At 37.8% G+C, this 72,089-nt stretch overlaps 1 long non-coding RNA gene across 1 annotated transcript; it reads left to right on the forward strand.

Annotated features, from left to right (window-relative positions):
* Positions 1 to 19,044: 19,044 nt before the first annotated feature.
* Positions 19,045 to 29,215, forward strand: LOC132537702 (uncharacterized). Its single transcript, XR_009549161.1, has 3 exons — positions 19,045 to 19,190; positions 28,775 to 28,879; positions 29,033 to 29,215. It is a non-coding gene; the product is annotated as an uncharacterized LOC132537702 (long non-coding RNA).
* The last annotated feature ends 42,874 nt before the right edge of the window (positions 29,216 to 72,089 follow it).

The raw sequence follows: 72,089 nt of genomic DNA on the forward strand, positions 1-72,089 counted from the left end.
GGTTTTTTTTTTTTTTTTTTTTTTTTTTTTTTAGTAAATTGGAATTTACAAGAAATTTATATATCAAAAAGGCCTTGGATGCAACTATTTAAAAGCTAAGTATCTGAAAGATAGCTTAGGAGTAGTATCAATGTGAATGTAGCATTTGCCAACTTAAATCACACCATTAAATAAACAGACGGAGAGAAAAATTACTAAACAGTATAGATGTCACCTTCACTTTTTTTTTCAATACCAGCAAAGTAATGTGTGTCTGCTTGCTTAGAAGAATTTTGCTGGACAGATGTATGCTCAGATCCAGTCTATAATAATAGAGAAAATTCTCAGTGCTCATTTTCAATGTTAATCACTGTGTCAATTTCAAAAGGGCAGTTCTCATTACATAAACATTTGGAAGTTATAAAGCTGAAAGGTCAGGGTATAGACAAGACAAAAGATTGCATGCCACCAGCTGGCAAATACTTCCATGAACAAAACTTTGTTCCCAGTAAGCTGGACCCTCAGATATCAAAGCCTTAGAACACAAGTATAATTGTTAACCATATTTTTGTATCACAGCAAAATAATTTTACCTTTGTAGGAGAGTTGCTATAGTTTCAACCCAAGTGTCATGGAAGGTAGCATTCTGCAATGAAATGTTAAGATAGTCACTATCACAGTTTGATTTCATCCAACATCTTTATCTAGAATAATAATTATAATTGCTCCTAGTTATTTAGTGATAACTCTGTACCAATTGTTCTTACTATGTTAACTAATTTAACTTATCTACCTCCCCTTGAAGTAATTTTCTTCATTACATACATACACATCAGGATTCAAGAAATATTAAATTTTTTTTTCATTTTTCTTACTTACCAAGTCTATGGTACTTAACACTTTAATCCTTGTCTATCTAACTTAGATGGTGTAATAGTGATAAATATATTAGCCCCATCTCCTTTAATAAGTATTGCTCGGACTGAAGATTTTATTCAAGATGCAATACATACTGCATTTTAAGTCAGGAAATCTAAAAACTCTTGAAACAGACTATTACAAATATTTGATATCGTTTTTGTCTCAAAGGTGTAATACAAACTAAAAATTCCACAAGTTCTTGTATGAATACCCAGCTAAATATAGTAGAGTGTAAGTTCTCATTCCTTTTCTTTGAAAGTAATATAATATAATATCCAAGAAAGAAACATGTGAGGAGGAATGAGAACAGTGAAATGGGCCCCTTAATTTGCTCTTGGAATTGCTTTAGCAAGTGGTCTCAATAGAAGTGTCCCTTCCCTTGCCATGAGGACAATTTCCTTATCATTGTAACTATTTTTGTTAGTGTTCGAAAGACTTGCTGAACAAGGCTTTAGGTCACAGCTCTCTGATGATACCAAGCAATGTTTTTATGCTTTTTCTCTTCCATCTTGTTTTTATCCACTATTGGCTCCCCAGAATTATATATATGTATATGTATATTTATATATATTCAACACTGTCCTTTTTTTTTGACCCACCTCCCTCTGCATCCTGATATCAAAAAAACTAGTTTCAGTCGAAGTAGTAATAACAGGGCAATCTGTATGAAACTTAGATTGGAAAGAGATACATCACTGAAGCATAAGTAAAATGCAGATTACAAATACATATCACAAAAGTAGATGCCTGTGGAAACAGAAAAGAAAATCGTAAAATTATTCTGCCTGGGCATCAGTGTGTTACCCAAAGGTGAGGAAAACACTATACAGCTTTCAAAGATAAATTACACAAAATCAAGAAATAACTTTGGAGCAGCAAACTCTTTAAAAAAAAATGTCCCTTGCCAACACCCATGTTCAGCGGGGAAGCAATTACAGAAGCCAGACCTCCCACCTTCTGCACCCCATAGTGACCCTGGGACCATACTCCCAGAGGACTAAAGAATAGGAAAGCTAACAGGGGAGGGGATGTGAGTCAGAGCTCTGGTAGTGCGAATTGTACCCCTGTTATCCTATGGTCTTGTCAGTGTTTCCATTTTATAAATATATATATATTTAAAAAGAGAAATTTTCAGAAAGACAAAAATGTAAGAAGAAAAATCAAAATTTAGGAAAGAAAGTCACATTAAGGAAAGATACAAACAAGCTGGGAGTTGCCAATGTCCATGTCCAGGGGAGAAGCAATTATACAAGCCAGACCTTACGCCTTCTGTCACCCCCATAAGGATTCTGGGTCCATACTCCCAAAGGGATAAAGAATAAGAAAGCTATCAGGGGAGGGGATGGGATACGGAACTTTGGTGGTGGGAAATGTGTGGAATTTTACCCCTCTTATCCTATCTATGATTTTTTCAATATTTTCTATTTTATAAATATTTTTTTTAGTTAAAAAAACTGCAATAACAAAAATGCTACTTAGATAACTGCAAACAAAATTTCAAGTAGTGTCAGCCAGGAGGTGGTGCAGTGCAGATGTATAGGCCTTGTAAATATCTGGTTCTGAGGTTAGGTCCCCGGCACTGCATGTGTCTGGATATCTCATTAACAGATTTTAAAAATATTCAGAAATGCAAATAGAATCAAGAAAAATCACATCTGATTACATTTGAGGAGAACTTATAGAGATCCCACTTTTGGTGAGGACCAGATAACTCGAGCTGCAATGATTCATCCAGCACATATATAGCAACTATCAGTAAATCATAAAAATAATAACACAACCATTTGAACCACTATAGAGTAATCAAAAGAATCATAAGTTAGAGGAAACGTGAGCCTTTATAAGAAACCATGTGTTTGTGTGTTGGGGGGCGGTTGGGTCATAGCTCACCCAGTAGAGCACACACTTGACCACATATGAGGTTGCAACTCAATCTTTTGCCCACCTTCACAGGGGAAGCTTTACAAGCAATGAAACAGTGATGTGATGCTTGCTCCACCAGGTGAAATTTTTAAAGTTTCTTTTTCCTCTAACTTAGGATTCTTCTTATTATATTCTAGTGGCTCAGTTCTCGCCAGACTGAGGTTTCTCTTAGGTGTCAGCTGGGTGTGTATTTTCATCTGTGGTTAAGTCTTCTTCAAAGCACATAGATGTTGGCAGAATACTTATACTTGTGTTGAAACTGAGAAATGTTATGCATGTACAAACTGTTGTATTTACTGGTGACTGTAAAATATTAATCCCCCAATAAAGAGGAAAATGTTATTTAAAAAAAAAGGAAAAGGAAAAGAAAATAGAAAAAAATATATCCAGGTACCATTCTGGGAGTTGGCACAGTGGTAGAGTTCTGGACTTGGAAGCATGAGGTCCTGAGTTTGAACCCTGGCATTGCATCTGCTCTGAATTTCTCTCCCCCTGCTTTATCTCAATAGATCTTTAAAACTTTTTTTTTTTTTTACAAAAACACAAACAGGCAATTTTCATGTACACTAATTTTTGATAAAGGGTGAGTTTAACAAGCATCAGCCTACAATTTACTCTATACATTAAATCACCTAGGAAACAAACAAACAAACAAACAAAAAACCCTACCATTGAAACTATCTGATTCTAAAATGTAACACATTCTTAGAGTCACAACCTTAAAGGATTCTGGACTGGCTTTTTTTTTTTTTTTCCTGGCTATACCCCTTCCATGGGGCAAGGTATCCATATGTTAGAGCTGCATGGATCAACATTCAGTCTCTTTTATTTCTTTATTTATTTTGGTGGGGGGAGTGGCAAAAGCTGATTTGTAGATTGAAATATTTACCAGGTTCCATGTGTAAAGAGTTCCACCCCACCATAAATGCTATCAGCCTACCACTGTGAAGCCACCGAAAGTGAACTTGTTGGAGAGGCTGTGGGGACAGAGGAACCCTTCTGCATTGCTGGTGGGAATGTAAATTGGTCCAGCCTCTCTGGAGAGCAGTCTGGAGAACTCTCACAAGGTTAGACATAGACCTTCCATATGACCCAGTAATTCCTCTTCTGGGCATATACCCCAAGGATTCCATAATGCTCAATCAAAAAGATATGTGTACATCTATGTTCATAGCAGCACAGTTCATAATAGCTAAAACCTTGAAGCAACCAAGGTGCCCAACAGCAGATGAGTGGCTGAGAAAGCTGTGGTACATATACACAGTGGAATACTATGCAGCTATTAAGAACAATGAACCCACCTTATCTGACCCATCTTGGATGGAGCAAGAAGGAATTATGTTAAGTGAGCTAAGTCAGAAAGATAAAGATGAGTATGGGATGTCCCCAGTCATCAACAGAAGTTGAGAAAGAAGAACAGAAAGGGAAACTAAAAGCAGGACCTGATTAAATCGAGAGTAGGGCACCAAAGTAAAAACCCTGTGGTGAAGGGAAGGGTGGCCATTGGGCTTCCTGGTATGGCGGGGCGGGTGGGGGAGTGGGGGTAGGTGGTGGGAATAGTGTTTATGTACATTCCTATTAAAGTGTAAATACATAACCTACTATTTAATTAATATGAGGGGGAAAATTGATCATATGTCTAGAACTTCTTAAAAAACAGATGGAGTCTTTTTAATACATAGGCTGTCTTTGATATGTTGACTCTTTCAAAAGCCTAGACCAGGGAGAACAGAAGCAACTGGTAGCACAGCTATATACAAGATGCTGGGTAGTATACAGCAAACCCTAACAAAGCGACTTTTCAAAGTTAACCCAACTACCAAATATTGTGATGATAACAATAACTATCCATTGTCTTCTTGAGCCCTAAGACAGCAGGAACCTCACATTTCCACTATAGAGCCTATATTTCCCCCAGTCCTGGAACCTTAGGGTGGGGCTCAATTTCCTGCATGCTGCTCTCAATTCAAATCAAATAATATTGCATCTGCAGAGTGCAACCTAATCAACGCAAGGAGTGCCACCCCAGCATGCTTCACTTCAGACTGTGACCAGAGACTTCAGGTGTGGAATGACAACCCTTCAGCTTCATCACTCCCTCATGTGCTTAATGGAACTGGTATTGAAAAGAAAGAGAAATGGAAGGTAGGAGTTGGGACCTACATTTGGGGGGGGGGGGTGGCTCACAGGAGCAGGAATGCAGAGAGCCATGCCTCTCTGTGAATTTTCAGCTATTTCCCAACTCTACTTTGGTAGGTTGACCCTCTTTGGTCACCAGATGCTTTATTAAAAATAATAATAATTACTATTATTAGTATTATCACTCAGCCCTTTAAAGTAAGTTTATTGTGCCTAGTTTGATTTATGTGTCCCTTTGGGGACTGTAGATGGGTGGGTGGGGGGACATACATGCTCTTACATTCTATGAGGAATGCTGAGAGATGTTTCCTAGCAGATTCTGGAGGCAGAAACACTTGAAAGGATCAAGAATTCTGAGAAAAAGAGCAGGAGACTAGAGCTTACTCCCTCCATCCAGGAAACCCTTATAAATATTGGGGAGGCCCTGAATCTCCCACAGGATGTGGGAGACATATTAAAGTCCTTTCATTTGTTTGTTAAAGGAAGGGTGATCTTTAAAGGCTGGAGGGTTTAGGGCAAAAAAAAAAAAAAAAAAAAAGGAAGAAAGAAAAGAAAAGAAAAGAAAAGAGATTCTTATTTCCAAATAGGGTTAGACTGAAGTCATTGTTAGTACCTAAAAGTTATCTATATACCTTGCATATTGTCCCTCTGTCTGCAAAGCCAGCAATGGAGAATCTCCCACATAACAAATTATTTTTAGTTATCAATTCTTTTAAAATTAATTTAACATGATTTATAAGATTTTATGTGTTGTTTTGCATGTGTGTGTATGTGTACAACAGAACATTCCCAACACCAAAGTTCTAGTATTGTTTTATCAAAGACACTCCTCTATCACCCCCCCTTCTGCTCTCTATTTCTTCCAACAGTTCCATACTTTTCAGTTTGAGAGTCAGTTTGATTATTACTATTATGCTTTTATTTGAAAATTCACTTCAGTTATTTATATTCCACAGGAGCATGAAACCACCCAGTAGTTGTCTTACACTTCCTGATTCAAGATGAATATAAGAAGATTTAATAACATAAGTAAAATCTATGAGATTAATGGTTTGAGAGATAATACACAAAAAGTACACCAAGGTTGGGTATATTGGAAACCATTTTAAAATCCTGACCACTATGTTATTTTAAGGACTAGACCTAATAAGATGGACAAACACATCCAGGTCCTAAAAAGAGCCATGATAAATCACGATCTATTCTGAATATGACACTTAAGGGAAGCAAAGACATGTGAACAACTATCCATCTACTTAATTGGATATAAGAAATTACCATTTTTATATTGAAAGAATAATAATGTATAAACAAGTTCATATGATTTTATTTGCCATATCTGGTCAATATCATGTTTCAGAAAACATTAAAGCAAGACTTCTACATGGATTTTGCTCTAGTTATTCATGTATCCCATTCATTCATTCATTCATTCATTCATTCCAATAGGTGTTGATATAACATTTAGTATGCACTAGCCACTGAGTAGGACAATTAGGAGCACACAGGAAGGAACAAAATACTATACCCAACCCTCAATGCTTTAGGATCTAATGATAGGAGTCCTCATAGATCTCAACAATGCAGTTGATATTAAACAAAGCTGCTACTGACAGAGCCTAAAGAAGTAACACACATAGCAATTTCATGCATCTAACCTCACATTGTTTATAATCCCATGACAAAAACAAATGGAGAAGATAAATTTAGAAGAAACGCTGTACTGCACAGGCTCTGTGACAAATGGAGCTTACAGTCTTGGCAAGGAGCCCCCAAGGTTTTTCAGTGCTTGCTGGCATCCGACTTTGGAAATACCTTTCTTAGTTTCTCAGCAACAGTTCAGATATGACAAACAATTCTAGTGTCTCCTTTTTTGGCTTCAAAGAAAATAGCATAAGCCTATTTAAACATCTCTCTATGGCTTCTAAACCCCTATTTCACATAAGCACTTAATTAATTCATGACTCTGAACCTTACTAGAGTCTCCCAAGGAGTTTTTCTAATTTTCCTGGAAACCTAAAAGTTTCCTTGGTAACATGACTCAGAATTTTGTCCCTTATCAGTTTATTTTTTTATTTCATTGATGATAATGTGGCCAGCTCTGGCCATAGATTCTTTCTCCTTTTCTTCCCTGATGGCAATGACTTGGTGGAGTCATAATGTGAGAGAATTACCTCAAACCTAGTTTCATAGTGCTGATATAATTAAAACACTAAAACATAGAGCAAGACAACCCCTTAGACATGAATTTGTCTAATCCTTGAATACTTTGAATTTTTTCTTACAAGTCATTTTTTATTTATATTTAATAGTGGTTTACAAGATTGTAAGATTAGAGGGTATACTACCTACCACCAAACTTCATATTGAATATCCTTAAATAGTTGGCATGGTCACTTCCTGGTCAGTGGGACAGAAAATGGTTTATAATTTATAAGTGAATTTACTGATAACACAAGTAATAAACATATTATTGGTCTAATTATGACTTTGTTTCTGAGTTCATGCCTATGCTGGTTAAAATTAATAAAACAAATAACTGCAAAGAGTTTGATAAAAACATAAATAAAAATGGTTGATTTAACTAAATAAAATTCATCCATTAAAAAAAAGAAATGGTGTTCTCTAGCTAAGAAGCTTCAGTCATGCTTTGCATTCTCAATTTCCAAGTTAAAAAAATAGTGCATTACCATTGCATCACTGATGATATTATGATCTTTTGTGTTGTCTCCATGACTGGCAAGAAGAAACTACTCCACCCTATCCAGATGCAAACCAATTAGATTGAATTCTGTATTAAATTAGCCAAGGACACAAATAATTAACAGTCAAGATGACCACACAAGTTAGAGACAGATGTAATTCATCTTAAGATGGCTTTTCCTGAAACTCTGGTTCTCTAAAAAGGCAGAAACTGACCGTTGTTTTCAGCTGAGTAGGAAAATGTTTGATCTGAAAAAAAGAGTCTGATTGATATTTCTTACCTTAAATCTTTCAGACTCGGGGTTTACTATCAGTAAATGGTAGAATAAAGGCACTCTTCATTCTCAGAACCTGAAGCTACATTAGTTTTCCTGGAAAATAGGAATTGAGATTGTAAACAAGATTACATTGCTCTAAGTTGACTTTAGCATGAGGAGACTAGCCTGACTCATCCAGGTTGGTCTAATATAATCATCTGTATCCTTTAAAATGATAACAGACAGCTGAAGAGGAGAATGACTGAGGCTGGCCTTAAAGATGGAGAAACATAATCATCAGCACCAGAACAAGAAAATTAAATTCTTCTCAAGAATGACTTGGAAAAGGCATTTAGCCTTACAAACCCTGGGTCTTAGCCCATGACTGGTCCTTAACAGTGACTTGATTTTAACTCCTTTTAGACTTCTGACCTGCAAGCTGTAAAATAATGCATTCGTTTTATTTTAGGTCACTGATTTTATGGTAATTTATTAAAGCAATAAGTAAAAATAAACAAATATACCTTAGGCCACCTGCTTTTGAACTCTGAAATAAAAATGCACATGACAGTGTTTTGTTAGAAAGTACTTAGAAAAATCATTTAGGAGAGTAGGAAAATGGGATGAAGAAGGGGAGGAAGCCATGCAAGGGGACCCTACAAGCTAAGGGCCATGGAGAACCTTGGCTCCATTTTACAGGAGAGAGAGCTCTGGGGATAGCATGACTCATTTCTCAAAGTCAAATGGCAACAGGACTGGATTAAAATTCCATTCTGACCAGATATTGCTTACATACTATCCATATGGTGAAGCTGGAAGGGTAAATTCTGAGGCATTTTTTAGATCTCTGTGTGGGTAGAGAGTGGAGTCTGAAAGTTAGAGGGCATCAGCCTACCAAGAGATACAGGTGTTGACTGAGAACTTGTACTGATATGGTAATGAGAAGGGGGTAGAGGGACAGAGGTCCTGGGGGCCAGCAGTGTCTGCCATAACCACCCATGCCAAAATGTCTTTTTCTAATGTATATAAATGAGCATTAGCCCAAAATAGATTGGTCTTTGTTTTACATATCAAATTCAACATCTACAAGTTCACAAATCAGAGGAAGTAGAATAAGTGCTTAAATGGAACCCCAAAACCATCTTTGCTGCTCAGATCCAAATATATCTAATAATCTCATCATCATTAAATAGTTTAGAGGCTAGTATTATAGCTCATTTAGATTATGCACTGTTTTACCCTGTGTATAACCCAGGTTCAAGCCTGCGCCCCTCCCCCCCATTGAAGGAAATTTGGCTGACATATATTCTCTGTCTCTTTACCTGAAAGAAAAGGAAAAAAAAAAACTAACAAGTAAATATCAGACTGTTGGAAAAGCCATGATGCATTTTTGCATAGAAAAATATGTCGAGACTTTTCAGACAACTTAATAGTTTAAGTAACTATTGTGTTCTAAGAACAATCTATATGAGAATCTATGATAGATGACAATCTTCTCAGACTTCAGAGGGGAAATGTATGATTATCGTATTAGGTGAAATCAATCCCATTTTATATTCAGTTACTGCTCTAAAATTATGGCATTCCATAACTCTAAATCTTGAAAAATATATCCTGACCGTGTCCATATCTCTAACTTCACTTATTAACCATCTACAAGCGACTCTATCACATCAGGAAAATAAACTGTATCACTTTTTTAAGTCATTGGATGTCTTGCAGTGTCATCACTCCTATGACTGTATTCAGAACTGGCTTCCTCCTGTATCTGTACTTGTCTTCCCAGTGTCTCTTCCTTTACTAACGATATCACTATCTTTCTGGCCTCCCAAGTTTAGTTGATCAAACTTTTCTCTCTGTGTTCCCAGTGGCTGACACAATCTGATCTTTCTCTGAGATCAGAAACGTCATCAGCAAAGGCAAGGAAATAAAATAATAAAATACCTAAAAGCATACCGACATCATTTCCCCTATGTCACTTCCATCATCAGAAAACTTCAATGAATCGTTTCCCACAAGACTAGGAAATATGCACAAAATTTAGGTTGATTAATATTTTCCAGGTGAGGGGACCAAAACCCCTGATTTTTTTATTACTGAAATTACTATTTATTTCTTCTTTCAACTTAAAATAGCACTTCTCAGACCAAATGCTACTGTTCCTGTGTTCTTACAGAAATCATGTCTTCCTAAAAAGTAAATAAATAACAATAAAAAATAAATCATGTCTTCCTGTTGTTTTTCTATCCATTTGGATACTAAGAGCTTTGTTCTATGCCTCATCTCTGAGTTGCCCTAAAAAGATCCTTGTCTGACTTCTCAGTTCTACTATCTCATATTTCAACAAACTCCAGTACTGAATTTCTGCTGTGTGGAAGACTTAGAATGGCTTCTCCTTTCTTAGAGAATATTGCTAGATATGCCTTCTTAAACTTATGTGTACCTACGTCCTTCCACAGCTCATATAAAACTGGTTTATGTATGTTGATTGTCCTTTTAGGAATTATATATTCTTTTATCAGAAATAATAAAATAATATGTCATTACTCAAACACTAATTAGAAGGAATATATGCACCCTTCTATTCATAGCTGCATTATTCACAATAGCTAAAGGGTGGAAGCAGCCTAAATGACCATCAACTGATGAGTAACTAAAGAAATTATGGGATATATATTTCATGAAATACTACTCTTTAATCGAAAAAGATGATATTGTGGCATTTGGCACAAAATGGATGGTACTGGAAGTGACTGTGCTTAGCAAAATATGTAAAGAGATGAAAGACAACTACTAGATGGTTTCACTCATACGTGGAATCTAGAGAGTTGATTCACATGAACTTTCCAAAAACAAAACAATAGCCAGAAAACTGTAAGACTTGTGAGAATTATGGTGGTTATCATTGTGAGCTGGGAAGGTGATGGGTGTGGTATGGAATTATACATTATAATCTTGCCATCTTGTACCATACTATTAATTACCAAAAATTAAAAAAGAATACATCATTAATCTCTACAAATAAAATTCAAAGAGCAAATTCACTGCTTTAGTAGCTGAGTGCTTAGTGGGAGGTAGGAGGTGGAAGGCCAAGGCTTGAGTTCTGATCTGCTTCTCCAAGCTTGGGACCCTAACCTCACAGGTCTAGGACAGTCTTTAGTAACCTCAATATTCCTTTACCCCAGACTGAGTCTCTGCTTCTTCAGTAGGATGCGACTGGCAGAAAAGATCTCACCCGACTGGACATATATGCTATTTTTTTCCTTTTAAAAATATTTTCTTTAATTATACACGATAACTATTTAGTCTTGGGGGTAAGTGTGGGATGGAAAAAGCTGGTGCCCCACCTCTGCTAGGAAAATCACTCTGAGCCTGAGCTGGAATGAGAGGGAGTGCTATATTCTTGCCTCCAGTCTGGAATGGAATTTCCGTCTCACTGAGGACAGAGCTAAGAAGGGAATTCAAATATCCCTGACTCTTATTATTCTTGTAGATTTTCTTGAGTAATTCCTCATGTCCTGTAGGCTTTTACGCTCATTTTCAGACCCTTTGAATGGTTGTTTTCATTAATTGGAAGGAGATAGTCTGAGCACCTTACACACTCAGACTGAAAGCAGAAGGGCCAGGAAGCCAGCATAGGCCCTGCCATACATACAGCCCAGAAAGTGATGGCACCAGGGGGAGTTCAAGTGCTCTGGTGTCTCTTTATCTCTTTCTGTCTCCTTATCTCTCTCTCTTCCTCTCTCCTTCTTTCTCCTTCTTTCCCTCGCCCTCTCCATCAATGTTAACCTGAACGAAATGATGACCTGGAAGTGATAAAATCACACATGCTCAAGGACCGAACTGGAAAACAAATGAACTAAGTAGAGCTACCACATGGTTTAATCTTCAGAAATTTTAAAATACATAAGGAAAAAGTTCTCAGTGAATAAAATATTCTTATTAGTAGAGAAATTATTCTAATCTGACTTCACAATTCATTTGTAAGAGAATATTTGAATAGAGTCCCTCAAAAAAAAAAAAAAAACCAAAAACCCCACAGACTCAAAGCCCTTGTAATCTATTAAAAATAATAGTAGCAAAGAGGAACTATAAGAGAAGCAATTCCTTCAGATAAACACAGGGATAACGCATTGAACCTGAGGTACAGGGGCAGATTTATTAGATATCTCAGAGAGTATGTGCCAATGCAGTACTGTTAGTACTGAGAGAGTGTCTGGTCACAGGGACTGCTGTATAGGTTCCTTGCCAAAAATAAAAGCAAAAAACCCCTGAATTTTAATAGGGGAATTTTCATGACTTCAACCTTTGTATTTTAAATTCCAGGTGGTGGTAGTTTTGAGGTAAGATAAGACACAATTTTATAAATCTTGAGGGGAGAAATTCTTTTCATTTCTTTTTTTTTTTTAAATATTTTTTTTTATTATTTATTTATTTATTCCCTTTTGTTGCCCTTGTTTTTTTTTTTTTATTGTTGTAGTTATTATTGTTGTTGTCATTGTTGGATAGGACAGAGAGAAATGTAGAGAGGAGGGGAAGACAGAGAGGAGGAGAGAAAGACATTTCTTTTTAAAATATTTTATTTCATAGGACAAAGAGAAATTGAGAGGGGAAGGGGAAGTAGAAAGAAAGACACTTGCAGACCTGTGTTACTACTCATGAAGCTTCCCTCTGCTAATGGGGACCAGGGACTTGAATCCAAGTGCTTATGCATTTAACTAGGTGTGCCAATGCCTGACTACAAGAGGAGAAATTCCATGTGGAAATATTGGAGGCAAATTAGCTAAAAGATTGGAGTATAAATAAAGGAAAATCAAGTTCAAAAGTAATTAAATCATTAAGAAGTACTGAAGAGCATTCATAGACTTTATCAACCTCTGATACTCTGAGATGAATACACAACTGAACAGAGAATCAGGTTTTGCACACTGTAATCACTTAAATCTTGGCTACTTTTTTCTATTTATAAATTTTCATTAAATTTTTATCAAGCTAGATAATTAACTAATGATTACTTTATTTAATGTTTATTTTCATTACAAAACATGCCTTCTTTGTAATTATCACATAATGTATAAATCATGTAGTATTATCAACTTAAATAAATAAAAATTCTGTTCTTAGGTTGCTGGGTATCTTTATATTTTGAAAAAAATGGCATCTTTTCTTGAGGGGATTAATTCTTTACAGTGGAAAAAACTACATATTTAGTAACTTCAGACAATTTTTTAATTTTTTCTTTAATTTGATGTAATATTTTTAAAGTATAAAGTGGTGTGTGTGTGTGTGTGTGTGTAGGAAAGTGCCTTTATGTGAGTTAGGTCTATACATGAAACCATCCACAATCTGATGCTTGATGCTACAGTCACAGGCATAATACTTTGGACAGTGTTTCTTCACAGACAATACTCAGACCAGACCATCTGCAAAATAATGTGTTATCCTTACAAATGAAGACTTGAAAGCCCCCCCCCCAAAGAAAGAAAACTCTACCCTATAATCTCCCAATTGGAATCTCTGGCAGTATAGCCTAGTCACAATTTGTTTTTGATGATTAATAGATCACTTGTGGGGAGAAATGTTGATTTACAGGACAATTGTCACAGGTGCACAGTTCCACATCTCCCCATGGTATCAACAGGGCACACCTCATGTCAACTCATCCTCTCAAATCCTCTGTAGTTATGCAGTCCCCAACCCTCTCTTTAGTATCCTTCCTCCTCCTTCATTGAGAGTTCTTTGATCTGCTGCAACAGACCAGATCTCACCCTTTCTTCCTCCCTACCTAACTTCTTTCCTTCCTCCCTCCCTCCCTTACCTTCCTCTCTCCCTTCCCTTCCTTCCTTCCTCCCTCCCTTCCCTTTCTTCCTCCCTCCCTTACTTCCTCCCTCCCTTCCTTTCTCCCTCCATTCCCTTCCTTCCTCTCTTCCTTCTTCCCTCCCTCCCTTCCTTCCTTCCTTCCTTCCTTCCTTCCTTCCTTCCTTCCTTCTTTCCTTTCTTCCTTCCTTCCTCCCTTCCTTCCTTCCTTTCTTTTTTTCATCTCACCACATATGAATGAGATCATCTGGTATTCACTCACCCCCTTCAGACTTATTTAACTTAATATGATTTTCTTCAAGTTTCATTCAAGTTGTAACAAAAGAGAAAAATTCCATGGTTTCTTGTATTTGAGAAGTATTCCATTGTACATATGTACACAACAATTGTAGACATTGGATTAAGAAGCCACTGTTTTCATGATTTATTTCCCTGATAGTTTGTAAACACACTAACACTTATGTACGAGCCTAGTAACCAAACCCTAATAAATGTACCCCAAATATCCAACCTATTTCTTAAATGTTATCTATTATACAGGGATAGAGAAAAGAACTCCTGCATAATATATATACAGTCATATCTGAGCAGACAAACAATGACAAAAAGTTTCTTTGCCAGTATTAGAGTTCATATGTAGGGAACAGTATAATTCGAACAGAATAGAAATAAAAAATATTTACTTAGTATAAATAATTCTAAAGCACATATACGAATAGAAGGCTAGAAATGGACCTACCCTATGACCCTGCAATTCCTCTCCTGGGGATATAGCCTAAGGAACTCAACACATCCATCCAAAAAGATCTGTGTATACATATGTTCTTGGCAGCCCAATTTTTAATAGCTAAAACCTGGAAGCAACCCAGGTGTCCAACAACAGATGAGTGGCTGAGCAAGCTGTGGTATATATACACAATGGAATACTACTCAGCTATAAAAAATGGTGACTTCACCGTTTTCAGGCGATCTTGGATGGACCTTGAAAAAATCATGTTGAGTGAAATAAGTCAGAAACAGAAGGACGAATATGGGATGATCTCACTCTCAGGCAGAAGTTGAAAAACAAGATCAGAAAAGAAAACACAAGTAGAACCTGAAATGGAATTGGTGTATTGCACCAAAGTAAAAGACTCTGGGGTGTGTGGGTGGGGAGAATACAGGTCCATGAAGGGTGACAGAGGACCTAGTGGGGGTTGTATTGTTATATGGGAAACTGGGGAATGTTATGCATGTACAAACTATTTTATTTACTGTTGAATATAAAACATTAATTTCCCAATAAAGAAATAAATTTTTAAAAAACTAATAGAATTTTTAAAAATAATATTTAAACACATTTGTAAGCAGGCATGGTGACTATATTCCTCAGTCAGGCTTGGCTTGTGAGGCAATAGTTAAAGTTGGATATTTCTGTGTCAGTGACGGGGCCCCCAGCAGGAACGAAAAACAAGCAATTGATTTTTCCTCTTTTAAGTTAGGTTACATGTATGGCAAATTTAAGAACTAGTATATCGTCAAAGGTCATTTAATGCAAAGCACTCTATTATTCACTTTTTACAGATACTAATTATATTTTCACTCATGCTTTTCACTATTTCAGATTGAAATTGCTCTTCACTTTCATGCCAAAACATTTTTACAAAAGTTGTTACAGATTATTTCCAATACCTTTTGCTCAGCCATTTGGCATCATCACTGTTCAGGCAATGATGTTCATATGGTAATAGTTAAATTTGTTTTCCACTAGGGCCCTCTCATCCAAATCCTTCATTTTCAGCCTGCACATGCTAAACTCTGAAAAGTGATTTAATTATTTTATTTGAAAATGGGTATTTCTAAAGCAATTAATATATAATATATAATTAATTGGGTATATTGCCAATTTTTTACTGTTTGAAGAGGGGATTCTGTACACTTTTAAGATTCTTCTAGTCTTATTTTTCATGTTATAGTTTGTCACATAGATTTAGATTTGAATTCCAGTTGTTCCTTTTCCTCCTTACAAGGCAATATGAGAATGTTATACCATTATCATATAATATATAGTATTATATATACATATATTGTTTATTTTATAACTATAATTCACATATTTATATATGAATATACATAAATTCTACAACCATCTATATCTGTAGAATTCATCTACAGTTGTCAAATATTAAAATATATTATGAAAACATTAGTATATTGTCTAGTGGATTAATTTTAAAAATCTAGGTGATGAAATAGCAATCTAAGATTTCTATTAATGTACATTCTGAAAGCATAATAAAGAAGCTTCCATTGTGACTATTCATATACTGGATATGTAATAGAAAATTAGAAAAATTTTATAAACATTAACATATTATGTATGGTTTTTTTGCTCAATTATCTAACTGTATTAAATAACTATATTTGCTTGAAAATTAAATTCACGTGAAAATGTCTATAACTATCTATATTTGTCCATTTTTTTCTATGTTGTTTTTCTATGGTTTCTTCCCTTCATTTCTACACTTATTACTACTTCTGAATGTCCTTTCTTTTTCCTCTTCTCTCTCCAATTCTTAAGGTCTTGATGGAACTGGAGTTCAGAGTGTTCTTACCCTAATATTTTTCCTTCTCTGGAAGTAATGATCGGCATTCTTTGGGGGGTGCTGAAGGTGGAAGGTCTGGCTTCTATAGTTGCCTCTCCACTGGACATGGGTGTTGAAGGCTGATCTATACCCCCAACCTGTATCGCTCTTTCCCTAGTGGGGTAAGGCTCTGGAGAGGTAGAGTTCCAAGACACATTGGTGAAGTTGTCTGCCCAGGGATGACTATCACTTCTATAACTATTTATATACATTTATAAATATTGCCCACAAATTTTCTGATTTCTAAATATTTCACACATTTTGCTAAGAAACATCAAATAAAACTTGAGAATTTAATACTCTACTATATAACAAGCATGAGATTGAGTTTCACAAATGTTGTTTCTGACTTCCTCTGTTTTCAAAGGTTTGAAGCATTCTACTTTATTATACAAACATTTCCATGTTTTCTTTGAATAAACAAAGAGCAACAAATAAAATAATAGATAAAAAAATAAAAGACTCTACTGGCATATTAGAATTAAATATTAAACAACATTTTTATTGCAAATATGAGTATCAACTAACTTTAATCATTGAGATTTTTTAATCTGCAAAAATTAAGACATCATTACACTTGAAAAAATAATTTGAATTTTTTGGGGGGAGGGGGATTTGAAATAATAATAGTAACTCAATACATTTATGACTCTCCTGCCAAACCAAAGTGTAGAGTACTGAATGTTTCCTGTACATTTTCAAATTAGATGGTACTTTAAATTATGTAAACTTAACAATCAGACTTTATATGAAATATTCAAACAAAAAAATTGAAATCTGTAAATCACTGCATCTTTGACTAACCTGAATTTTCATGAATAATGATGGTGATTATAAAGATTACTATAGCTAGCATTTCCTGAGCACTTGCTATGTTCCAGCGTATTTCTAAGTACTTTACACATATTATTCCATTTAATTCTTAATTCTCAAGATTCTTATAGTGTCTCCATTTTGTAGCTGTAATTGCACAGGGAGAGAGAGATGGAAAACTGCCACAATAATACTCAACTTGTAAATGATAAAGCAGCAATAAAATTCATTCCTTCTTCTTGCTAAGAGTCAAGATAAAGAGGAGAAGGATTGCTTCCTATCTCTGGGAATGGTAAGCACTGGTAACAGTATTTTTTTTATTTAAATGAACTGTTATGATTATAAGATAAATGCTACTCTCAAAAATAAATTCATGAGGCCAAGAGTGGCTTATCTGGTAGAATACACATGCTACAATGTGCAAGAACCCAGGTTCAAGGCCCCATTCCCTATCTGGAGGGGTGAAGCTTCATAAGAAGTGAAGTAGTGCTGCAGGTGTCTCTGATTCTCTTTCCCTCTCTATTTCCTTTTCCCCTTTTGATTTTTCTCTATCTGTCTCTATCAAATAATTAAATATTTTTTAAATTTATTTTAAAAAATAAGTTCAATGGCGTATTGCACCAAAGCAAAGGACTAGGAGGAGGCAGGGAGAGGAAAGAGAAGGAGAAAACTTTGGGGCCTGGTACACACACAGTGAAATTGCATATGTAATGAATCCATTGTAAAGCATTAGCCCCCTCAATTGAAAAATAAGTTCAGTTCATATAATGGATCTATTGACATTTATAATAATCATTTTAGATACTGAGATTAAAAAATTTTAAGTCATGTGAGTATTGACATGACTTAAAAGCTGAAAGGACTTTAAAATATGTACTTTAATTATGAAACTACAGTGGGGCTTTATATATTTGCTATGGGACTTTATGCCCTATTGTTATATCAAGAACATCTGTTCTTAGGCTTTAGTAAACATGCCTGTTGTCATACTACCAAATGCTAGATATATATATATATAACATAGCCTTTTACAAAGATCTTTTCCTCTGCAACATAGTGACACCACTCAACTAGCATTTTGCTTCTCTCTTTTGATGCTGTCCTTGTGTTTGATGAAAGTACCCTCAGGCTCCTTAAGTTTACTCAGGAAAAGGAATTTCTGGACCCTCTGCAGAACCCTTGGGGCTTTTCACAATCATTCCTTCCCAGCTGTTCCCTCTCCCCTTGGCTAGGTTCTGAGGAGATGATGCAAAGTTGTGAAATGGAATTGTGCTTACAATCCAGCTGAAGAGAGAACATGCCAGGAAGGTCAGAAAGGCTTCCCCATGAACAGCATTGGGAGCTGTGACTCGACTGGCTCTGGGGTAACAAGGTCAGAGGCAGTCCTTCTGATGGGAATCACAAGCAGTGCTTAGAGTGTTGTGTTCCAGATAGGCTTCCTGATCATTTATGCAACATTGGGAGGTTCCTTTGACATTTCTCCCTTTCTTACAAACATGATTCAGTGCCTCACTATAAATGATTTCACCAAGTGATGGATCATGTTCTATCATATTCAAAACAGGCCTAAAGCACGATTATAAATCAATCCAGATTAATCTAATAAAGCCTCCTCCCTTTTGACATCTCCAAATAACCATTTTTCATGCTTTTCTGTTGAACTTTGAATCTCCTTAAATTTCACCCATTCATCTGATGTTAAAACGCCACACCTAACTCAGATGTGCTTAATGATTTACTTATTCTAAACCTTATCACAGCCAGAATTTACTTGGACACTGTCCCTTCCTCATTCCATCACCTCAGAATCTGTCATCTTTAACTGGCATGGAGTTCTCAAATAGGAGTTACTATGTCAGTTGGGTCTAAATTTGTAAAGTCCTCCTAGAATTTATCTATCATGTCCAAAAAAACAAAGCTAGCAAAATGTGCAACCAAATCCAACACTTGAGAGGACCCTATTTGTCAAGATGCAGTTTCTTCTGATTCTGAAAAACCACTGCCTTCTCCACTAGTAAGTATGTAATTATGTATTTTGTCACCCATATAGAAGACTGGGTATAATTTAAAGCCTTTTTAAATGTGTAATTCTCATTAGAATGTACATTTTGCCTATTGCTTAAAATTTGTATTTGGAGGAATTCCCAGGACCTTATGGCTCAGGTTCTACCCTTCCAGTTCTTTCCAAGTCTGTCTTATTTGGTTAAACTCAGCTATCAACCTTCAGTCAACATACTCTTTACCCAAATAAAAGTTAGCATACAGGTGAGTGAGAGTGAAGGAACACTGAACAACAAAAATAAGTTCTAGTTCTTCCTAATTCTTGACTTACATAAAATTAATAAATTACCTGCATAGTTTTCATTAATAATCTAACTTGTTATAAAGGAGTACTCTACATTAGCCATAAATTATCAGATATTCTTCAAAAACTTGTAATAATAAAAAAAAGATGTCGGATTTCCATATTTGCCTGCCATTTTTAGTTGTGTGGGCAAGTTATTTATATTTCTATATCTGTATTTGTTCTCTCTCTCTCTCTCTTTCTCTCTCTCTGTGTGTGTGTGTGTGTGTGTGTATGTATGTGTGTCTGTGTAAAGTAGGCTAAATAAAATTTACCTAGAAGGATAGCTACAAAGTCAAATTCTATGATTAGATGAAGGTAGATAGTTATATAGATAAGACAGATACTTGTTAGGAGCATGGACTTTGAAGAAGATGGAAAGAAGAAATAAAGAAAGAAGGAAAGAAAGAAAGGCACGAAGGAAGGAAGAAAGGAAGAAAGAAATAAAGAAGGGAAGGAAAAGGAAGAGAGAGGAAAGAAGATCAAGAAATAAATATTAAGCCAGAAGCCAATAAATACTTTTTTTTGTTTTTTTTACTATTACATATGATACTTGGTATTACTTTTTTTTTCCATTAACATATGATACTTGGTATTACTTTTTTTTTTAATTTAAGAAAGGATAATTAACAAAACCATAGGGTAGGAGGGGTACAACTCCACACAATTCCCACCACCCAATCTCCATAACCCACCCCCTCCCCTGATAGATTTCCCATTCTCTATCCCTCTGGGAGCATGGACCCAGGGTCATTGAGGGTTGCAGAAGGTAGAAGGTCTGGCTTCTGTAATTGCTTCCCCGCTGAACATGGGCATTGACTGGTCGGTCGATACTCCCAGTCTGCCTCTCTCTTTCCCTAGTAGGGTGGGTCTCTGGGGAAGCGGAGCTCCAGGACACATTGGTGGGGTCTTCAATCCAGGGAAGCCTGGCCAGCATCCTGGTGGCATCTGGAACCTGGTGATTGAAAAGAGAGTTAACATACGAAGCCAAACAAATTATTGAGCAATCATGGACCCAAAGCTTGGAATAGTGGAGAAGAAGTGTTAGGGAGGTACTCACTGCAAACTCGAGTGTACTTCTGCTTTCAGGTATATATTTTGCAGTAGTTTATGGATACGTGTGAAAGTAAGCTCTCTCTCACAGAAACTGGTGTATATCTAGGTTATGGGACTTTGTTAGAAAGTGAACCACCTGAGATGAAATTAGAGTGTACTATAAAAGGAATGGTCTCACCCGAGTAATGAAGCTGAAGGGTTGTCATTCCACACGTGAAGTCTCTGGACACAGTCTGAGGTGAAGCAAGTTGAGGTGGCAATCGTTGCGTTGGTTAGGTTGTGATCGGCAGCTGCAATATTATTTGGTATGGATTGGGAGAGGCATACGGGAACGTGGGCCCTATCCAAGGGTTCCAGGACTGGGGGAAGTAGGGGCTCTATAGTAGAGATGTGAGGTTCCTACTGTCTTAGGGTTCAAAAAGACAATCGATAGTTAATATTATCATCACATTATTTGGTAATTGGGTTAACTTTGAAAAGTCCTTTTGTTATGGTTTGCAGTACAGTATCCAGTATCTTGTATATAGCGGTGCTATTGGATGCTTCTAATCTACTTGGTCTAGGCTTTTAAGAGAGTCCGCATATCAAATACACAGCCTATATATTAAAAAGATTCAGTTTGTGTTTTGAAAAACTTTGAAACATACAATTGATTTTCCCCTTCTCATATTACTTAACTAGTGATTTATATGTCTACATTTTGCTACGAGTATACATAAACACCATTCCCACCACCAAAAGACTGTGACCCATCCCTCCCACCCACTCCCACCCCCCACTGTCCCAGGAAGCTGCATGTCTACCCCTCACCACAGGGCTTTTACTTTGGTGCCCTACTTACAATTTTGTCAGGTCCTGCTTTTAGTTTCCCTTTCAGATCTTCTTAGTTAACTTCTGTTGATGAGTGGGATCATCCCATACTCATCTTTATCTTTCTGACTTAGCTCACTTAACATAATTCCTTCTAGCTCTGTCCAAGATGGGTCAGAGAAGGTAGGTTCATTGTTCTTGATAGCTGCATAGTATTCCATTGTGTATATATACCACAGCTTTCTCAGCCACTCATCTGTTGTTGGGCACCTGGGATGCTTCCAGGTTTTAGCTATTATGAATTGTGCTGCTATGAACATAGGAGTACATACCTCTTTTTGGTTGGGTGTTATGGAGTCCTTGGGGTATAACCCCAGGAGAGGAATTACTGGGTCATATGGAAGGTCCATGTCTAGCCTTCTGAGAGTTTTCCAGACAGCTCTCCACAGAGGCTGGACCAATTTACATTCCCACCAGCAATGTAAAAGGGTTCCTCTGTCCCCACATCCTCTCCAGCATTTGTTGCTGCTGTCCTTTTTGATGTATGCCATTCTTAAAGGAGTGAGGTGGTATCTTAGTGTTGTCTTAATTTGCATTTCTCTGACAATCAGTGACCTAGAGCAGTTTTTCATATGTTTGTTAGCCTTTTGGATCTCCTGTGTAGTGAATGTTTTGTTCATATCCTCTGCCCATTTTTGGATGGGGTCATTTGCTTTTTTGGTGCTAAGTTTGCTGAGCTCTTTATATATCTTGGTGATTAGTTTCTTGTCTGATGTATGGCATGTGAAGATCTTCTCCCATTCTGTGAGGGGTCTCTCTGTTTGTTTAGTAGTTTCTTTGGATGTGCAGAAGCTTTTCAATTTGATGTAGTCCCATTGGTTTGTTTCTGCTTTAGTCTTCCTTGCAATTGGGTTTGATTCATCAAAGATGTCCTTGAGGTATAGGTGGGAAACTGTTTTACCAATGTTTTCCTCTAAGTATTTGATTGTTTCTGGTCTGACATCTAGGTCTTTGATCCATTTGGAGTTGATTTTTGTTTCTGGTGAGATAAAGTGGTTCAATTTCATTCTTCTGCATGTTACAACCCAGTTTTCCCAGCACCATTTATTGAAGAGAGCCTCCTTTTTCCATTTAATTCTTTGGGCCCCCTTATCAAAGATTAGATGTCCATAGGTTTGGGGATTTATTTCTGGGTTTTCAATTCTGTTCCACTGGTCTGTGTGCCTATTTTTGTTCCAGTACCATGCTGTTTTGATGATGATGGCTTTATAATATAGTTTAAGGTCTGGGAGTGTGATGCCTCCATTTCTGTTTCTTTTCCTTAAGATGGTTTTGGCAATTCTAGGTGTTTTCATGTTCCAGATAAATGATTGTAGTGTTTGTTCTATTCTCTTAAAGAAGCTTGGTGGAACTTTGATGGTTATTGCATTAAATTTGTTTATGGCTCTGGGGAGAATATTCATTTTGATGATATTTATTCTTCCAATCCATGAGCATGGGATATCTTTCCATTTCTTGGTATCAGTTTCTATTTCCTTGAGTAGTGACTCATAGTTTTCAGCATACAAGTCTTTCACTTCTTTGGTCAACTTTATTCCTAGGTATTTGATTGATTTTGCTGAGACAGTAAATGGGAGTGATTTCTGGATATCTTCTTCAGATTTAGTGTTTGCATAAAGAAATGCCACTGATTTTTATACATTGATTTTGTAGCCTGATACCTTGCTATATTGCCTAATAACTTCCAGTAATTTTCTGCAGGATTCTTTAGGTCTTTCTGTGTATACTATCATATCATCTGCAAATAGTGAGAGCTTGACTTCTTCCCTTCCAATCTGTATTCCTTTGATTTCTTTCTCTTGCCTGATTTCTATGGCAAGAACTTCCAATACTATGTTGAAGAGTAATGGTGACAGTGGACAGACCTGTCTAATCCCCGATGTGAGGGGGAATGCTTTCAGCTTCTGTCCACTGAGTATGATGTTGGCTGTAGGTTTGCTATATATAGACTCCACTATCTTGAGGAATTTCCCATCTATTCCCATTTTTTGTAGAGTTTTGAGCATGAATGGGTGTTGGATTTTGTCAAAGGCTTTCTCTTCATCTTTTGAGATAATCATGTGGTTTTTGGCTTTGCTTTTATTGATGTGGTGAATGACATTGATTGACTTACAGATGTTGAACCAGCCTTGCATTCCTGGGATGAATCCCACTTGGTCGTGATGAAAAATTTTTTTGATATGTTGCTGTATCCGGTTGGCCAAGATCTTGTTTAATATTTTGGCATCAATGTTCATCAGAGATATTGGTCTGTAGTTTTCCTTTTTTGTTGTGTCCCTATCTGCTTTTGGTATCAGGGTGATGATGGCTTCATAGAAGGTGGAAGGGAGTATTCCTGTTTCTTCAATGTTATGGAAAAGCTTAAGAAGTATAGGTATTAACTGTTTCCTGAAAGTTTTGTAGAATTCGTTTGTGAAGCCATATGGTCCATTTGTTGTTGGGGAGATTCTTAATAACGGTTTCAATTTCTTTGTCTGTGATTGGTGCATTTAGATTTTGTAGTTCTTCTTGGTTCAGTTTTGGAAGTGCATAGGTTTCTAGGAATTGTTCCATTTCTTCCAGATTCTCTAGCTTGGTGGCATATAGTTCTTTATAGAAGTTTTGCAGGATTCTCTGGATTTCTGTGGTGTCAGTTGTGATATCTCTTGCATCATTTACAATTCTATTAATTTGAGTCTTCTCTCTTTTTTGTGTGGTGAGTCTGGCTAGGGGTTTGTCAATTTTGTTTAATCTTTCAAAGAACCAACATTTGGCTTCATTGATCTTTTGTATGGTTCTTTTATTTTCGATGTTGTTTATTTCTGCTCTAACTTTAGTGATTTCTGTCCTTCTGGTTGCTTTAGGGTTCCTTTGTTCCTCTTCCTCTAAGTCCTTGAGGTGTGCAGTAAGGTCATTCATTTGAGCTTCTTCTTGGTGTTTAATATGTGATTTTATGGCTATAAGTTTCCCTCTCAGTACTGCTTTAGCTGTGTCCCAAATATTTTGATAGGTTGTGTCTTCATTTTCATTAGTTTCCAGGAACATTTGAATTTCCTGCTTGAGTGAGTCTCTGACCCAGTGGTTCTTAAGGAGTATGTTGTTTAGTTTCCAAATTCTGTGACTTTTAATAATTTTCTGTTTGTTGTTAAATGTTAGTTTTACTCCACTGTGGTCTGAGAAGATACTTGGGATGATTTCAATGCTCTTGAATTTATTGATGCTGTCTTTGTGGCCTAACGTGGTCTATCCTTGAGTATGTGTTATGTGGATTTGAAAAGAAGGTGTATTCCAGTTTTTTGGGGTGGAGGAGTCTGAAAATGTCCAAGAGGTCTAGTCTGTCAATCTCTTCATTCAATTCTCTTGTATCTTTATTGGTTCTCTGCTTTGTTGATTAAATACTTATTTTTAAATGTATTCTGATGAAGGCCATTATTTCTTAGCATGATTCCCCTTAGTATGATCCCTCAAGGAAAAGAGACAAACCTATTCATACAGTAACAAAATCTGGTATGAACTACTCTCTAGTCCCTTCTCAGCCTTTCTTCCTAAATTTTAGTCTATTACTGTAAGCCTGTGTCATACCAGACAGCTTTAATTTCACCGGCCTCATCATGTCTCATTAATTTTACAGAAACCATTCCTCACACCTAGAAAATAGTTTCCACCTTAATCTCCACAAAAAGCTAAGACAGGTAAGTGTGCAGATACATACACATGTGCATACAAACACAAATATGTTTCAACTGTCTTCACACTAAGTCACAAAATCCCAAGCACAGGATGAAATTCAATATTTGTTTTCATAAACTTTAAGACATTAAAAAATTGAAGTTGTGTATAAAATAAAATTCTGTTTATATCTACCTTTATACATTCTTTTCCACTTTTTCTGAGTTTGACAAATCTGATAAAAGTCAAGTGGGGGTTACATGTAGATAAGTGCCCAAAATGAACATTGTTCTCTAAAATAGGATTGATTTTATTTGTTTTTTCATGGAACTGGATCTTCACCACTCTCTGGCCATGCATTTCAATCTTTTATTTCAGAAAGAGAGCCAGAGAGATACCATAACTTCCCCCTGCAATGCCTCCCCCCACTGGGTGCTAGGGATCAAACCCAGGCTCAGATGGCAAGGCATGTAGCCCACAGAATATGTTTGGGCCCCAGAATTTTATGGTTTGAGCCTTTTCATAAACACAACAATATATGAGCTATTGCTGAAATGCTGGGTGCAAATTACAACTGAACAGGATCTTTAGCAGGGATTAGATCCTATTAGTCTCTACCTCCCCATCCTCTGCTGTGAACTAAGTGATCAAATGTATTTGGTAGATCATTAGTTGCATTTGTAGGAGAGTAATCTTGGATTACTGTAAATTAACAGTCAAAATACCACACAAGAATAGGTGACATACACAAAACAGTAAAGTTCATCTTTGTCCAGTTACTGTAAGCTAGAACTTGTTGGGTGCAGTCTATAATTTTCTAATAATTGATGGTTTTCTACATACAAAATTAATTATAGCATGATAAAATCCAATTGCATTTGCCCCTAATTCTCCTCTGATCAGCATTCTGTTGTTTATTTTCATTTGTTCTGATAAGGTCCATTGTCTCTAATGTTGCTTTATAAAGGGTAAGAAATAAATCAATGGTATTTAGCTTTTCTAACCATCTGGCCTGGAAAACATCCCAAAATTAATGTTTAAATCTGAGTTTGCAGTTCATGTATTTTGTCTTATCTTATGGAACATCTCTTGAGAAAGGAAATTAGGTAGGAATTGTCTTACACTCACAGAGAAATTTGATCCTTTTGTATCTACTCCTCTATAAAGATTACAGATTTTTGTCTTTATTTAATTATTAATTTATTTAATTCCTTTATCTAATTAAGATAATAAGTTAACAGTCTGAAAGTCCTATGCAGGACACTTTCTTTTATTTTTAAAAATATAATTTATCAAACTTTTTTTCCAGTAAGGGGCAAGATTGTGACTACTGTCATTAATAAGCTAAGCCAGAAAGAGGACAATTATCAATGATCACACTCATAGGTGGAACATAAAAAATAAGGACAGTAAGGGAAAACATAAGGTGAAACTTGAACTGGGTATGGTGTATCATGTCAAAGCAAAGGACTCTGTGTTATGAGTGGGCTTTAAACTCATAGTCTCCCACATGGTAAGGAAAATGCTTTATTGAGTATTTCCTGGCCCCATGCACTCTCATTTTAGACCCCATATTAGTTTAATTCAATTATTAGGTTTCTCTGCTCCTCTATCTGGCCATGTATATAACTAGGCGAGCACACAGCTTTAACGGTATCTGCCCCATTGTCAGAGGATCCCTCGTCGTCCTAATGGACCTCATTTCCCTAGTCCATTCACTGTCTTACACTTCCAGAAGGTCATTTTAATTTATTGTACAGATGGAGACAGAAGCAGAGAGTAAGTAAGAACACAGTACTGAATCTGCCTTCAGTGCAGTGGGAGTTTGAGTCAAACCTGAGTTATGGACAAGGCAAAGCAGTTCACTGTCCCACTGAGCTATTACGCTGTCTCTATATCATTTTAAATCTCCTTCTCTGTTCTCAGACACTTCATACTGTCCTTCCATCCACTGTTGACCTGACTTCCCTTAGAAAAGGGAAACAAAAACAATGAAATACACAGGAGCCTTCATAATCACACCTAACTACCACTCTGCCTCTGTCCATGTGTTCTTCCTCACTTGCTTCCTGACTTCCTGTCATTTTGTACAAACAGTTCATTTCCACTCAAAGGTCCTTTGTACGCTGGGTTACCTGGTGCTGTGGCTACTCAAAGCCACATTGTTGACGATTGTCTTCTTTCAAATCAACAGGTCTCCATCTTTATCAGATTGTTTGTAACCATTTACACATGTGCTAGTATACTGTAGAAAAATAGTCCTTCTCTTGACCTCACAGGCTCAAGAGTACAGCACTAGAGTACAGCAGCACTCTAGTCCCTTTAGATGTTGATTATATTCAATTTATAACTTTAATTTTCTTCTCCCTTGTTTTGGAACTTTCTCTAAGTACCCTGCCTACCCCACAACCCTCCCTCCCCCCCCCCACACACACTGTTAACACTACTTGCTATAATCCCTGATGACCTCCATATTGTAAAATCCAATGGTTATCTCTCAGTCCTCGTCTCATATTACTCCCTTTAGCGTGTTTGCCACTATTAATATATTCATCTGACTCCAAAGATTTCACATTCTTCCCATTACCTTCCATCTCAAAGCCCATGCCATCTCTGCATCTTGTTTCTCAGAGTGGCCCAAGGCTCAAACCTCGGCTCTTCTGTAGTTTGCCTGTACACACCACCTTAGTAATTCATCCAGTTTTGTGTTTTAAAAACCATTTAGCTCATAGTGAATGTCTCCTAAATTTACAATTCACTCAAGGCCGTCTCCCACCACACACAAACACACACACTACTACCTAAAATGTCCATTTGGGTGTCTAATTCATAACTTGAACTTACTATATCAAAAAAATTGGATACCCTCCCCAAACCAAGCCACTCAGCCTCCTCAGACACAACTAATAGCAGCAACTTCTTCCTTCCTACTTCTCAATTAAACCCTTAAAATTATCCTTCATTCATCTCTTCACATTTCACTAGTTAGCAAGTTTTATCAGACTGCCCAATAAGTAAATCCAGAAGTTTCTGCATATATTGCACTTACCTTTTATAAATCTACTATCACTCTTTGACTGATTCACTATAATATGTCCTAACAGGAGCTTCTGCTTTCACACGTGCCCACAAACTCCTGTCTTAACATTGCCAGTCTGCCAGTTTTCTTGAAAGTTTCCATTAAGTTCCTGTCTCCTCAGAGCCCATACCTTCATTTACAGAGGGGCCAAGGGGCTCCTATATCCTTGCACCATTACTGCTCATCTCACTTTAGCTCATGCTTTTCTCTCTCTGGCCCTCTCTCCTCCAGAACACCAGCTTCCTAGACCTTGTGACCATGTTGCTTCGACCTCAGGTGTCTGCCCTGTTTCCTGTACTTGCCAGTCTCACTTTCTCCAGGTCTGTTATAGTAACACAGCCACAGGATGCTTATGAACAGAAATGTATCCTGAGAAATGCGTTATCAGCTGAGTTTGTAACTGTGCAGGCACCTTATATGTCAGTCTCTACACAGTACTTCACTTCTCACTGTCATAACAGTTCAAGAGGACATTTTGGAAGAGACATTCACCATTTCTTTTAACTGTTTTTTTTTTTTAATTAATGCTCACTTTACTGTACTTTCAGTACACAAGTGAAAAATATCCTTGATATTATTGTTGTTTTCTCTATCCCAATAGACAAGTTTGTTGGGTCTCCAGAAAGTTGACCTTTTCTGTGAAGAACCAAGAATAGAAATAATTATGCTGTTGTATCTGGTCATGTCTTTGCTAGTATATTTGCAGGTAAAAGTTTAATTCCTATATCAATGACTTGGCATAACTAAGAAAAAAATCCCCAATATGGACACTTACATATTTATATGTTTTCACCAATAAAATAAGAAAAATACATAATATGTGGGAATAAAATATAAAAATCGTTTTCTCAAATTACAGATGTCCTGATAACACTATAGTGTTGAAGATATAAAGGTCATTTCTAATGAGTGAAAACATTTTTGATTTCACACTTCCCACATCTTGTACTCTGTTTATAAGAACTACTGAAGATGGATTAAGCTTTTCAAAAAATTAAATGGTAGTCTATCACTTCAAATCAAATAAATCCTTCTTTTTATTTTTTGGTGTTGCTAAGTCTTTATTTGTCAAAAAGGAACTTTCAAATCTTTACAAATTGATAGCTAAAAGATGTTATTTATTGCTCAGAGCATTTATCATAAAGTAATTGTCTGGATTTCTAATCACTCTAAATAAATTCACCTTATATCTTTTCCATATAAAATATTTTTGTGGATTTAATGACATAACTCATCTCAGAATAAAAAAGAATGTCATTTTCATAAATGTGTGTATATTTTTAACTATTTCAGAAACAGGAGTAAAAGCATAATAACTTCATTTGTGTCCTCCCAAATTTGAAAAAGTTCAACTTGTAAACTTTCAGTGTTCATATTAATTACTTGTACATCTAACCATATCACCTTGCCTTCTATAGCAATATGAAAAATGGATGTGAAGGGAGAAGCAATGACAGGAGCCATATCTCTCACCCTCTGTACCCCCCCCCCCAAAAAGAATTTTGGTCCATACTCCCAGCAGAGGAGAAATGTTAGGGGGAAGATGACCAGGGCCCTCCATTGGACTCCAACTCCATTAGGACCCCAAGAAGAAGAAGAAAAAAGGAAGACCATTCAGAAGTAGCAATAGGTGTATATGTAACTTGGAAAGGAAGACAGGACTATAGGAAAAATGGGCAAATATAGACATATAATTGTAGAAATAATAGTTAAACCATATCTGCAACCTTTGGAGAACTGCTATAGATTCCAATGGAAGGAGTGGGGACACAGAAATCTGGTAGTAGGAACAGTATGGAATTATACCCCTGTTATCTTATAATTTTGTGAATCAATATTCAATCACTAATAAAATTAAAATATAAAAATGAAAGAAAATGGATGTGGAGACCATAAAGTAATGCAGTTACTGGAACCTGGGTACCAAGTGGACTTTTGACTTGAGTCTGATCCATCATGATATCATGACCAATGCCTATAGACCAGTTAAGAGATATCATAACCCCTCTATTGATATTTTTTTTCCAGAGACTGTCAGAATTTTTCATTCCTAAAGGGGAAATGAATTAGAATGATATAGGGGTCAGATGATGCTTCACCTGGTTAAGCATCACACTAGTGTTCAAGAACCTACATTCAGGTTTCCAGCCCCCACCTACAAGGGAAAAGTTTCATGAGCTGTGAAGTAATGCTGTGGGTATCTCACTTTTCTATTCTCTCACCCTCTGTTTTTTAATAAATAAATATTTTATTAAACTGTTTATTTATTTATTATTGGATAGAGTCAGAATTTGTGAGGGAAGGAGGAGGGAGAGAGACAGTCACCTGCAGCTCTGCTTTACCACTTATGAAGCTTCCTCCTGCAGGTGGGGCCAGGGCCTTGAAACTGGGTCCTTGCACACTGTAATGTCTGTGCTTAACCAGGTGTACCACTGCCTGACCCCTCTTCTCCCTATCTTTCCCTTGCCTCTTGGTTTCTCTCTCACTCTATCCACTAAATAAAGAATTGAAAATCTTTTTTAAAAAGAATTGTAATGATACAAACTGAAGACTATAACCACACTACCTTTCATGGAGAGAAAACCTATCTTGCAAATAATAAAGCTATAAGCAAAATTATGTATATATATACATATATATTTTCATGGGTATATACCTCATGCTTCTGCTAATATTTGGTCTATGACCCTGGTTCCTAGCACAGCTCCTAACATCCCTTGTAAGTGCTGGCTGATGACATTTTCTTTTGTTTTAATGAGGTGATTCATTTGTGGGCTTCTGGAAGGTAACTGTCATTACAGAAGCCAAATCATGATTAGAAGCTTGATGCTATTAGCCACACCCCCATACTCCAGAGAGGGAGATGGGCTGGAAAATAATTTCATGATCAATCAAGCCTACACAATGAAGCCTCCATAAAAACCTCTAAAGTGAGAGACAGGCTGGGAGTATGGATCGACCAATCAACGCCCATGTTCAGTGGGGAAGCAATTAGAGAAGCCAGACCTTCCACCTTCTGCATCCCACAATGACCTTGGGTCCGTACTCCCAGAGGGTTAAAGACTAGGAAAGCTATCAGGGGAGGGGATGGGAAACAGAGTTCTGTTGGTGGGAACTGTGTGAAGTTGTACCCCTCTTATCCTATGGTTTTGTCACTGTTTCCTTTTTATATATAAAAAATTTAAAAAAACACCTCTAAAGTACTGAGTTCTGGCCTTGTGACCTCATTCCTATGCACACAGCAACTCCTCCAGGGTTTCAGACCCCTGAGCCTCATGCTTTGCAGCTCTTCGTCTGACTTTGACACACCAAAAGTGTTGGAGAATTGGTCAGTGTGGAAATAAGTCCCACTGCTGGCAGTCCCACTTTCTGAGCATTGTGTGCTGTGCACACAATGCTCAGAAAGTAAAAGAAAGCACAGTGCATGTTTCCCAAAGTAGCAAAAGAGCAAGAGAAAGGAAGTCTTGGTTAAAGTGCCTCAATAATGAAAGTTTATACCTGGGTCTTGCTTGTACAGTTACAATAACAATAAGACCATTATTTCTTATGGCAGTCAGTTATAGTTGTGTCACTGTTAAAAGAAATTTGACCCACTTTCCCACATGCCTCTCCCAATCCATATCAAATAATATTGCATCTGCCGATCGCAACCTAATCCACGCAATGATTGCCACCTCAACATGCTTCAGCTCAGACTGTGTCCAGAGACTTCACGTGTGGAATGACAACCCTTCAGCTTCATTACTCGGGTAAGACCTTTCCTTTCATAGTACACTCTAATTCCATCCCAGGTGGTTCACTTTCTAACAAAGTCCCAAAACCTAGATATACACCAGGTTCTGTGAGAGAGAGAGAGCATATGTTCACACTTATCCATAAACTACTGCAAAATATATACCTGAAAGCAGAAGTACACTAGAGTTTGCAGTGAGTACCCCCCTAACACTTCCTCTCCTCTATTCCAACCTTTGGGTCCATGATTGCTCAACAATTTGTTTGGCTTTGTATGTTAACTCTATTTTCAGCCACCAGGTTCCAGATGCCATCAGGATGCTGGCCAGGCTTCCCTGGATTGAAGACCCCACCAATGTGTCCTGGAGCTCCGCTTCCCCAGAGACCCACCCTACTAGGGAAAGAGAGAGGCAGACTGGGAGTATGGAGCGACCAGTCAACATCCATGTTCAGCGGGGGAAGCAATTACAGAAGCCAGACCCTCCACCTTCTGCAACCCACAATGACCCTGGGTCCATGCTCCCAGAGGGATAGAGAATGGGAAAGCTATCAGGGGAGGGGATGGGATATGGAGATTGGGTGGTGGGAATTGTGTGGGGTTGTACCTCTGCTACCCTATGGTTTTGTTAATTTATCCTTTCTTAAATAAAAAATAAATTAAAAAAATAAATTTGATTGGGACAATTAAGAACTTCTCACCACTGGAAATATGCACAGAAGGAACTTCAAGGCCATGTGTGAACTTCTGTATTTTAATCTGCTATCCCCCCCAGATATTTTTTAATTGACCATCATAACTATAAATTCCTGAGAATTGTAATGTGTTGTAATATGGGAGGGTGGTCTGGGTTATGGAAGAAACCAAAACAAAAATATTCTGCTAGACTCTCAAAGTCAAAAAGTCAAAGTGAAAGTCAAAGTGAGTTAAGGTTCAAATCCAGTAAAATGGCTCTCTACAGTGCTTCTTCATTACATATTTTCAAATAATTTTTTCAGGAAAATTTAGAGATGACTGTTGCATTGGGCAGAGGAAAATGCAAACAAATGATTCCTGGTTTAAATGATTTCTACACTGTTTCAAACTCTAAAATCTAATAAACTCCTTTCCAAGATCCACACAAAACTATTCATTGTGCCAATTATTGAAGAGTAGCATAGAAACCTGAAAGGTCAGAATTTCCTATTGATTTATATAAAACACTTCTAGCAATATGAATAACTAGCATGCTTTGAATATATATTTATTCCTTTATCTTTAAGGACATCATGTTAAACATTAACAAAAAAAGAGTTGGCTACTATCAAAAAATGGATCTCAGAATACTAGGAAGAATTCATAATGACTTACATATTTGGAAAGTTCAGTAGTAATAGATGAAACAGAAATGTAGAAAATTGTCTTTCAGGAAATCATACTTTCCCAAAGATCATTTTAAATTGTAATATTTTCTTTTAGAAAGAGACAGAGAGAGTGAAAGAGACCACAGCACTGGTGCTCCTTTCAATGTGGCAGAGACCTGGCTCAAACCTGGGCCACACATGTAGCAAAGCAACTATCTATCTATTCAAGTGAGCTATTACACTGGTCTCAAACTGTAATAATTTAATCAACCGATTCAAGTCACTGAGGCTTAATATAAACAGAAAACTCATAGTCATTAAAACATTGATCACAAAGAATAACATTTACCTATACTGAGCAGAAAACAAAATCCAAATTAAGAAGTAAAAAAAAAAAAACACTATGTTTCTTATCAATTCAGGTGTATACTCCACCCCTACCTCTAGCCAAAATTGGTGAGACATTCCCACTTTCACACAGGATTAACTCCCCCCTTGCAGGATTTGCTTGAGCCTGAAATTTGGTTTTTGTTGAAGGGTTTAAAGAAAAACTTGGGTGAAATACACTTTTGTGGGCAGTTTTTGGGTTCCACATCTCCAAAAATAAAGAACTAGAGCCCACTTTTGGACAGGGTGGGAGGCATCATTTGCCCTTCTGCCGTTTCTCTGTTCACAATGAGGACTGAGCCACTTTAATCCCCCTGGATTTTTTATCTACCAAAACAGCTTGGTCCCATCAGCAAATTGAGGCGGCATATGGTCTAAGTTTACGAGTAATCTGGCACATGATTAAGGCAAGGGGGTTGTCATCCTTCAGCAAGTACTGAAAAGGCTGTGGGAGAATTGGGTGGGGTTTTCAAGGGTCAGATGAATAGAACTGTGATTAGTAAGGACTTCTAAAAATCAGCAATTTGGCTTTTGTCAAATGAGAATTTTTCTTTGAAGTAGGAAGTTGCCATGAGCAGGAAAAGCAAACCAACAAAACAAAACAAAAACCACTTCGATGTTTAAAGTGCTGAGAAGCAGTAAGTAGTTCATTCTCTGGGTTAGGGGGTGGGCAGCTTATCTTCTGGTCTTCCAACTCTTTAGGGGTTTCTAGAAAGACTCCATCTCCATACCCCTGCAGACAGTTTCCACACCACTGTACTCACAGCTGACCAGAGGCCTCAGTGATGAAAGAAGCAATTGCAAAGAGAGGTGTAGTGTGAAGATAGCTATAGCAGTTTTTATGAAAATCTTACTTATATTCCTCCAACTGGAGTCAATATAGGAACATGTGTGTGTGTTTCTGTTTTAATTAGTAAAAAGTATATAATTGTAACTTTGTACTATCATTTAATTGTGGGAATGTTAATTTATAGGATTGCTGTCATGGGGGTGCATTTCCAGATTTCCCCAAGAGTCATGTCAGTACCACCAAAGTATCATCCTCCACTCATCTAGCACTTGCTCCTCAAGAGTGCTAATGCCACATTGCTTCGATTTCCAAACAAGTACATCCGGTAGAGTGCACATGTTACAATGCACAAGAAAAATCCCCAGCCCCCACCTGCAGAGGGAAAGCTTCATGAACTGTGAAGTAGTGCTGCAGGTGTCTTTCTTTTTCTCTCCCTCTCTGTTTTCCCCTTCCCTCTTTCTTTCCCTGTGTTTCTATCTACCTATCAAATAAATAATTAAAAAAAAACTGTCACAAGCTTAACAGTTAACCATATGGTTACAAAAGCCTCATCTGGACTCTAACTCTTTTGCAAATTACTGAATAGTTAAGACTGAGAAGACTGAATAACAAATTAAACAGTAGAAAGAAAACTGGTCAGTTTGTCTTCACATTCTTCATAACCACAGCGTTCTCTAGAGCAACAAGATAGCACGATTTTCCCCAGGTATTAGAACCATTTTATTGTTATTATATCAAAGGTTTATCATTAGATTAAAGTTAATTCGTTCTATAGGAATTCATCACCACATAATTCAGTCTGTGAAGGAATGATTACGTTTTCCTGAACCTCTTCTCTCAGCATATACCATGTGAGATATAAGCCAAGCTTAACTTGTCTTGCAGTCTTTGACCTTCAAAATAGATTAGCACTTGTTTCAGTGGGGTTCTGGCAATTTCCTGGTCTGGTAATGTTTCTTACTTTTCTTCTATTTTCTCTGTAGGCTTAGTTTGTTTGTTTTTTAATGTACTTATTGATCCATCTTTACTATAGGTTTCACGGGAGAAAATTTTGTGGTTTGTTTTACTCTTTTCAAAGCAATTTTTGCAGAAAGTCTCACTAGGAAAAGCAACCAGTGAGCTCTTAGCCAGCTGCAGAATCACCATGGTAACAGGGACACCTCATGTGAGGGCCCCTGTATTGTCTTCTGGATGCCATAGCAAGCAGAACAAACTGGCACTGGAGAACAGATATGGTTTTGAATCTATTGCAAAAGAAACAACAACAAAAATTTTTAAGTCTCCAGTTTTAATTTCAAATAACAGTGAGAAGTATTTGCACTATTTGAAAACCTTACAACCACAAACCAACAAGTGTAGCAGCAAGGGTGCAAGAATCTTTTGAAGGTTCCAAACTTCACTGATGGGTGAGGGGGTTGTATGGGAAGACAGAGAAGTGAAGAAGACAGTGACATCAGGGTGGATGCCAACAATGAAACAATCAAGTTACCTCTCCTATTTGGTAACATCAGAGTGCACCTTGATGGCTTAAGTATGAAGTTGTCTGGGTGGGTACAAGCTAATTTACAGAAAAAATTTAAAGCAAGCAAGTGCAAAGGGTTATAAAATGAGAAAACTATAGTCTGGACCAGAGTCAGAGAAAAATTGTAAGTGAATTTGCTGCATTCCTACATACTAAGGGTATTAGAGTGAGTTTTGGGGTTTTTTTTTTTTACCGTTTTAAATAAATATTTTTATTTATTTATATTTTAGATAGAGGTAAATTAGAAGGAGAGAGTGAGAGATAGGGAGAGAGACAGAGAGAAACCTGCAGCCCTACTTCACCACCTATGAAGTTTTCCCCCTGAAGGTGGGTACCAGGGGCTTGAACCGGGTTCTTACATACTCTAAAGTGTGTGCTTAACTAGGTGCACTACTGCTAGGCCCCCAATTGATATCTTTCTCCACTATAATGTATTGTCATCACCTACCACCTTCAAGACCCTTCTGCCTACTTCCAAGATTTCTCCATTTGATCCAATAAGCCATAGGTAATTAACATCATCAAAATGAATATATTACCCAGAGCCATCTACAAATTTAATGCTATCCCCATCAAGATCCAAACCACATATTTTAGGAGAATATAAAAAATGCTACAAATGTTTATCTGGAACCAGAAAAGACCTAGAATTGCCAAAACAATCTTGAGAAAAAAGAACAGAACTGGAGGCATCACACTCCCAGATCACAAACTGTATTATAGGGCCATTGTCATCAAAACTGCTTGGTACTGGAACATGAATAGACATACTGACCAGTGGAAAAGAATTGAGAGCCCAGAAGTGAGCCCCCACACCTATGGACATCTAATCTTTGACAAAGGTGCTCAGACTATTAAATGGGGAAAGCAGAGTCTCTTCAACAAATGGTGTTGGAAAAAATGGGTTGAAACATGCAGAAGAATGAAACTGAACCACTATATCTCACCAAATACAAAAGTAAATCCCAAGTGGATCAAGGACTTGGATGTTAGACCACAAACTATCAGATACTTAGAAGAAAATATTGGCAGAACTCTTTTCTGTTCTTGGTATTCTGTACAGGGAATCAAAGGTTTTTATAGGGAAGTGATATAAAGAAGAATATTTGTTAAGAGCAACTGTGTAGAAATATTGTTGTTAAAATACAAAGATACATTTTGTTTTTCCATTGACTGAACTAATTCTGAGGAAGAAACACCGCTTCTAAGATTTCTTTCCATTATTCTTAGTGAAAACCTAGTAGGAAAACTGAGAACTACAGTTCCAAATTATTGTCCTGTCAGATTTCCTCCTTATACAGTTGCTAAAAAAAACAGTAGTGGGGGCAATAATAGTGGCAGCAATTTACTGAGTATCAGTTAGATGCCAGGTACTTCTAGAAACTCTGAAGCATAGTTGCTAAAACAATCTGTAATTTATAGGTGGAAAATTTGAAACATGAGCTTAGCAATTTGCCAAAATTCCCTAAGCAGAATCAAGATTAACAACTTGGATCCACGAGCTGATGCTATTCTACTAATCACTGCCTCACAATGTTCTACTGCTCAGGACTTCTTCTTTTCTCCCTTCCTTGGAGAAGTACTTGTGGTACACTTTGTGTTTCAGGAATGTTTTAAATGTTGTTTAAAAGAAAAAGATTAAAAGATAAATTCAATAGGCATTTGCTACTAAAATGGAAGAACTGACTCAGAAAGTAGATCTTAAAGGAAAAAAATGGGGAAAAATCAGATAAAAGTCAGTCTAGGAGATCATATCCAAGTTAAAGACATTCTATAAAAACACTTTTTTTTAAGCCAAGGTAGAAAATATTGACAACTCATGTTGTAAATGTCTTAAATGTTTGTGATTTAAGGGGTCTCATCAAGAATACTTGGAATGAACAAAAATGGAAAAAGAAAAACTACAAAGGTTTAGAGAGACGAGACAATTTGCAGACACAAAAATAATTCATATTGCAAGGATCAGTAATCAGAACAATATCCAACAGCAGTACTGAGAATTGAATGAGAAGTCAGTGAAAAGTTAATCTAGAGGATAAAATTCAACAGCCAAAGTACCAATGATTAAGGAAAGGGAACAGATGCATGCTCAACTATGCAGTGTTTCAAAACATCAATATCTGGGGAGATGATGTCATGGCTGGAAAAAGGGCTAGAAAGCTGGATCAGAGAAGAGAGTAGCTCCCAAATACGGGACAAATGTATAAATATTGTTTACTATAAACCCCATCAATTTGACCTGCCAATGCCCATGTTCAGCAGGGAAGCAGTTACAGAAGCCAGACCTTCCGCCTTCTGTACCCCATAATGACCCTGGGTTAATGACCCTGGGTCCATACTCCCAGGGGTTAAAGAATAGGAAAGTTATCAGCAGTGGGGATGGGATACAGAGCTCTGGTGGTGGGAGATGTACCCCTCTTATCCTATGGTCTTGTCAGTGTTTCCATTTTATAAATAAATACATTAAAAAACATCAATATCTCATGCAAACTTTCTCTGAAAGCTACTGGAAGATGCCCTCCAACAAAATTACACAGAAAACACAAAGTCCAGCAGTGTGGGATCTAAAGCACAGAGGGATAAGATGTTTATGAAGAAATCCCAAAAGATCTGGTAATTCTCAGAGTAGGAATAAGAAACCAAAACCCCTTGGCAAAATATAGAAGACTTGTATAAATCTAACTGATAAAATATTTGTTGTGCTTGGCCAGTTCTTTCATAGTTCTAATGAAAGAATTAATAATTTATAAATAAATAATGAGTATTAACTATAGAGAAAAACTGAAATTGTACAAGGATGAAGTGATTTTATTATATAAAATTGCTTTACAGTAAATCCTATATACATACTAGAGTAATGCCATTAGTGAGTACTAGCCCAACCCCTCAAGTGTTAAAACAACTGTATTAGTGTGATAAAGGAAGAAAGCAGGGATAGGGATGTCTGTAGGTAGGGGGTCTGAATAAGCAGGCAGGAGTTCTGGTGCTAGTATTTATTGTCTATTGTGGGAAATCAAACAATGATTTCTCAAAAATTGCAATTAATATAGAGTAAGAGTTTTGTATTATTTACAGAAGTGGAGAGAAATACAAAAGGAACACTTAAAAGAATTCAAATTAGGATCTTGGGTCCATACTTCCAGAGGGTTAAAGAGTAGGAAAGCTATCAGGGGACGGGTTGGTATACAGAGGTCTGGTGGTGAGAATTGTTCAAAGCTGTACCCCTCTTATCCTATGGTTTTGTCAATGTTTCTTTCTTATAAATAAAAAATAAAAAATAATTGAAAAATAAAGTCAACTTCCAAAGAACTATAAATAAAAAAAAAAGAAAAGAATTCACATTGGGCTTGAGAGCTAGCTTACCAGATAGGTAGCATGTGTGTCTTGCCATGGTCTCAGCCCAAGTTAGAACCCATGTACTGTATAAGTGGTTCAGTGGCACCAGAGGAAGCTCCAGTCACTTTGTTCTGTCTCTCTTTCTAAATGAAAAGTGGCTGGAGCAGTGAAACTGCACATGTGTGAGGCCACACACATACATATACACGCATGCACACTCAATGTAAAGTAGAGCTGAGGGAAAAGGGAATTGTATATTAGGTGAACAAAAACTGTTTTAACTAATGATTTAGTACATAATATAATACAAATAAAATTAAAGGCACAGTTTAATGTATCAAACAAAGGAGAAATAAAAAAGTTACAGTACAGTTAGTCCTCAAAGACTTCCGGACTCTTTATGCAGTTTTGATTTTTCCACCAATTTCTGCTAACTCTGCCAGAGTAAGATTACTTCCTTTGTTCCTTTACCTGGATCACTTCATGCTATTTCATCACAGGACTAATGGGAAAACGTGTAATTGATTTTTACAATGACATACTTTCTTGACTTGACAGGCAGAGGAAGTCCCCTTGATGGACATTTTCTGCTTGCAATTCCAAATATTCACTCTGACTTTTACCTCTATTAATGTTAGGATTCATCAGTTTAGTGTCATTGAGGCAAATGAAGGCCATCAGGCCTAGAAGACTTCATCTATAAGAGCTGTCTCATATGTTCTTCAGACTTTTACTCACATCAGGAGAATATTTCCAGCTAGGAAGTCGTGAAACTCATCACATACATTTCATTACTTTCTAATTTCCATACATTATATTGAAAGTGTTCTACCAAGGCCAAAACCAAAATCCACACATCAAAGAAACATAACTTGACAAATATCCTGAGAGCTATCAAAATATTTGGGACACAGTTAAAGCAGTACTAAGAGGGAAGTTCATAGCTATACAAGCACACATTAGGAAACAAGAAAAAGCACAAATAAACAGCCTGATTGCACATCTTAAAGACCTAGAAGAAGAACAACAAAGGGACCCTAAAGCAACCAGAAGGACAGAAATCACTAAAGTTAGGGCAGAAATCAATAACATTGAGAACAAGAAAACCATACAAAAGATCAATGAAAGTAAATGTTGGTTCTTCGAAAGAGTAAACAAAATCGACAAACCTTTAGCCAGACTCACAAAACAAAAAAGGGAGAAGACCCAAATAAATCGGATAGTAAATGAAAGAGGAGATATCACAACAGACACTGCAGAAATTCAACATATCATGCGAGGCTTCTACGAACAACTATATGCCACCAAGCTAGAGAACCTGGAAGAAATGGATGATTTCCTAGATACCTACCAACTTCCAAAACTAAGTAAAAAGGAAGTGGGTAACATGAACAGGCCCATCACAGCTAATGAAATTGAAACAGTTATCAAAAATCTCCACAAAAATAAAAGTCCTTGACCAGATGGTTTTACAAAATGAATTCTACAAAACCTTCAAAGAAGAACTAATACCTCTACTTTTAAAAGTCTTCCAGAAGACTGAAGACACTGGAATACTCCCTGCCAGCTTCTATGAAGCCAACATCACTCTGATACCAAAAGCAGACAGGGACACAACCAAAAAAGAAAACTACAGACCAATATCTCTGATGAACATAGATGCGAAAATATTGAACAAAATTCTAGCCAACCAGATATAACAGTATATCAAAAAGATTGTTCATCATGACCAAGTGGGGTTTATCCCAGGCATGCAAGGTTGGTTTAATATACGTAAATCAATCAATGTGATCCACCACATCAACAAAAGCAAGACCAAAAACCACATGGTCATATCAATAGATGCAGAGAAAGCCTTTGACAAAATACAACATCCCTTTATGATCAAAACACTACAAAAAATGGGAATAGATGGAAAATTCCTGAAGATACTGGAGTCTATATATAGCAAACCTACAGCCAACATCATACTCAATGGTGAAAAACTGGAAGCATTTCCACTCAGATCAGGTACTAGACAGGGATGCCCACTATCACCATTACTATTCAACATAGTGTTGGAAGTTCTTGCCATAGTAATCAGGCAGGAGCAAGGAATTAAAGGGATACAGATTGGAAGAGAAGAAGTCAAACTCTCCTTATTTGCAGATGACATGATAGTATACATGGAAAAACCTAAGTAATCCAGCAAGAAGCTTTAGGAAATCATCAGGCAATACAGTAAGGCGTCAGGCTATAAAATTAACATTCAAAAGTCAGTGGCATTCCTCTATGCACACACTAAGAAGAAACTGAAATCCAGAAATCAATTCCTTTTACTATAACAACAAAAACAATAAAATATCTAGGAGTAAATCTAACCAAAGAAGTGAAAGACTTATATACAGAAAATTATGAGTCACTACTCAAAGAAATTGAAAAAGACACAAAGAAGTGGAAAGATATTCCATGTTCATGGATTGAAAGAATTAACATCATCAAAATGAATATACTACCCAGAGTCATCTACAAATTTAATGCTATCCCCATCAAGATCCCAAGCACATTTTTTAGGAGAATAGAAAAAATGCTACAAATGTTTATCTGGAACCAGAAAAGACCTAGAATTGCCAAAACAATCTTGAGAAAAAAAGAACAGAACTGGAGGCATCACACTCCCAGATCACAAACTGTATTATAGGGCCATTGTCATCAAAACTGCTTGGTACTGGAACATGAATAGACACAATGACCAGTGGAATAGAATTGAGAGCCCAGAAATGAGGCCCCACACCTATGGACATCTAATCTTTGACAAAGGTGTCCAGACTATTAAATGGGGAAAGCAGAGTCACTTCAACAAATGGTGTTGGAAAGAATGGGTTGAAACATGCAGAAGAATGAAACTTAATCACTGCATTTCACCAAATACAAAAGTAAATTCCAAGTGGATCAAGGACTTGGATGTTAGACCAGAAACTATCAGATACTTAGAGGAAAATATTGGCATATTCCGCATAAGTTTTAAAGACATTGTCAATGAAACGAATCCAATTACAAAGAAGACTAAGGCAAGCATAAACCTATGGGACTACATCAAATTAAAAAGCTTATTCACAGCAAAAGAAACCACTACCCAAACCAAGAGACCCCTCACAGAATGGGAGAAGATCTTTACATGCCACATATCAGATAAGAGTTTAATAACCAACATATATAAAGAGCTTGCCAGACTCAACAACAAGACAACAAATAACCCCATCCAAAAATGGGGGGAGGACTTGGACAGAATGTTCACCACAGAAGAGATCCAAAAGGCCGAGAAACATATGGAGAAATGCTCCAAGTCTCTGATTGTCAGAGAAATGCAAATAAAGACAACAATGAGATATCACTTCACTCCTGTGAGAATGTCATACATCAGAAATAGTAACAGCAGCAAATGCTGGAGAGGGTGTGGGGTCAAAGGAACCCTCCTGCACTGCTGGTGGGAATGTCAATTGGTCCAACCTTTGTGGAGAACAGTCTGGAGAACTCTCAGAAGGCTATAAATGGACCTACCCTACGACCCTGCAATTCCTCTCCTGGGGATATAGCCTAAGGAACCCAACACATCCATCCAAAAAGATCTGTGTACACATATGTTCTTGGCAGCACAATTTGTAATAGCCAAAACCTGGAAGCAACCCAGGTGTCCAACAACAGATGAGTGGCTGAGCAAGTTGTGGTATATATACACAATGGAATACTACTCAGCTATAAAAAATGGTGACTTCACCGTTTTCAGCCGATCTTGGATGGACCTTGAAAAATTCATGTTATGTGAAATAAGTCAGAAACAGAAAGATGAATATGGGATGATCTCACTCTCAGGCAGAAGTTGAAAAACAAGATCAGAAAAGAAAACACAAGTAGAACCTGAAATGGAATTGGCATATCGCACCAAAGTAAAAGACTCTGGGGTGGGAGTGGGTGGGTGGGGAGAATGCAGGTCCATGAAGGATGATAAATGATATAGTGGGGGTTGTATTGTTAAATGGGAAACTGGGGAATGTTATGCATGTACAAACTATTGTATTTACTGTTGAATGTAAAACATTAATTCTCTAATAAAGAAATAAATTTAAAAAAATATCCTGAGAGCAGTTTAATAATCCTTTGAAATATCATTTCTTAGTAGTCACAAGAATTTGTGAAAAGAACACATTTCATAATATTTCAATTAAGTTTTTTAAATTTTACCTGAACTCAGTGAACTCCTTTGAGGTTTCATCACCTGTAGTCATTTGCCTCCTTGAAGAGATGCCTGGATGAGGTACATCTTATCTTCTACTTGGATAACTATCTACTAGAGTAGGGGACTCAACCAGAACTGAAAATGTCCTAAAAATCCCATGATGAATTAACACTGAGAATTACAAATTTATAAATGCCTTTTTAATTTTTTTCTTTATTGGGGGGATTAAAAATACAGTAGTTTGTACATGTATAAAATTTCTCAGTTTTCCATATAACAATCTAACCCCCTCTAGGTTCTCTTCTGCCATCATGTTTCAGGACCTGAACACTCTTCCCACTCACCTCAGAGTCTTTTACTTTGGTGCAATACATATAAATACCATTTAAGAACCTCAGTGCAAACAAGATAAAGCATGATCCAAGGCATGATCCTAAGTATAATTACAATGGGTCTTATGTCTCCAAACATATTACCCCTTTAGTCCATGCGGAGTCAGGCTTTAATACATACAGCGCCATCCTCTCTAATCACAATCATGCACTGTCCATTGGTGAAGGTGTGGTTGATTTAGTCAATACAGACAAAAAGTCAATGCCACGGCTTCTTTTCTAGTGTCTTATGTCAGCTGTTAGATTTATAGGAAGTAAGGAACATTTTGTCTCTGCTGAAGGAGGCCAGATCACAAACCCATTAATTAGAGCTCAAAATGGAAAGCAAAGTGTATGTCCAAGCAGGGGAAATACCAGAACTCAAATAACTTATTCTACAAAAAAAAAAAGAAAGAAAGAAAGAAAGAAAAAAGAAAAGGAAAGAGAAAAAAAGCTATTCCTATATCTAAGGAAAAGTTCCAAGCTCATTATCTATTTAAGAAATTCTAACAATCTAGCTTGATATAAAAATGAATTGTTACCCAATTAACTGCCACAGGGGGGGATGCTTTCCTTGTCAAACAAGTTCTCCGAGGGCTGCAATGAAAGACGTTCTAGTTAGATTGTAGCTAAGAAAGCACATACGCATGTTGAGAGTTGGCTCATCTCACCAATCAAAACTTGGGCACAAAGGGGAAAGCCTGAAGAAAACCCAGAGATGTCAGGAGTCCAATCAACCTGATAATGTTTGCAAAGAAATTTTCTTTTTCTTTTAATTTTATCAGTGATTTAATATTGATTTACAAAATTATAAGACAGCAAAGGTATAATTTCACACCAGAGTTCTGTGTCCCCATTCCCTCCACTAGAAACTGCAGTAGTTCTTCCAAGGTCACAGACATGAGTTGACTATTATTTCTATAACTATATATATATATATATATATATATATATATATATATATATATCCCTTTTTTCCTATGATCCTGCCTTCTCTTCCTTCCTAAGTCACATATACACCTATTACTACTTCTGAATTTCTTTCCTTTTTTTTTTTTTTTTTTTTTTTTTTAAATATTTATTTTATTTATTCCCTTTTGTTACCCTTGTTGTTTTATTGTTGTAGTTATTATTGTTGTTGTCGTCGTTGTTGGACAGGACAGAGAGAAATGGAGAGAGGAGGGGAAGACAGAGAGGAGGAGAGAAAGATAGACACCTGCAGACCTGCTTCACCGCCTGTGAAGCGACTCCCCTGCAGGTGGGGAGCCGGGGTTCGAACCAGGATCCTTATGCCGGTCCTTGTGCTTTGCGCCACCTGCGCTTAACCCGCTGCGCTACAGCCCGACTCCCTTTCTTTCCTTTTTTATCTCTTCACTCTCTGGGTCCTGATGAAATTATAGTTCAGAACCCTCTGGTTATCTTCCACTTATATTTACCCCTCTGGGAATATGGGCTAAAATTATTTGTGGGTGCAGAAGATGGGAATTCTGGCCTCTGTAATTGCCTCTTCACTGGGCATGGGCTTTGGGATGTCAATTCATACCCCCAGCCAAAGAAACTTTCATATGACTCAAAGACCAGAGGAAATGTCTCCAACGGATTATTAACTTTCCATTAACTATTCCAAAAGCATGTGAAAGCTCAAATAGCCAAAAATCTAAGGGTCAGTGAGGTAATTCACCTGGATACTGTGCCTGCTTTCTCATGTGCACAGCCCAGGTTCAAGCCCAGCCCCCAGTACACTGGAGGTAATTTTGGTGCTATAGTGTCTTTTCCATTCTAGCTCTGTTTCTTCACCTCTGCATCTCTCTTATCTCTCTTTCCTTCTGCAAAAGCTGACCTGAAGTGGTAAAGCCATGGTGACAATCACAACCAAAAAAACAAAGTAATTTCTCACAAGATATTTTTAAAAATACTATTCTAAAAAATACTATTTACTTGGTTTTTGACCTCATCTCTGTCCTGATTTATACTTTTGCAATTTAAAAGATGGTGTAGTATCTTATTCAAAAGAAATGAAGAATTCTCAGAAATTTTTTCCAGAGATGATGTCATAGCAAATCATGTATGCAGCCCCCAAGTTAACAGTGATTACAGGAAAGGAATATTGGATCTCTAATAAGCTATGTAGGATAAAATTTAGCTCATAGGCTTCTCTAACTATTCTAGAAGTCCCAGACATCTAGCACAGGCTTACTGTATGAGTGTGAGAGCAGCGAAGTCTGTTATTGTAACTATATTTTAGCAATGAGTAAAAGCATTAAAAGTTTTTTTGCTATAGTGTCAACATTTCAGCCCTAGAAGGTTGGATTTTGGCTAAAGATGACAAGTGACAATCAATAGTGGTAGAGCAAAGACAAAGCTAACCATATTCTTCCTTTTATCCCCTCTGAGTAAGAGTGAAACTGAGGTCAATGGAAACAGAAAGACAACAAATTTTCTAAAATCTTTAAGAGACTTTTCATCTTCATTTATTAATACACTGGCACCTGTGACTAACAGTTTGCTATAAAGCAAAATTCAGCATAAGGCAAGTCCATCTTGAACTCTATCCAAGTAGATTTAATTACAGAGAAACACACACACACACACACACAATCTTGCTATAATATGGATTTACCCAAAAGGCGACCAGATGGCCTACCTCCAATGAATTCATGAGGATAAAAAGAATGATAAACACACCCCTCTACACACACACACACTAAGATGTTTTTATATGTTTCTTGAAGGACAAAAAACCTCAGGTAATGGGAAGAAGTTGATACTTGGAAACTTAGATGGGATGAGCCTCCCCTACCTCTGCTGCAACTAAAGAGACTCCAGGAGTCTCTCCAGATATTGAAGGAAAAAAGATCCTCCAGACCCAAGTCATGGTTTCCAAAAATGTGGGTGCTATGCCTCCATAAGCAACTGTATCTTAGGAACAGAAATTTTAATTGACTGAAATCCACATTGTGAAACTTAGAATGGGAAAATGGGTTATCCACCTCCACAGCACCTTTATTTTGGGCAATGAAGCTCTGGGAGGACAGCGGGGAGTATCAACTGGCATCTGGATGTCTCCTGTATTATTCACTTAGTTATCAAAGAAATAAACCTACCCAGTTCTGAGGAAGTTACAGGAAAGATAGGAGCTAACATGCCGTGAGCTTATTGACTTGTGAAGTAGAAGACCCTCTTCATGTTTTGTGATCAAAGAAGTATGGCTGTGACTCACTATCTTTGGTGAAATTTAATTTTTCTTTATCTTTTTGCAGAATCCAAGGCCTTATATTTGTACAATTTCATGGCTCTAGCAACTTTTTCATTCAGAGAAAGACTGAGGGAGAGACACCACAGCATAGAGTCTCCAGGGGACACAACACCTCCCATGTGGTGTCAGGGCTTGAACCTGGGCCTTATTTGTGACAATGCAGGCATCCTACCCCATGAGCTGGCTTTCTGATCCAAGTTCTGTTAACTTTCTTTACAATTTTACTCATTTCTATACATAGCATGCCTTGAAGGCCTGGCCTTTGACTTATCACTGTTATGTCAAGTCAACACAGTAGCATTTAGTAGGTTCAAAATACCTTTGAAGTGGTAAAAGCAGATGTATAAATGAAATGAGTCCTTTCTATCTAACTCTCTATATATTTTTAAACTTAAAGGATATGGTCAGAGTATAGTACTGCATAGAAAAAAGATAAAAGTATTTTGCAAGAAAAGACCTTAAAAACTAACCAGCAGGCTGAATATTTTCACCTCAGAGATAAGATTTATGGAATTTTGAAGTAGGAGAGTAATGGTTCTAGAAATTTATGAAGACCACAAACATAATCATTGAGGGGGGCAGGAAGTGGAGCACAGCGCTGAATGCATATGTTACAAAGCACAAGTACTCTAGTTCAAGCCCCCAACCCCCACCTGAAAGGAGAAGCTTCACAAGAAGTGAAGCAGTGCTGTAGGTCCCTATCTCTATCTCTCTATCTCTGTGTCCATCTCTAGCTCTCCCCTTCCCTTTCAATTTCTCTCACACCATTAATAAATAAAATAAAAAGTATTTTAAAGGAGTCCGGTGGTAGCACAGTGGGTTAAGCGAAGGTGGCGCAAAGCACAGGGACCTACTAAGGATCCCGGTTCCAGCCCCTGGCTCCCCACCTGCAGGGGAGTCACTTCACAGGCAGTGAAGCAGGTCTGCAGGTGTCTATCTTTCTCTCCCCCTCTGTCTTCCCCTCCTGTTGGTATTCTTCGTGTTGGTTTGGTCCTCTTCCCCCTACCTCTGAGAGATTTGGTTTGGCCCCTGCTAGTTTCGTGCCCTTCTTTCTCCCCCCCCCCCATGCTAAGGAGGTCCAGGGTCCCAGCAGCAGCCACTGGAGGAGAAAGATGGGGAAGCACATGGTGTGGCGATTTGCCCGCTCATGAATAAAGATTAAACTGCAGCTTCTCGGCCCAGCTATGTGTCCTCGAGTCTCCGTCTCTGTCTACCGCCACAAAGCTAGCCCGGCCTGCTGGAGCCTCGAATTTTAACGACACCCTCCTCTCTCAATTTCTCTCTGTCCTATCCAACAACAACATTAATAATAACTACAACAATAAAATAACAAGGCAACAAAAGGGAATAAATAAATATTTTTTTAAGTATTTTTTTAAAAAAAACATATGCAATCTATGCAGATTGTTTTCAATTATATCAACACTGACCTTTTTTTTTGCCTCCATATCACTTCTAGGATATATATCTATATATCTATATATCTATATATCTATATCTATATCTATATATAGATAGATATGCAAATTTTAAAAAGACAATCAGCTTGTGAGCTTGTTTTGTCATGGAAAAGGCTAGAGCTCAAGCCCAGCCCCATCACACTAAAGGAAGCTTTGTTGCTATGGTATCTTTTCTGTCTCTGTTTGTCTTTTATGAAAAAATTGGCTTGGAGCAATGAAGTGCCAGTGATGATGAGGACAACAATAACAACAAATCAGTTTAAGTAAAAGCACATCAAACAAATCACATTCTGAAACGGATTCCAAAAATACATTGAGAACCCTTCTCTACATGACTTTCTGAACACTTTATTGCATGGTAGTCCATGAACCCCCTAATTTGAACTGATTAAGTCAGATTGAGGGAAGAGGAAAATGTAGAGCATGACCAATCACATGATGACATTGAGAAGTGGCCAATCAAGTGCAAAGTGCCTGATGTAGGTAAGCATCACTGTGTCTTTGATGTCTGTGAAAGCTTGACACTTCAAAGTTAATGGATTATTTATTTATCCAAAGTCAAATAGGCCTGGAAGAAACACAATGTTGAAACCTTGTATGTTAGAAAGTTTTACAGCTCTGGAAATAGATAAGAGAGAATTTGAATTAAAGTGACTTAATGGTGGGGAGGGTAGTCGTACCTGGCAGAGTACCATGCACAAGGAACTGTAATATAGTTTGAGATCTGGGAGCGTGGCACCTCCACCTCCAGTCCTGTTGTTTTTTCTCAAGATTGTTTTGGCAATATGAGGTGTTTTCTGGTTCCAGATAAACATTTGTAGTTTTTGTTCTATTCTATTCTCCTAAAAAAAAAAAAAGGTGGGACCTTGATGGAGACTGCATTAGATTTGCATATGACTCTGGGTAGAATATCCATTTAAAAAAATTTTTTTATTTATAAAAAGGAAACATTGAAAAGAGAGTTAACATACGAAGCCAAACAAATTGTTGAGCAATCATGGACCCAAAGATTGGAATAGTGGAGAGGAAGTGTTAGGGGGGTACTCACTGCAAACTCTAGTGTACTTCTGCTTTCAGGTATATATTTTGCAGTAGTTTATGGATACGTGTGAACATAAGCTCTCTCTCACAGAAACTGGTGTATATCTAGGTTATGGGACTTTGTTAGAAAGTGAACCACCTGAGATGAAATTAGAGTGTACTATAAAAGGAAAGGTCTCACCCGAGTAATGAAGCTGAAGGGTTGTCATTCCACTCATGAAGTCTCTGGACCCTAACTCTCTTTTCAATCACCAGGTTCCAGATGCCACCAGGATGCTGGCCAGGCTTCCCTGGAGTGAAGACCCCACCAATGTGTCCTGGAGCTCAGCTTCCCCAGAGACACACCCTACTAGGGAAAGAGAGAGGCAGACTGGGAGTATGGACCGACCAGTCAACGCCCATGTTCAGCGGGGAAGAAATTACAGAAGCCAGACCTTCTACTTTCTGCAACCCACAATGACCCTGGATCCATGCTCCCAGAGGGATAGAGAATGGGAAAGCTATCAGGGGAGGGGGTTGGTTATGGAGATTGGGTGGTGGGAATTGTGTGGAGTTGTACCCCTCCTACCTTATGGTTTTGTTAATTAATCCTTTCTTAAATAAAAAAAAAAAAAGAAAGAAAGAAAACATGTTTCTTCAAAAAAAAAAAAAAAGGAAACATTGACTAAACCTTAGGATAAAGAGGGGTCCAACTCCACACAATTCCCACCACCAGAACTCTGTATCCCATCTCCTCCCCTGATAGCTTTCCTATCTTTAAAACTCTGGGAGTATAGACCCAAGGTCATTGTGGGATGCAGGAGATGGAAGATCTGGCTTCTGTAATTGCTTCCCTGCTGAACATGGGCATTGACAGGTGTATCCATACTCCCAGCCTGTCTTTCTTTCTCTTTCGCTAGTGAGGAGGGGTTCTGGGGAAAGCAGAACTCCAAGACACATTGGTGGGGTTGTCTATACAAGGAAGTTTGGTCGGCATCATGCTAGCCATTTGGAACCTGATGGTTGAAAAGAGAGTTAACATACAAAGCCAAAAAATTGTTGACTAATCATGGACTTAAAGGCTGGAATAGTGCAGATGAAGAGTTGGGGGGTCCTCCAATTTGTAGATAGCTAGTAGTCATATTTTAGTTATATTCCAAAGGGCCTGTGGCTACACTAGTGTTTGTTGTTGTTTTGCCTGAGCCTGAAATCTGATATGCAGGTGGATCCTAAGAATATTCATTTTTATGATGTTAACTATTACAACCCATAAACATGGAGTATCTTTCTACTTCCTTGTGTCTTTTTCTATTTCCTTGAATAGTGTCTCATAATTTTCAGTATACAAATCTTTCACTTCTTTGGTTAGGTTTACTCCTAGACATTTAATTGATTTTGCTGCATAGTGATTGGGCTTGGCTTCTGGACTCCTTCTGACTTAGTGTTTGCATAAATGAACACCACCTACTTTTATTGTTAATTTCGTAGCCTGACACCTTACTGTATTGCTTGATAATTTCCAAGAGCTTCCTATTGGATTATTTAGGTTTTTCTTGAATTGAAATGGAAGACTACAACAAAAACAAACCAATGGGACTACATCAAATTAAAAGGCTTCTGCACAGCAAAAGAAGCCACCATCCAGAGAGATTCCATACAAAATAGGAGATCTTTATATTTTATGTACCAGATAAAATACTTAATAAAAAATATAAAGAACTCACCAAACTCAGCAACAAAAAAATAACCCCATCAAAAATGTGGAGAAGATATGAACACCAAAGAAGATCCAAAAGGCTAACAGATATATGAAAAAATGCTCCAAGTCATTGATTATCAGAGAAATGCAAATAAAGACAATGATGAGATACCATTTCACCCTTGTGATAATGCGATACATCAGAAATGATAGCAATAGTGATCCAGGAAGTGGCACAATGGATAAAACACTGAACTCTCAAGCATGGGGTCCTGAGTTCAACCCCTGGCAGCACATGTACCAGTGTGATGTTTTTTTTTTTCTATGTCTCCTCCTATCATTCTCATTAGTAAATAAATATTTTTTTTAAAAAAGAAATGATAGCAACAACAAATGCTGGAGAAGTTGTGGGGGCAAAGGAACCTTCCTGCACTGCGTGTATGAATTTAAACTGGTCTAGTGCCTGTGGAAAACAGTCTAGATAACTTTCAGAAGGCTAGAAATGGACATCTATGGCCCTGCAATTCTTCTCCTAGGGATATATTCCTTTTTAAAAAAATTTATTAGTTATTTAATAATTATCAACAAGATTGTAGGATAAGACAGATACAATTCCCACCACCAGAATTCTGCATCTTATCCCCTCCACTGGAAGGTTTCCTAATCTTTATTTCACTGGGAATATGGAGCAAAGATCTTTTTGGGGTGTAGAAGATGGGAGGCCTGGCTTCTGTAATTCTTTCTCCACTGGACATGGATGTTGACAGATCAGTCTATACCCTCAGCCTGTTTCTACCTTTTTCTAGTGGTGTAGGACTCTGGAGAGGTGGGGTTCTGGACACCTTGATGAGGTCTGCCCGGGGAAGTCAGGTTGGCATCATGGTAGCATCTGCAACTTGGTAGCTGAAAAAGAATTAAGATAAAAGAGAATAAATTGTTTAATAATCAGGAAAATAAAGGTAAGAATATAGCAGAGTCTTCATGTTAGAAAAAGCTATTAAGTCTATTTTAGGTATATTTGAATTGGCCCATGACTTTACTAACTTTTCCCTGAACCTGACAGCTAATATGCAGGCTGGCTAAAAGTATTGTCTGGAAAGATGGTGTCAGAGTTAGGAAAAGGACTATAAAGCTGTATCAGGGCAGAGTGTAGCTCTCAAATATGGAAAAATTATATAAACCCTGTTAACTATAAACCCCACTGATCTGGCCTAGGGCCCATGTCTATTCATAATTAGCACAGGAGACTATTTAATCTCTGGATCCCTGTCAGTCTGAGCTCACATTCCATGGTCACAGATGGGAATATTCTAGGCTGCACTCATTATAGGACCAGTCTTCCTTGAGTAGCACAGTATGTTGACCCTTTGGAGAATGGGGACAAGGAACAAAACACACCCATCCAAAAAGACCTGTGCACACTTATTTTCATAGCAGCATAATTTGTAATAGCCAAAACCTGGAAACAACCCAAGTGTCCAACAACAGACAAGTGGCTGAGAAAGCTGTGGTCTATATATACAATGGAATACTATTCAGCTATTAAAAATGGTGATTTCATCTTTTTCACCCCATCTTGGATGGAACTTGAAGGAATCATGTTACATGAATAAGCCAGAAAAAGAAGAATGTATATGGGATTGTCTCAGACAAAAGTTGAGAAATAAGAGCAGAAGGAGAAACACAAAGCAGAACTTGGACTGGGTTTGGTGTATTGCACCAAAGTAAAGAACTCTGGGGGTGGGGGTATTCATGTATATATATAATACATGATATTCATAATAATATTCATATATATATAATACAGATTAAGTGCTATCTTAGAGGACATATACTTATTTGAGGTGTAATAAATTGAGTTCCTAGCAACAGAAACACAGCAGGGTAATGGTATGGGGAGATGGTGAATAATGAAGAGGGATGTCAGAAAAAAGAGCCAGATGTAAAAGGATGTCTAAAAGAATATACGTGTATGGGGGGGGACAACAGGAGCTGGTGAACCAGGTTAAGTGCACATAATACCACACCACGTGCAAGGACCTGGGTTCAAGCCCTTGTTCCCCACCTATATGGAGGATGCAGGTCTGCATGTGTCTCTCTATCTCCTTTTCTCAACTTACTTCTGTCCTATCCAAAAAAAAAAATGGAAGGAAATAAAGAGAGAAAGAAAGGGAAAGAAATGGCTACCTGGAGCAGTGGATTTGTAACACTGGCACTGAGCCCCATGGATAACTCTGGTGGCAGAGGGAATAAATATATATACATATATATGGGTTATCAAGAAGAAACAGCTTATCCAAATATTAAAATTTGGTGGAGATATCATTTTCTGCATCTCTTAAAATATGTACAACTTTAAATAGGTTAACTTAGAATTATCAATATGAATTTGTCTCATTTTGATTTTGAGTTTAAAGATAATCTTTAACCACTGGCCTTCTGCATGCACTTAAAATGAATGAGGAAAACATTTTTTTAAATTACATTCTCACCCAGATGAGGCTTGCCCTGTGGCCTGAAGGTTGCACCCTCAGTCTGCAACAGAATAACAACAGAACTGAGTTCCAGTAGGGAAGATGCTCCACCCTTTTAGCAAAGTGTAAACTTTGGACCTGACAAATTGATGGATAGGAAAATTCTGATTATAATCTTGATGTTGTTTTCACCTGGATGTCACTGCTTTGAGTCAGCTTCCTTTTGTTCCCTCTCCTTCCTTACTTTATTTCTCTCTCGCTCTCTTCCTTCTCTTCTTTTATTCCTTTTTTTTTCTAATTAGTGTGTGTCCCCCCCCAATCCCGCACCACCAACATCTCTCATTTCTGTTTCCCAGTCTGACGTCACCCCACCCTTTGCCATGGCAATGTGGGTTGGAGGAGAAACAGGAAACCAGCTGGGAACTTATTATAATGTGTTTGATGAGGGGGATACTGTGCTATGAACTCAAGGGATCATCACAGGACAGAGAGAAGGGAAAGAGAGTTAAGAGATGTTCAAATAGTGCAATAAGAGAACTTGATTATTGGTTGGGTTGAATGCGAAGAGGATGTCCCTCATTGTTTGTTGACTTGGACAAAATATGCTGGGTGCAGTTTTGAACATTTGGTATTAGGTGATTTGAAAACACCCAACTACTAGAGAGAAACTGGATACTCTAGTCTGGAGTACTTTACACACAATAAGGAAGGACTGAAACTTTTTAGTGTTTGGATGATTTTGTAAAAGAAACTAGGACGCATGTAGTTATTCAGGTTTTTTCTTTTACTTTCTGATTGGAATAGCTTTTTGTAGAAGTGTAGCTCAGTTATCTTGATAGTACAACAATTGCCACTGAGGCAACTATCTACACTTTTGTCATTTAAGTCCCCTATATGAAAAGTCCTAAAACTGGGTGCAGTGTATTGCACCAAAGCAAAGGAGTCTGGGGAGAAAGGAGTAGAGAGGGGACTGGGGTGACTTTGGGGTCCTGGTGCATGAAGGTGGAAAAGGACCTACGTTGCATACACCTATAACAGGGAGATGGGAAATTGTACCCATATGTCAACAACTGTACTGTAAACCATTAACCTCCCCAATAAATTGATTAATAAAAATCCTAAATAGGGACTGGGCAGCAACGCAGCGGGTTAAGTGCACATGGTGCAAACACAAGGACCAGTGTAAGGATCCAGGTTCAAGCCCCCAGACCCCACCTGCAGGGGTGTCACTTCACAAGCTACACAACTGGTGAAGCAGGTCTGCAGGTGTCTATCTTTCTCTCCCTTTCTCTGTCTTTCCCTCCTCTCTCGATTCCTCTCTGTCCTATCCAACAACAACAACCACTTTAACAACAATAACAACTACAACAAGGACTATTTAGTCTTTAAAAAAAAAACCCTCGGTTCAAACCCCGGCTCCCCACCTGCAGGGGAGTCGCTTCACAGGCGGTGAATCAGGTCTGCAGGTGTCTATCTTTCTCTCCTCCTCTCTGTCTTCCCCTCCTCTCTCCATTTCTCTCTGTCCTATCCAACAACGACGACAACAACAATAAAACAACAAGGGCAACAAAAGGGAATAAATAAATAAATACCCTAAATAATCTACTTGAAAATCAAGTACCTTGCAAAAGCTCTGAATTATCTCAGTATTAAGAGCACAGGACTTGCATGCTTAAAAGCTAAGAGGTCCCATGTTAATTCCCAGGACTGCCATATGCCAGAGCTGAGCAGTAACCTAGTTCTTTCTCTCTCTAATAAAAAATAGTTTAAAAGTAATCGAATGTATTTTGTGTACTTTAAGTTAATTTTATGCAAAAAGAGTTTCTTGGTCATGGAAAGTATTTTTATTTATCTTCAGTATAGAATAGGATTCCACAGACTGTAGACTACTTTTTACTTAAATATTTCCTACTAGTAGCAATATAATGGGAATCAAGATTTCAAAATAACAATGACCATAAGATTAAGGGGGATTTTCCCCCTCTTATATATTTTAATGAACATATGATTATGAATACTACTTGATAACAGAAACAAATATTACTGATACTTTAGTTTTTATGATCTATTTCTTGCATTTGTAATGCATGTTGATATTGTTTTTAGTACTTTGAGTTGTACAATCCAACATTCCTGTAAGTGTCCTTATTACTCACAGTTTCATTTTTATTTTATTGTAAGCCAGATACAGTCCATGTACAGATGGCTTAAAGATAACTCAATAAGCAGTGAGTAAATCTTTCAGCAATCTGGTTCTATATCCAACATGAGATTATAATATTAAAAATGGGCTTTGTCAAACAGACAAAACTGAGAGAAACCACAGCTTTGTAAACTGCAAGTAAGTTGGTGAAATAAGATAAGAGCTTCAGTTCCTGTGAATGAAGAATAATTATTACCTATTTTAGATATATTTAAAAAGTCAAATCAGTTGGCCTTCCTACTACCAGACTCATTATAACTGGCAAATCAATATCATCAGCAGTCTTTCAAACAGCCATAAATTGTATACAATTAAATGTTTAGTTAAGTGATTTTATTATCACAGATGATGGAATGAAAGGTAGAAACAACTTCTAAAATGTAATGAATACTTTTCACTCGTAAGAATATGGTGAGTTGTAACCATGTGCCAACGGTTGCTCTGTAAAACATTAATCCCCTCAATAAAAATTATTTTTAAAAAGAATAAAATTATATTTAGTAGCAGGATAACTAAATGGGGGGGGGCATGCTTCTTGCTTTGTGAGAGGTCCAGGTTTGAGTCCCAGATCCACAGGGAGAGAAGTGGGATGCGCCGGAGGAAGGTGTCTCTCCCTCTCTCTGTCTCCTCTCTCTCTCTTCCCTATTTGACTAAAAAAAACAGCTCTAAACAGTGATAACTTGCATGTACAAAACTTCAGTTCCACAAAATAAAACTATAAAAATTGAATCTTTCTTGTCTCCCCCCCATAAAATGCCATTATATTTGTCTTAAGAAAACTAAATGTCTCTTACATACTTTGTACTTCATGTACAAATAAATATTTTTAAATAGTTTTTTAACAGGAGAGTAAAAGAAATGGAGAATTGCTCTATGGATTAGCTGGTTGTTTCTACAGTGTTCAACAAAACATATGTTACTTTATTTTTAATTAATTTGGGGGGGGTAGCAGTTGTTGCTGGGGCTTCACCATACCAGACCAAAATTTTCATATATACATCAAGAGATACAAGACAGTGGGAAGATATTACAACACCAAAGTTTCCTCCATTGCTGTGGGGCCTAGGTTTTACCCTCGGTGGTGCACATGAGGTATCAGGAGCACATCCAGGTGAGCTATGTTACTAATCTAAATATGCATCTTACTTTCTAAAATATTACTCTACTTGCTTTGCAATTACCTTGCATATATAACAAAATTTCCCATAAGGTTGCCCAATAACAGTCACTTGCCCAAGACAGCAAGTAAGAAATTATCTTGTAAAAGGTCAGGCAATTCATACACCTTTAGTAATTCCTCAGCAAAATGTAACTTCACTTGTGTTTATGCACTAAATCATGAGAAAAAAAAATGGTGTAATTATGATATATGATACCTCATTTATTTCATCTCATTCATACTAGGCTGTTTTTTTATTTTGTTTTGTTCTCTAATTAATCTAGTGTCAAATAACACAATTTCCTGTGTATTAGTCATAGTCTATTTTTTTTCCACATAAAATGTTGGTGGTCAGATGCATAACCTATCTTTGTCCTGGAACACTTCAGAGGCAGATGTGTTGGCTGGTTTCTGGTTATATCCAGTACTTCCCTAAGGAGATTGTTTTTATTATTATTATTCACTTTAAAAAATGAATGAGAAGAAATTCATCACAAAGGCAAAAAATATATTTTACATATATAAGCACAACTTCAAATGAATCTAGGCATGAAATGCTACTTTTCAGATGCAAAGGGATCTAGTGTTCCTTTACTTTTCTTTTTATCTTTAGAAGGTGTGGCTAGCAAATAGAATATTTTTTTCTCAGGGGAATATAATTCTCTTCATGATTTTTTTCCTTACACTGAAATTGCCTAGTAACAGGCACAAGATAGGTTAGAGCTTGAAAAACATATTGCGACTTCTCTCAGTGATCCATGAGGGAAATTGGGAAACTGTTAAACCTTTTTGTTATGATGTCCTTTCTGTCAAAAGCATGAGATGGAAAAATCTTGAACTGCTACATCCTTGTGAGCAAGTGATTAATGTTGTTGGGAGAAAGACATGATCACAACATATAGCTCAGCAACCCAGTCTAGTCCGCCAGATTTATGAAGCCCCAGTCAATATAAATTGTTGTAGAAGAGCTCACAACCTTGTAATTCACTTTAGAACAATGATCGAAACCAAAACATGGCCTTGATGTTGTCTCTGCCTCCCATTTCCATTGGCAGGTGTATAATTGAGTAAAAAACTATGTTGACATTTAATGAGCAGGTGAAGTATGAGAAATTGTCCTCCTAATTCTGTCTTTAATCTCCAGTGACAGCTCAAGCATTAGAGACAAAAATTAGGTGTAAAGGGGTAGAATAGACTTTATTATTCTATTACAGAACCCATCAACTAATTTCCTTAGTGAAAAATAAGGTATCTGTTTTATTTTATTTTATTTTTGTGGTTTTTGCCCTTCAGTAAGTATTCTTTTTAAGATATTCCCAGGGTCGGAAGATATTTTGCACATAAAAACCATGACTTTCAAAAGTAGGTAATTCAACATAAGACTGAAAAAGTTCTCAAACTTGGAAATTTATTTCAAAGTCAGATGAAAATAACTATTATTTCCACATAAGATATATACTTACTGAACCATTTTATTAAGACTCAAGTACCAAACTATCCCATAGCATCAAATGTTTGTTATAACTCTGCTATTATTCAGAAAACTCATTACATTTCTATATCTGCTTTATCTTTACAAAGCTTTTGTGCTCTAGCAAAATGTTCTCATCGAAAAAAGCACTGTATTGATCATATAGTTCTTAAAATAGGATGTTTACTAATATACACTATGGAGCCATCACACAAAGGACAGAAATTTGTTTGTGTTTTTGCAAGGCCCTTACTAGATCGTGAATGAGATGTACAGTATTTAATCTCAATTACAATTGTGTAGTACAGAGGAGTAAATGAGTAAGTCTTAGGTAGATACTCAAGTTGAAAACAAAATAGAAATTAGACAGATGACTGAGGTCATGCCAACTTTCTGTTATGATTTTTAACATCCTTTTGGTCTACGAAATGGAACTTTGACAATTGGTTTAAGATGAAAGATGACTACATATATGCAATATGAAAGCAATATAAAAGAGTGTGAAATCAGTACTTCTTTTCATCTATTTGGTAGAGAAGCTATTCAATTAATTTTCTCACATGAACTGAGGAACAAGATGATATAAAAAGAAAAAATAAATTTTCTCACTCCAGAAGAGTCTGTGCTTATTTGTATTTCCAACATGGGTGTGCATTGAATTCACATTATCACTTTTGGGAAGGTCAGTGTCCTTATTAAAGAAGAAAATAATCCACTTGAGCTTCTACTGCCTTAGGGCAAATTAGTGAGATTAGATAAGTAGCAACATTATTGTAATAATATCAAGGAATGCCTGTGATAGTTGAGGATGTGGGGTACAGGAGATATGGGACATAAATAAGCAGTGTAGTACCTATGATATCACAGGGCATAAGGGATTTTCTCCGCATACACATGAATATAGACATAAGCACTGTTTCACAGACTTGCTCAGGGTCAGTGATATATAAATTGTCATAACGAGATATTAAAACATATAGGTACATGTAATGATATACATATTTGTACACTCATGTGCATATTCACATATAACGCAGGCTTATATAAATGTATATGAGTACAACTGAGATGTTGAAAAACACATGAAATACAATAAATGTCCTAAAGTCTAAAGCATAAAGTATGTATAGAGTTCAAGTTCTAAGTACATCTTCTTTTTTTCTTTAATTATTATTATTTTTTTCCCCTCCAGGGTTATTGCTGGGCTCGGTGCCTGCACCATGAATCCACCGCTCCTGGAGGCCATTTTTCCCCCCCTTTTGTTGCCCTTGTTGTAGCTTCATTGTGGTTATTATTATTGCCCTTGTTGACGCAATTCGTTGTTGGACAGGACAGAGAGAAATGGAGAGAGGAGGGGAAGACAGAGAAGGGGAGAGAAAGATAGACACCTGCAGACCTGCTTCACCGCCTGTGAAGCGACTCCCCTGCAGGTGGGGAGCCAGGGGCTCGAACCGGGATCCTTACGCCGGTTCCTGCGCTTTGCGCCACATGCGCTTAACCCACTGTGCCACCGCCCGAACCCCCTAAGTACATCTTCTAAGTACACTTATTTAAGTTCAAACATGCCCATCTTTTTAGAAACATTTTTTCAAGTTATATTATGTTTCAGCTAGTTAATTATCAGTAATTATTATGCATTGAGTAAAAGTGTAACTACTAAAGGACTGAATCATTTATCGTTTATTGAGTGCTCACAATATGCGAGGGACACCTGACAGGGCATAAAGGGACACAGTCCTTGCCCTTGAAGAATTCATCAGATAAGGGGAATAAAAGATGCACCTGGCTATTTCCCTTTTTTCTTTTCTTTTCTTCCTTCTTTCTTCCATTCTTTCCTTTCCTTTCCTTTTCTTTCTTGTTTCTTTCTGTTTATAAAATATTTGTTTATAAGAGAGAGAGAGAGAGATCTGGGGTCTCTGTGACCTCATGCAAGTCCTATACTCTAATGTTAAGCTTTCTTCCTGATCCTGTCATAGCCTTTAACTGAAATCATTTGGTGTTACTATTTCACCAAGAGAATGTCCACATATATGCATCTGTATTTAGCCAAATAGTATGCCATGGACTTCATTATTTCATTAGTTGCCTGTTCATTGAGATTTGGTCCCAGAAAGTTATAATTAAGGTCATGTATCACTTTGGAAGTTATCATTATTTTCTTTATATAACAAATAAGGAAAAGGTCCCTGATGGTGTTTGTTTTTCTAATCACTTAGCAGATATGCTTTCAAACATACAAGTACATAAATTAATATAACAGACACCTGTATAGACACCAAGGAGAGGGAACATATGCTAACGGATTTTATTATTACATCAGCTAACACCTATAGTGTCGATTATGTGTCGAGCATGAGGTTTGACATATTTGCCTCACAAATCTTTTCATTCCTTGCCATTTCACAGTTACCAGAGGTAACCATGCTGATTTTTATTGTTTCTATGTGTTTTTTTTCTAAATGTTCCTTTCTATACATTTATCAGTAACATAAACTATATTATTGGTCTTTTTTTTCATAATACATAAATTTGATCATATGGCAAATATCTTGGGCTGCTTTTTTTGACTCTCCATATTATTCTGAGATGTAGCTAAATGATACCATTTTTCATTAAATAAATTGACTACCACATATCCACTCTGAGGCCCACAAAAAAAAATTATCAGGTGATTCGTGTGTGTGTGTGTGTGTGTGTGTGTGTGTGTGTGTGTGTGTGTGTGTTTTTCACAGAAGTAAACTAATGGAATCAAAACCAAGCTCATTTGACTGTCCTATGTTAGAGAAAAATTAGCCATTATGATAGCCATTATGATAAGCCCATATATCCCATATATTTATGCAGTAGATTTAAAATATATACACACATGCATTGACACACCCCTTTCTTCCAAAGGTGGAGCCTCATCCCCTCCCTTTTAGTTTGAGCTGGATTTAGTGATTTCCTTCTAAAAGAGAAAAAAAAGAATTTGGCAGACTAGGTTATTGAAAGAACTGTGCTTCTGTTTCTCTCTCCACTTGCACTATGTGATAAAACTATCTATTCCATGGGGTATTCATCAAGAAGTTTGAATGTCAAGGAACCGAGGTTTTCTGCTGACAACAAAGTGAATCAATCACTCAACTTAGAAATGACGTTTAGTCATGACCCAACTTTCAGATGACTGCAGCTTCAACTGACATGCAGTCTAGGGCAGTATGAGATACCCTATGCCAGAACCATCCATCCAAGCTACTCTCAGATTTCTGTTTCCTAAATCACTGCCACAGTGCTGGGAAATTGTGCCAATGCAGTCACATCTGCCATGTTGTCCCCTCAGGCTACTGCTAGTTCCCTGGAGAGTTGGGACATTCTCGGAGTGCCTGTTCAGCCATGTTGTACCCTCAGGACATTGTCTATATCCCCGCGATATCTGGAGTGCTCTGGTTACTCCTCTCCCCTCCCATTCTCACGAGAGTTATCATCCTATCCTGGAGTGCTATGGTTACTCCTCCCCCTTCCCATTCTCGCGAAAGCTACTCCTATAAAAACCCTTCGTTTTCCGCACCTCGTTCTCTTGCCGGCGCTCCACTCTGGTGTTCAGATGCAGGAAAGGTTACTGCGTGAGGCGGCCATTTTCGCTACCTCCACGTGGCCCAACCTGCTTCTCTAACACCCAACTCTGAGGTGCCAGCGCGAATAAAGATTTGTGTTTCCTCTTCGCTCCGGACCCTCTCTCTCTCTTCTCTGCGGCCCGCGCACTACTACATCTGGCTCTACAACACCACAGTCAATGTCAAAAACTACTCCATACTTTACCTTTATAGCAGAAGATAAATAATAAAATTTCTTGTTTCTCTCTTTATTATTATTATCTATATTTACTTATTGGATAGAAACAGCCAGAAATTGAGAGGAATAGGGGGACAGATAGGGAGAGAGACAGAAAGACACCTTCAGCACTGCTTCACCACTCATGAACTTTCCCCCTGCAGGTGGGGACTGGGAACTTGAACCAAGGTCCTTGCACATTGTAACATGTGCACTCAACCGGGTACACATTTCTCTAACTGCTTAGTTAAGAGAACCACTTTGAATAATACTGGATTCTCATTGTCTTGATGCTACTTTACATGTAGAATAGAAGAGCTTTGTGAAAATTGTTTCCATTGACTTGTTTTCCTTAGTTCAAAACTATCCATTCTCACCCCCACCTCTGCCATATAAAAGGTTAAGTTTAGTGATAAGAAAAATCATAGGTAAGCGAGCATCCACTTGAATGTTTTTAATCCCACAAGAGCATAAGGGGATTTAAAATTTGCTCTCTGAACAATATAATGCTACCTCCCACTGACCTCTGCCCCCACCCCAAACATATTTTCCCTGCCCCACAAGCTCCCAGAAAATCAGAGTGCTAGGGATGGTTGAAAACTTGTGAGGATGACTTCATGTTAGGCAACTTTGCCTTTTTACTGTGTTTCATTATTAATTAATGAGAGAGAACTATAGGACTACACTGACACATGTGATGTCCTGGAGTGAACTCAGGATGCTGTGTGCTTGAGAGCTCAATACTTTATGCACTGTGCCACGTCCCAGCCACTTTCCTTCCTTTCTTCCTTTCTTTCTCTCTCTTTTTCTTCCTTGCTTGCTTGCTATCTTTTTTCTTTCTTTCCTTTCCTTCTTCTCCACCTCCTCTTCTTCCTTCTTTTTATTAGAACCGTGGTCATTTCTGGATAATAGTGATGCAGGGGATTAAACCTGGGCCTTTGGAGCCTCAAGCATGAGAGTCATTTTGTTTTTTGTTTTTTAAATTTTTTTTAATATTTATTTTATTTATTTATTCCCCTTTGTTGCCCTTGTTGTTTTATTGTTGTAGTTATTATTGTTGTTGTCATCGTTGCTGGATAGGACAGAGAGAAATGGAGAGAGGAAGGGAAGACAGAGAGGAGGAGAGAAAGATAGACACCTGCAGACCTGCTTCACCGCCTGTGAAGCGACTCCCCTGCAGGTGGGGAGCCGGGGTTCGAACCGGGATCCTTATGCTGGTCCTTGTGCTTTGCGCCACCTGCACTTAACCCGCTGCGCTACAGCCCGACTCCCCATGAGAGTCATTTTGAATAGCTATTATGCTATCTCCTCCACCCCCTGGTCAGTTTTTTTTTAATTGATTTATATATTAGTGAGAGAGAGAAAAGGGGAAAAAAACCCAGAATATTACTCTGGCATATGCCATGCTGGGATTCAAATACAGGACCCCATGCTAGAGGGTCCAATACTCCCCACTACACCACCTCCCAGGCTGTTTGTTTATCAAAGGGAAAGAGACTATCATTCTGGCATATGAGATTCACTGTGCCACCTCCTGGGCACAGCCCTGCTTTGTTTAGAACACTGGTAAAATGGAGGCAAAGCCCTGCTGTTGAAATGCAATGGGCAGCCGGTCAGTATCACAGCAGGTTAAGTGCACATGGTGCAAAGTGCAAGGACCAGTGTCAGGATACTGGTTTGAGCCCCCGGCTCCCCATCTGCAGGGGGTCACTTCACAAGGGGTGAAGTAGGTCTGCAGGTGTCTATATTTCTCTCTGTTTTCCCCTTCTCTCTGTCCTATTCAACAATGATAGCAAGGGCAACAAAAATGGGAAAAATGGCCTCCAAGAGCAGTGGATTTGTAGAACAGGCACTGAGCCCCAGCCATAACCCTGGAGGCAAGAAAAAAAAAAAAGAAAAGAAAAGAATTGCAATGGACACTTGCAACAGTTAATGATTACAAGACAGAATATATATACATCTGGATCAGCAGTGTCTCATCAGCATATGACTCTTGGAAATTAAAACTAAGATACTGAATTAATTATCCCTTCTTCACTGTCTTGAGTTTTCTTTCCTCTCGTTCAACTTTAACTGCCTCTGAAATGATGTTAGAGCACAGATCTTCATCATAATGTCCTTCAGCTGGCCTTGAATACAATCCCCCCCACCTCTTTTTTCTTAGGCATCATGTCAACCTTTTTAACCTCATCATTTTTATGGTTTTTGGTTTTGTTTGGCTTTGTTTACCCCTAGGAGATATTAAATTTTTATGTAACTCAACTTAACTATGAGCTAGACCAAAGTAATGTTTTGCAACAAATAGAATGATTTAAAAGTGCTTTTGCTTCTTCGGGAAGGCTGTTAATAAACACAGAAAATTGCATGGCAACAAAATGAGATACTCTGCGTAGAGCAGAGTTTATCTCGGGTCGCCCATATAAAGCAGGCCTCATTTAGCATTAAATCTCATTTTATGTGGTCAGGGTTTACTTTTAAATGGGCCACTCAGGATTCATACTGTAAGGCTTATTTTATGAGTATCAGGAGGCTCTTCTACCTTCCACCCATCTCTTCACACCACAATTTCACACTAGATTTGCTGAGGTTTGGGCCAAATTAGTCCTGTCTACATAGGCTGCAGGCAGTATATATTTACTAAATAGGAATGATGAATAATTCATGTCAAAGTACTTGGGAAAATTATAAAATGATATGTTACTAATACTCTCAGGTGATTAGTCTGGTTCCTTTTTTGATGGGATGAGAAACTTTGTTTTTATCATCACCAAGTTATTGTGGACCCACTTTTTCAGACACAGAGAGAGACAGAGACAGAGAGATAGCAGGAGAGAGGGAAAGGTCAAAGCCCCACAACTTACCTCAGTGAAGTCAGGGCCAGGCTTGAATCTGGGTCATGCCCTTGACAAAGCAGGCACCCTCTCTGGTGAGAGAGCTTATGAACCCTTAAGTAAATGATTTCTTTCAGCTGTCGTATTGCTTGCTTATAATCAGGGACATCTTTAGGGCTGTGGAACACACCACGTGAGTGAATTATGGCACTAGAGACACTTATGTATTATGGGGTGTCTCTTTCTCCATCTGAAGACACTAGTCTAGAGCAATAAAACTGCATGTGTGTGAATCTCCAGAGACAAAAAATATATAAGTAAAATAAAAACTAACTTAAGCAAAAGTTCGTGTTATGTCATTCATACATCCCCCCTCAGTGTGTGTGTGTGTGTGTGTGTGTGTGATTAGCTATGAGTTAGAAAAAAGTATCACAGTCATGAACACAATTCGTAGTGCATATATAAAATGTAAGAATTTGTTCCTTAGAACTCAGGGTACATTGGTACACAATGTTTTATTTTAGGGGAATTCTTGCTGGAAAATTGGTACCCTTTTGTTTCGATCATTTTAGAGATTATCAGTTTTATTGATGTCTTGCTTAAGATTTCCACTAGAACAATATTTGAAGGACATTCTAATCACATTAATTTTTAAAAAATACTTCCTTTCATTTTTAAAAAATTATTTTTCCTTGTGAGAAAGATAGGTACAGAAAACTTGCTGCTTAGGCCCTGTGTCTTAAACTCATCAGTTTTGGATTTACCAATCCCCTACATTTTGGCAAATTTTCAGGGACTGATTAAATATAAATTTTAGAGACCAATTAACCATCCTTTAAATGCTTTTCCTAAACTCAGCCACCTTTGTTACATGACACAAAAACTGAGCTAGCGAACAACTGAATTTGTGGAGCTGACAGTGCAGGAATACACACAATTATAAAATAGAATGTCAGGTACAATCATTCTTAGAAACACAGAAATTCCTTTATTGTTTTCTCATTTTGGACTCTAGCCTCTGATGGCCCTCAGCCCTTCTCTCTCTTTTCTCTTCTCTATTTTCTTTCTTTTTTTTTTTTCTCTTCTCTATTTTCAACTCACTTAAGAAGGGAGAAAAATCACTTCAAGCTTTGTTTCATGTATAGAGATTCAGTTTTGCTCAGTCAGTGTAGTGGAACCCTGATCTGAGATTTACTTCTTACAAGAACCCACCCCAGTGAGCAGAGTTCTGAGAGACTATCAAGCTCTTTGCACTACAAAGAGGGCAGTTTAGTTTTCTATTTTCACAAGTAAATAAGCAACAGCTAACTATAGAATATTTTAAATTTCCTGGATATTCTTTTAATAATTTTACAATAGGCTTGAAATGTAGTTCATCTGTATTATTTCTCAGATACATACACATATCTTATAGTTTTAAAGCACAAAGAATTTTTCAATACATGTTCATATTTGTCTCCCTGCTTCCATATTTGTCCCTAACAGTCCTAACAGTCAGAAGCTATCCACTATTTTCTGAGTACAAAGCAAGCTGTAACACTATCCTGCTCAAATTCTCCAAAAACTGCCTTCCTACATTAGTCAGTATAGTCTTATTTCCCTACGTGGCTTTCACAACCCTAGAAGCTGTTTCCTGTTGCTGTCTCTGCACACACACACACCCCCTCTGGCCTTCATTCATTCAATTTCTTGTTATTACCATGCTTCTTTCTTTTTTCCTTTCTTCCACCCTTTCTCCTTCCTTTCTTTCCCACTCTTCCCTCCCGCTTCCCTCATTTTCTTTCCTCTCCCTGTCGCTTTCCTCTTCTTTTCTTTCTTTCCCTCCCTCCTTCCTTTCCCCCCTTCCCTCCCTCCTCCTCCCCTCTCACCTTCCTCCTTCTCTTTTTTGCTTTTTTGGAATGTAGGAGTTGAAAGTCAGAGTCAGCCACAGCAGCATGTACTCTACCTCCCGAGCACCATCCCTTTATGAGACAGTAAGACATGGAGGGTTCCACTATTCACTGGGATTATGATTCATCTTGGCTTTGTTCCTTTCATGTAGTCCTGGAAATCAAATCCAAGACCCCCCCCCAACACACACACACACACACACACACACACACACACACACACGGCAGGCAGGCCCTTACCACTGAACCACCTCCCTGGCTCCCTTGGATTCATTTCTGCCTTAAGACCTAGGAATTGGTCTCCCTTCTGCCTGGAGTTCACATCCCTTTAGAGTGAGTGGCCCTGCCCACTTCAGCTATTAATCACTTTCGGCTCACCTCCTGCTTTATTTTCTTCATAGCACATAGACTATCAATTCTACTTCATCCTGTATGAGACCCCTCAGGAGCTGAACTGTTGATCCTGTTCCCTTGAGTGTGAAATCATGGAAGCAAGGATCTTATTTCTTTATGCTCCTGTTTCCCTAACACTCAGAGTGGAAAATTTTCAATAAATTATAGCATGAAGCTAAAATGAGATTCTTTTCTCTCATTTACAATGGGAAACCCAAAAGTTAAGAACGTTTTTTACAGGGCTGGGCAGTAGTGCACCCAGTTGAGTGCAAAGCCCCAATTTCAAATCCCTGGTCCCAACCTACAGAGAGAAAAGCTTATGAGCAGTGAGGCAGTGCTGCAAGAGTCTTTTTATCTCTCTCCATCTGTCTTTCCCTTTGCCCTCAATTTGTCTATATCCTATAAATAAATTATGTATAATTAAATTAAATATATATATATATATTTGCTTCTAGGGTTATTGCTGGGGTTCAGTGCCTGCAGCAAAAATCCATTGCTCCACTGCCCCTGGAGGCTAATTTTCCCCTTTTGTTGCACTTGTTGTTTATCACTGTTATTGTTATTGCTGTCCTTGTTGTTGGATAGGAGAGAGAGAAGTGGAGAGAGGAGGGGAAGACAGAGAGGGGGAGAGAAATACACCTGCAGACCTGCTTCACCACTTGTGAAGTTACTCCCCTGCAGGTGGGGAGCCAGGGGCTTGGACAGGTATCCTTAACACCTGTCTTGGGCTTCTTCACACCAAGTGCACTTAACTCACTGTGCTACCACCTGACCCCATAAATAAAATATTTTAAACGGCAATTTTATGAAGGTGACATCCCAAAGTGCAGTTCTTCTGGGAAGGACATGCTGATGTTATGAGGTTTTGTGTCAGTGTCCGTGTGTGTGTCCATGTCCATGTCGATGTTCATGCATTAGCAGGTCACCTCTAGCTCAGGTGACAGGAAAGTTGGAGAAGTTAAAGCAGCAGCTAGAGACATGGGCTAACTTCAGCTCCCGGCATTCCAGTCTCAGGAGTGAGAAGCCCTGAGAGTCTGGAGGGAGGGGTTGAACTATCATAAATAATTTAAAAGAGCATTCCTTTTGAACCTTTAAAAAGTGACTGAAACAATACAGATGTGAAACAAGAGGGAGCAGTTCTAATTTTAAGCACCTGGTGCCTGTTGAAAACTGAGGGACCTGGGCCTTAACTGAAGCACATGAACACAAATGCTCCCATAATTCAAAGAAATTTCAATTGTAACAGGTTTAGAGATGCAATATTTGGGGCCAGGTAGTGGTATATCTTCTAGAACAAACATATTACTATGCACAAGGATCCAGGTTCAAATTCCCATACCCCACTTGGAGGGTGGAAACTTCATGAGTTGTAAAGCAATTCTGCAGGTCTCTCCTCTACCACCCCCATCCTCTCCTGATTTCTCTGTCTCTATCAAAAAGAGAGAATGAAAGAAATTATAAAATGCTGGGAAATTGTGCCAATGCAGTCACATCTGCCATGTTGTCCCCTCAGGCTACTGCTAGTTCCCTGGAGAGTTGGGACATTCTCGGAGTGCCTGTTCAGCCATGTTGTGCCCTCAGGACATTGTCTATATCCCCACGATATCTGGAGTGCTCTGGTTACTCCTCTCCCCTCCCATTCTCACGAGAGTTATCATCCTATCCTGGAGTGCTATGGTTACTCCTCCCCCTTCCCATTCTCGCGAAAGCTACTCCTATAAAAACCCTTCGTTTTCCGCACCTCGTTCTCTTGCCAGCACTCCACTCTGGTGTTCAGACGCAGGAAAGGTTACTGTGTGAGGCGGCCATTTTCGCTACCTCCACGTGGCCCAACCTGCTTCTCTAACACCCAACTCTGAGGTGCCAGCACGAATAAAGATTTGTGTTTCCTCTTCGCTCCGGACCCTCTCTCTCTCTTCTCTGCGGCCCGCGCACTACAACATCTGGCTCTACAACAATAAAAGAAAGGGAAAGGAAAGGAGAAAATGATAGGGAAGGGAGAAAAGGGAAGGGAAGAGAAGGGGAGGGAGGAGGAAGGGAAGAGAGGGGAGAGTAGGGGAGGGGGTGAAAGAGGTTCTGGGATAATTGGCTTTGCTGCACAATCACCAGTGCCCAGCAACAACATTTGTGGGAGTGCAAAATGGTCCCAACATTGTGGAAAGCAATTTGGAGACTTACTGGGACACTATAAATGGACTTATCCTACTACCCAGCAATTCCTCTCCTGGGGATTTACCCAAAGGAAATAGAAACACCTATCAGAGAGATCTATGTATATCTATATTAATAGCAGCACAGTTTGTAATAACCAGAACCTGGAAGCAACCTAGATGTCCAGCATCAGATGAGTTGCTAAAAATGTTGTGGTAGATATGGGAGGGGGATAGATAGCATAATGGTTATGCAAAGATACTCTTATGCCCGAGGCTCCAAAGTCCCAGGTTCAACATCCCCCGCCCCACCAAAGCCAGAGTTGAGCAGTGCTCTGGTAAATACAAACAAAAAAGTGATGTATATATATACGTGGTGGAATACTACTCAGTTTTCAAAAATGATGACGTTATCTCCTTTGTATCCTCTTGCATGAAATTTGACATCTTGAGTGAGATAAGCCATAAGGAGGATAAATACCAAATAATTTCACTTATTAGCATATTTTAATAACGTAGGTATTTGGGATGGAGAGCACAAAGTGAAACATGGACTGGACATGTTGTATTACACCAAAGCAAAGGACTCTGGAGAGGGAGGAGGAAGGAGAGGAAGAAAACTTTGGGGGCATAGTACATAATGAAATTGTATGCTTATGTCAATGACTATACTGTAAAGCATTAACCCCCCTCAAAAAAAAAGTAAGAAAAGGAATACAATATTCAAATGACCCATAATAATTTTATATTTGAAGAGCAATGTTGAATAATCTTGCCTTTATGGCCTCTTCTCTAATTGCTTCAAAACGTCAGTCTGATAATACTGCTTTATTCACACTTTAGACCTGCAAACATTGGTCGAATGATCTCTCCTTCTTCAGATAAAGTAGCTCACTACTTTTCAACTTTTCCTGACTTCCTTTTATTTGTTTACTCTGTTTTCATTTTTTCATATATAAAGAGTAAGATGTGGGGTGGGGGTTGAAACCACAGCACTGAAGGATCCTTCAATGTGGTGGGGACAGGGCTTGAACTTCGGTTGTACACAGAGATTTCTGTTGTATAATTCATACCTTTCAGTCTTCAAAAATAGCCCTAGTTGCTATTAATTTTAGGTCCTACCTTTCTACTTTCTGTAAGGTTGCTCTTTCATTTGTTCCTTGTCTTTCAAAGTCATTGTTTCTTCTCTGACATTCTAGACCTAGTTGAATAAATTCCCCCTCATTTTTTATTGTATTAGTCTGCTTCCTGTTTATTTTGTTATCTTTCTAGTCTTAAAGAACCTTGTGGAGTGCAGAATGGTTTATTACCACCTCTAGTATTTGACAAGTCAGCCAGGAGACACATCATGACTGGAAAGTTGCTCAATCCCAGGACACAGGATTGCTTTAGAGAATAAGATTCAGGAGTGCTGGGACAGGCAAAGTAGGATTTTTTTGAAAAAAACTAAATTACTCGCCCCCACTCCCCCTTGTTTATTGATTGATTTGAGACAGAGAAATTGAGGGGACTAGGGATATAGAGAGGGAGAGAGACAGCCAAAGCCCTGCTTCACCACTGTGAAGCTTTTTCCCACCCCTGCAGCTTCTTCCCCGAGGGCTTGAACCTGGTTCCCTGCACATTGTAGCATGTGCACTCAACCAGGTGTGTCACTACCTGGCCCCTCAAATCAAACTCTTTTTTTCTCTCTCTCCCCATAGAAATCTAAGTGAAACTAAGTGGTAAAGATAACTTTATTTCTCTTGAAATTCACCATTGGTGAGGGGAAAAGCAGTCAAAAGTTTTAGATAAAATAGCTAATTAGCTTAGCAACAGTATTTTTGGCTTTGATATATTGGGTTCTCATCCCATAAAGGTTATTTCCTTCTATTTCTGTTTTTGTTTTTATTCATAACTAGGTTGGGTTTTTTTCATATTTCTTTTAAGCTTATGAAAGATCTTAAGAGGGCTCTTCTTTTTGTTTTAAAAATAATAAACTGATAAAGGAAAAAAGCAAAAGTGGACAGGGAATAAATATTGATAGTATTAAACATTATCTCCCCTAGTTCCAGGGAATTTTTTTAAGACTTACAAATAATCTTGTAACAGAATTAATACTCCAAAGAGAAAAAGGGCAGAGTTGAGCTGTGTAAGCATTAAGTCCTACCCTCCCCACAGAAAAGATCTTCTTTTGGAGGATTCTTTATCTCAAAGGCAACCTCCATTCTGCCTCTGGACCCTTCCTATGGAATAAACCCTTCATCAAGACATATTTCAGGAGTGATTTTTGCTCCACTCCATAGAAGAACCCTAGGGGTTCTGAGCAACTAGTGGTAGGTCTCAGACCCAGTCCCAAAGCAGGTTTTTAACCAAGAAAATTTTGGGAAGAAGAAAGGGATGGTCAATTAAAAATAATGGAAGTTCTAA

The sequence above is a fragment of the Erinaceus europaeus genome, chromosome 3, assembly GCF_950295315.1.
Source record: "Erinaceus europaeus chromosome 3, mEriEur2.1, whole genome shotgun sequence".
NCBI lineage: Eukaryota > Metazoa > Chordata > Mammalia > Eulipotyphla > Erinaceidae > Erinaceus > Erinaceus europaeus.